General features: G+C 45.0%; 3 protein-coding genes and 3 long non-coding RNA genes across 6 annotated transcripts; 5 read left to right on the forward strand and 1 right to left on the reverse strand.

Moving 5' to 3' along the window:
• Window positions 1–1979: 1979 nt before the first annotated feature.
• Window positions 1980–7309, reverse strand: LOC135374176 (uncharacterized). The gene is made up of 4 exons (XM_064607191.1): window positions 5633–7309; window positions 5289–5546; window positions 4547–4807; window positions 1980–3486 (listed from the first exon to the last, which is right to left on the reverse strand). Exons 1-4 carry the CDS (start codon window positions 7062–7064, stop codon window positions 2693–2695), a joined length of 2745 nt encoding a protein of 914 aa, XP_064463261.1. The 5' UTR covers window positions 7065–7309; the 3' UTR covers window positions 1980–2692.
• Window positions 7310–7667: 358 nt separating this feature from the next.
• Window positions 7668–13751, forward strand: LOC135374159 (BEN domain-containing protein 5-like). The gene is made up of 5 exons (XM_064607173.1): window positions 7668–7956; window positions 8776–8870; window positions 11595–11865; window positions 11944–12092; window positions 13605–13751. The coding sequence occupies exons 1-5, from the start codon at window positions 7677–7679 to the stop codon at window positions 13749–13751; spliced, it is 942 nt and encodes a 313-aa protein (XP_064463243.1). The 5' UTR covers window positions 7668–7676.
• A 12370-nt stretch (window positions 13752–26121) lies between these two features.
• On the forward strand, window positions 26122–27372 carry LOC135374149 (uncharacterized). The gene is made up of 3 exons (XR_010416780.1): window positions 26122–26315; window positions 26790–26880; window positions 27303–27372. It is a non-coding gene; the product is annotated as an uncharacterized LOC135374149 (long non-coding RNA).
• A 902-nt stretch (window positions 27373–28274) lies between these two features.
• Window positions 28275–40208, forward strand: LOC135374147 (uncharacterized). The gene is made up of 2 exons (XR_010416778.1): window positions 28275–28336; window positions 39454–40208. It is a non-coding gene; the product is annotated as an uncharacterized LOC135374147 (long non-coding RNA).
• Window positions 40209–40771: 563 nt separating this feature from the next.
• LOC135374160 (uncharacterized) lies at window positions 40772–41704 on the forward strand. The gene has a single exon (XM_064607174.1). It carries the CDS (start codon window positions 40772–40774, stop codon window positions 41702–41704), a length of 933 nt encoding a protein of 310 aa, XP_064463244.1.
• A 6740-nt stretch (window positions 41705–48444) lies between these two features.
• LOC135374173 (uncharacterized) lies at window positions 48445–49771 on the forward strand. Its single transcript, XR_010416792.1, has 4 exons — window positions 48445–48682; window positions 48924–49053; window positions 49155–49286; window positions 49720–49771. It is a non-coding gene; the product is annotated as an uncharacterized LOC135374173 (long non-coding RNA).
• Window positions 49772–71735: the final 21964 nt, after the last annotated feature.

Below are 71735 nucleotides of genomic sequence, written 5' to 3' on the forward strand. Positions count from 1 at the left end.
GTTTGACAACTTGTCAGATACACCAGTCATGCCAGAAACCGATGTAGCTGTATCAGCATTGCCATGACCATATACCTGCGGCACATGCACCTGGTTTGGTTACTTGTTAGGAACATGAGTCATACCAGAAACTGATGTATTCAGTTCGTACCAGTGCTGGTATTGGAAAATATCAGTACATGTGAGAGATACCAGCGTCCTCTTTTGTTAAATTATTGTCGCAATGCATATGTTAGTGAATTTTAGCTACTGTCTCAGCAAACTTAATCATGCAAGCACAGTTTGGGCAGTAGAAGATGCTTAATGCAAAGTAATATTTGTAGCAATATGTCCTGTAGAAATATATAGGGTTCCATCTTTCCGGAGTTTTCATTTTGGAAAATTCTGAGGCTGTATATCGGAGTTCTCAACTTTTCCGAAATTCGGAGTATTTCGCAATAGTCATCGCAGAGGCAATGCAAGAGAAGAAGTGCAAAAGAGTGACTGAGATCACACGATATAGCGTATTGGCACAAAGTGTGAATGGTGCCCAGACTCCAAATAAGTAGCAGCTATGAAGAACACAGAACTGTTCTGTGCCAAACTAGCCCAATCCCGGGGTCAAATAGAGTTACGAGGGTCAAGGATGCATAGAACAGATGGGTCAAGTGTGTGCCCCCCTCCTTTTGGGCCATTGATGTGTCCAGCGACCCTGAAGATCGGCTACCACTTCTGACCCATTTTTGGTTGTGGATCAGTTTGAAGTCGAAAAATAAGCGTGGAGAGGGGGGGGGAAAGGACGAAGGAAACGGGGAAAAGTTTGTCAGATGAATCAGATTTGTTTGCAAAAATCATCGAAGGGAGCTTGTCGGATAAATCCGAAAAGTCGGAAGCCTATGTATAAAATAAACATTTCCCTCGCATTTAACACAGCACACATGTATAGCCCACCCGCGAGCCCAGATAATATAGGGCCGGCCCACACTCGTAAAGTACAATAAAGTTTATTCTTAAATCGTTTCCGTACATTTGCACGTGTTCTGCATTCACAAAGTAGTACAAATAACCTTGTCATATCTTTGATAAGTAAAGTAAGGTCATCACGATATCGCAGATGCCCCAACTGCTTGTGACGCGCTTTTCTGAGATTGCCTCTAAGTAGTTCTGCAGCCCTGCCCTTGAATTATGTTGTGCCAGTAGTGCATTTGATCCGTGTGCCACATGCTGCTGTGTTTATTACTTGAAATAAATGATCTTGATACCAAAATTGGGGACGGGGCAGGCCGTGGGGTGCAAGGAGTACTCTGGAGTACAGTCATAGTTATGGCAAAAGAGCACCTTATTATGCTATCAAGTACCACTTCGATAAACAGGACATAGTCATGAAGCACTTTCAGCCAAGTGATGTTAACAAGAATTGAACCTCTGTAAGCAAAAAGGGGGATAAGTCGACTATCCCCTTTTTTAGTATATCTGTTGCATGACATCAGCGTACCAGTATGTACCTGTCAAAGAAAATTTAGAACCGTATTGCAATTTATTGACTTTCTATAGGAGGGTAAGAAACCCCTTTTTTACACACATACAGAAGGTATAGCTTAAATTTTGGTATGATCCAGAAATTAACTTTCGACTTCCACTAGAAAAACATATGTACTTCATATACCTCACGTGACCATGTCATTTGACCGTGTCAGTGCTACCGATCATTGTAATCGTAAAAACGTGCGCACCAAGAAGTCACATTATGCTGACCACGTAGGACATTATTTTCAAGACTGCTCGATTAGCAACATGTTACACCCAATCTAGGCCGCTCCACTGCACAAAGACAGCTTTGCACTATCTGACATCACCATCAATGTCCGACTTGAGAAAACTGTTTCTTTTTTTTTGCCTGCATGGAAATCATGTGTGTGCACTGTTATATGGAAAAAGGGGATATGTGATGCTTCCAGATTTTGTTCAGTTTCTCTTAAGATATACACAAAAAATGATGCTAACAGGACATGCATGTAGTTGTGTGTGCATAGATGTTACACATTTTGCATTTGCATTATTCAAGAAAAATCAGCTGCAATTACTTTACCAAACATTCACGTTATTCGCCGTTTGGGATTTCTCGACTTACCCCCGTTGTTGCACACTGAGGTTCAATTCCTTATTTCTCTATGCATGATGTTAAACAAAGGTTAATTACAAAAAAGTATCTAATCTAAGACTGCGTATAAAATTGTCAAATGTAAATGTCATGTCATGTAAAATGTCAATGTCAATTTTTCTTCACACTGCATATGAAACTGAATTCCTACATTGCGCAGCACTCAAACCAACTGATAGAAAGCTTCAAGCTCTTATGTACAAAGGATGTTGTGAACAGAAATAAATTTATGGATTGTGACACTGTAGCTTTGGACTGTGTGCTAACTTTTGTGAACTAGCGAAGAGGTTGACATTGTATAGCGTTCTGCTTTGTCGTGCGAGTTAGTTTTAAAGGACTTAACCAGAAGTCTAGTTGTCTGATTTGACAGGAATTTCCTTTTGCTAGAGCCAGTACCACATGAACTGCTTTTTATTTTTTTTGCCGTTTTTCCAATATCCATATCTTCAAGATATGTAGCTTCGCTATACAGAAGTTGTACTGCAATTTATGCCTCCAGTGAATTAAATGAACCTTAAAATGTGAAGTCACAGTGAATGTGACTGAGGGCTCTCAGTCACGTTCAATGTCATTTGCTAGTGTGCACACGTACATTCTGTCATCGTGCCTAAAATCTAGCAGCATACATACAGCAGACAAATCTGTTACAGGAAGTGCTACTAGAGCACCACTTGAAGAAACGAAGCACTGCACAATATGGCTGGGGTAACGAACATCATCTTCTGTTGGTATTAGTCTCTTACAGAGCAGGATACATGTCTTTAGCCCTTCTGAGGTAACTTCAAGTATGCGGCTGATGATGTAGAAATCACTGTTGCGTGTCAGAATCGCTGTACTGTTGCTCCTTTTAGCTCTGCGGTACTGCTCACTTGTGTACACAGTGTGGCTATAAATGAGTCGGAGATACTCAGTTGCGTGCACAGGTACACAGCAGCCTACTCTTTCAAGCGCTCTTGTTTCCTCAGCTGAGAGGCTGTGCACACGTCTACCCCGGCCAAGAAGACTGGCACCTTGAGTTCTTGTAGCTGCTTGTGTCCTTGGGTAACCAAGCATCCGCTGGCATAAAGCTTCAGCCTCTTGTGGCAAAGGCAAGATTTGACAGAGTAGCTCAACCTCTTGCATCACAGCAACACGTTCTAGAACTTGATGGGGGGCACCCTTGGCAGCATTGATGCAGCTCACCACTCGTCCATTTCCAGACTCAAAAACAAAGGCTGAGTGTGCCCACAAAGGGCCAAGTTTACTGACGGACCTCGGAAGGTGCAAGAGCTGGTGCATATTAAATGTCATCATCCTTGAGCCGTAGAGTCTCTGGGCCTGATCAACAAACTTCTTCAGAAGGCTTTCTAGAAAACAAAGAGAAAAGAGAACCAAAGCAGTTGTTATTGCAGAATATGCAATATTATATCTTAATATATTCCTATTCAACAGCAGTGATCTCTGAGCAGTAAAACAATACACTTTGTGTGTAATGGTCATTACGTCAGAGGTCATATCTTTGCAGTCAGTTATGCATTCCATTAGCACTGATTGATGTGTGATTTTTTCATTGATGCATATGAAAGCAGAACCAAGAGTGATTATTCAGATTGATTCTTCTTCAGAAGGACATTCTAGTATGTACAATTTGCATGACTTTGAACAATAACTGATATTGTTTTCATGTGCCATGCTGTACAGGGTGTTTCTCGGTTGCACCATATTTTAATGAAAAGCAGTTGCATAATGACATCTAGTTTTACCATTACCTTACCAGACTTCTTCTTTAATAATACTTAAAAATTAATTTTAAAACGTTCAGATATGTATAGTAAAATTTGGACACTGAGACTGAAGTCAACACTTATATACAGGAAGTACAACAGATGTTTACATCACAGGATCCATGCTATAGTGATATTTTTTTCAGCAGTTTCAACCATGGCATCTGAGAGCTGATCGCATTCTATGGTGGTGAATTATAGGATGTTGGGTTATTGGATTATAGGACGTGTCCTTCCATAACTCTGAAACTCGCTAAAAAAGCGCGTGATCCTCCACATAGTTCCTATGCGCTGCTTGAGTTACATGCTGTTTCATTACATTTCATGCATAAACGTGATTTCTTGTACGATGACCTCCCTATTTAAATGTGCTTCTACTTTAAACAAGGGTTGTTTAAATTCTGCTAAATTTAGAACGTGCCATTTTTGTATTCCATTTAGGTCGACTGTGGTGTATGAGTCTATCCCATTGAAGCAGTTTGAGTGTGACAAGTTCAATTATTTTGTCATAGCACCTCAAACGCTTCTGGGCGTTCACGAAGGTGGCTTTGTAAAACTGTTGAGCATCTGTGTGCAGTGGCTAACTGCAATCTATTTCCATGCACTGCATAAAAATCATGGGAACTTATACTCTCTGGATTACCTGAATTTGTTATTGCTTGCTGTGGGACCACTGTAGTATTCAACATCCAAATGGCACGTACAAGCAGGCACCAGTGACTCCAGTTGCGTTGAGGGAGCACACCATCCAGACAGGGAGCACTGTAGTACAGGAGCCAATTCCTCCACTCATTGGCCTTCCAGTGGCAACGTTCAGATAGTGAGCGAGGTAGTCTTGTTATGCAGTGTGGCGGCTTTATCACTTTCAACCGCTTGTTCAAGATCTGTGTACTGCTGGGACTGCCTGTTAATGAGTATGTGTTTGTTATGAACAGTCGTGAATTGTAAGACCCTCTTGCAACTGCTAATCTATATGCCAACTTTTCGAAATCTGTACATGACTTTTGTCAAAAAAGTACAAAGAACTAATCTGATCTGCATCTTCCATGCTCGAAGAGAATGCTCTATTAAAATGCTTTGCAGGTTCATATGTTCGAACGAGCGATGGCCTTACAGCAATGGTTACAAAAATGTTTTAAAACATTTAACATAAAAAACAGGCGTGCTGCTGAAAGTAACTTTAATAACACTGCATACTTTTTATTCACAAGCTTGCACAATCACCTCCTAAAGATAAAATGTCCAAGTGTATCCCGTGCATAATTTCACAGAACAATAAACGGGTTATCCAAAGAACCTTTGTAACTTGCAACCTAAATATATGCGCTTCGACTGTGCGCTAGACTCGAGGAATACATGGACATCATAATTTGTCAAGAACCTACCAATGTAGAAGCGTTCTGTAGAGTTTGAGGAGTCCAGAATGTACTCAGTAAGCTGCCTTGCCACACCCAACAGAACGGAATGCATGTACTCTGTAGCCTGTCCCCATACAATGTCATAATTTCTGAGGTTAATCAATGGAGAGGGACCTTTGAAGCCATTAATTTGTGTTGCACATTCCACAGCGAGTTCCATATCACGTATAACTCTTTCTGGTACCCTCTCTTCACCAGGCTCACTGCTTGGAAATCGCACGGCACCTATAATGTATAAGTAAACACTCCATGTTCAGTGCCATTTTTGTGATGAATACTCATACAACATTAGTCAAATGTGAAAAACTTACCATCAGCGTATTCACCACGAACCACACACCAAGGGCAACTGAAGAAGCCACTGAACAAGACTTGGTTTTGCACAGCAGCACGTGCAGGAGCATCGACGCAGCAGCAGATTGCGTAGACGTTTGAGGATACAGTTGAGTTGTTGTGAGACCAAAGTAGTGGCGGCATGCGCTCCAAGTGATCAACAAACTTTCCAAGGAACAGTGCCATGTTTGGATGTTTCTTCCCGAACCATAGTCCAGCGAGGCAGGTGTTCGAGAAACGCTCAGAAGTCGGAACCTCATTAATCACGAACTGCAGAGGCCACACGGAAGACTTTGATGATTTAAATACTGGACTGCCATCCGTATTAAATGTCATGGTGAGATCACCCCATTTTAGAGAACCGTTACGTTTCAGGGTCTTGTAGATGCTTCCATTCGTGATATCACTGATGTCTGACATGTCACTGGAAGATTCTTGGTTCAGCCGTTCAAGATTTGCAAACAGTTTGTCCGATGACTTCGTGATGACGTGTCTCACTTGGCTGGGCAAGTCAAGAATTATGAAAAAGTGTCCATTTGCCTTCAGTTCCGAAACTGTAAACGAAGTGTGACAAGTGCCACAGGTGAGCGTATCATGTCCGCGTTGCATATCTAAAAGGCACTCGCAAAGGTCACAGTAATAATAATGATGAGCATTTTCGAGCTTGCATGCCCAGAGCTTCCGCATTAAATGCTTTGTTCGTGGTAGGACGTCAGAACCAAAAAGTACATTGATGATGCGCAGTAAGTTGTCAAGGGCATCCCATGTCAATCCATGAGACGTAATGAAACTCATTATCAAGGCAAGTGCTGCTGCTTTAGTCACAGTTCCATTTGGCAGTGTTGCACCTTCAAATTCACTGACAAGGCTTGATGCTACAGAGCCAACATCAACAACTCCATGTGGAGATGTGAAGCCTTCGCTGAGGCTTTGCAGCAGTTCATCGCCCGAGCTTTCACCAAGACGTTCTGCGATATCTCCAAGGAACCCACCTATGATTTCTTCGGAAGCATCCGTTAAGGGGTCTTCGTCATACCTTGGGATGGCAGAGTGGGAGTGTCCCTCGGCATAAGCGCCTTCATAATCACCCTCACTGAGCACTCTCTCAGAAGTATGCTGACGATTAGGATCTTCTGCACACATATCTGCATTTTCACTTGAATGCGCGTCGGATTCTGCCCCCAATTCGGAACGTATACCTTCAAAGCTCTGGGAGTGTTGGGCGAACGGTGACGGGTTCGACGTGCTTGGATACGAGGTGTGTGAAAGCTGAGACTGGCTGCCAGAAACATTCCCAACATTGTCAACATTCCGTTGTAATCGCGCACGTACAGTAGACCTCGGCACACTAAACACTTCACCAGGCTCCAGATACTTCATACGACGCCGCTTTTCACGTGGCTGTTCCATTCCTAGTGATGCTTTTACAGTCTAAGCAGCATTCAATTTCAATTTCCGTCGCTTCCACAATCAACGCTTCGCAACCACATTGTGATGAAGAGGCATCGTGGGCCACATGACATAGAAATTCAATTCACATTGTTGTTTATCTATCCACTTACACTTACACAGCGAGATGCACGCAAACGAGTTAGATTACGATTGTGCAATCATGTGCAAGCAGTTGTTGGCCGTGACGATTGTCCTTCTCCTTGACGTGCCATCTGTGCTATTAGCTATTATTTTCCTTCTGCCAGTAACATAATATTGCATACTGGACAAAAAAACTTCGCGTACAATGTAATATACATTACTTTTGTCGCAACGAACCGTTTTTGAGTGCTGCACCTTTGAATGGCATGTAAATAGCTTGTGACAGCCCTGGATAGCACAACATCTGTAACGGTTGTATATATTTTGATTTAAACTTCGGTGTACTTTATTTATCGGAAATAGATCAACTGACGTACTGGGATTTTTGTTTATCACCGTTATTAAAATCTGACAAGGGTGGCGGTGAAGGTGACGTTGTGAAGCACCGCACCGTCAGGTGGCCGCTGGTCGTGGTGTAGGGTGAATGGCATGTGCATGTGTGTAGGTTCTCTCGTTGCCCGCTACTTTCGTATTGCGTGTGCGTGGATTTCTCGGGTTTTGCCCGGCCCCGTCGACGCAACTGATATGTTTTACGCTCTAGTAGAGTACGCTGTGGATGATGTTAAGGCAATTTTACCGGTTTCACTGGTGAAGAATTTCAACCCGAATTCATGTGACGACTTCGACGCCAGTGAAAAACTGGCCTATTGGCGTTCCTCCGATGGGATGTTTGAAAAATACTACAAGGCGAAAATCTTGCTTCTCGGAGGTGAGTGTAGTTTCACTGACCGAGTATTATCCTCGCGGTATTCTGTTTATAGGGCAATTGTATGTCTTCGCTTTGTTTCATGCACTCGGACAAGTTTTAAATCCTTCAGTGCCTTAGAGGCCATACAAATCTCCCCTTGCAAGAGATAAACATGTAATGGTGCACTGGTGTGTTTCTTATTCAAAAGAAGCCTGGAGTTCGCAGTCAATGGGCGCGCGTCCGTGCACGCTGATTTCGCTTTCCGGTAGGTTACCTCAACGGAACGCAGGGAATCATGTTTTGTGGAAGGTCAACCGTTATTTCTGTTGCTGAAAGTTTGAGGGATATGGGATTTACTATACGGCAGTAACGTGTGTGCTAGTGTTGGAGTCCATATCGGCTTACTGCAGCAATGGACGCGGACAAGGAGTTAGAGCATAAATGTACAAACTGTTCTAACTCCTTGTCCGCGTCTACGTCGCCTTTGTTCCTCTTGTACTAGTGTTCGACCAAGATAGAACTGAAACGCGAGTTAGATCCGATGCCTGAAGTGCAAAATAAAAATATAAATGGAGTGTGTGATTTTTTAGCGACTTTTGAGTGAAAAGAAAGTGCCGTCTTTGTGCACTTATGAATGTGGAGGGAAATGCTTTTCTTTTGGTTGGGTCGATATTCACCGTGTTGGCCTCATACCGGGAGGCCTCAGTCAGATAGGTCTCTTTATGCTTTCCTGCCAGTTGAAGCTGACTTCTAGGGTGTCAACATCAACCAAAATAAGGACTAATTCCTTTGCCATATGCATACTGCTCATCATTGATCGTTCTGTTCCCTTAATTTCAGAGACACGGAGTGCGCTCATTCGTAAAATTTCAAAAACTGGTCGTGAGGTCCCAGACATCATAGAACCAGCAACTGCACAACAGAATGACAGCGAGGTAATAATGTTCCAGTGTTGCGTGATTGCAGTGATCGATATTGTGTGCTTTAGATCAGCCTTAAAATAATTTTGCTTTGAAAAAGAGCTTCATAATTGAACCTCTGTATGCATTCATGGGATAAGGCAAAAGGTCCCAAACCAGGAAACGGGGCCTGATTTGATTGTCCGTCCCATTGACACACGTGCATTTCGCGTTTCTTACACTCCTGTAGCGGGCAATGCGGTCCTAAATTTTCGTTGGCAAGTACTTACTGCTACGTAGATGTCATCGCAGCAAAAATAGTAAAAGGGGGCTATGTCGACTTATCCCCATATTGCATACAGAGGTTCAATTGCAGAGTGAATTTCTAAATATCGTTCAATCACACCATGTCCCATTCCTCTTGAGCTGAATTGACGATAGATGAACTAGTGATTCTTCTTATATTTGCTGAGTGTGTTAAAGCATGCAGGGTACACGTCCATATGATAAGAAATTCAACAGTAGATTTGCAACCCTGTTAGGAAGCAGCACACACATGAACATGTGTAATATTTTGACAGTATTACAGAGTGGGCATCCTGGAGGAAAATGTCTCAAGGGGAGAGGGGGAGACAGCGCAATGTTCCAGGGTGTCTACCAACCTGGGAAACAGGGAATTGTCAGGGAATTCGGCCAAAAAGCAGCTGAAGTCAGAAAAAATCAATGTCGTGATGCTGCACGGCGAATCGAGAGTGCCGACCGGTGGTTGAGCGGCGCTGCCGCAGCAACATCACTGTGGGTAGCAGCTCGCCAGTATGACAAGCTCTGACGCAGAAAAATAGGGTAGCCTCACTAATACTTAATAAATTGTCTGTTTTATGAGGGATCTGGTATCAAAACATACGAGCAGGCACCAAGTTCCCTTTGTTTTTGTCACGAAATTCGCTTGATATAGTCTGTGGAAACCTGGAAAAATCAGGGAATTTGAATGCAGCAATTTGGTAGACACCCTGTGTTCAGATGCTTGGTGTGTTTGGCTCGCATTGATTGGGTCTTTCTCAGGGCAAGCTAGTTTAGTCCATCTCAAATCAAGCAAGCTGCTACATTTTATGTTTCAGTTGAATGGGGGAAAATTATGTTGAAGCCATCAGTGCGTTAAGGGAAGCACACCCTTTTCCGATTATCTACACAGTACGGTTCGGGAAACCGGAAGAGGGGAAACTGCCTCTCAAGGGTGATGCTGTCGCACGTGGGTTTGGGCGTCCCCTACAAGGCTATTTCTTATTGCATTATAGTGATTTCTTACTCTGGCTTTAGACCACCTTGAGCACAAGAGGCTCCTGCATGGCAGTGCTGTGTAGCCTTTTGTTTGTCTGAAAAAAAATTAAGTTGATTAAGAGCGCCAGAAAGCTCCATATTGAGTGCAACATTCCGTATGATGACACAAAACGGACTAGATTGAGCCTGAACTAGAGCTCGACTAGAGCTTGAACCTCGCCAACAACTTGCCTAAAAAATTTGATATGCTGTAGACAGACCCTTTAGGCTACAGACAGGATGAAAAGAAAAATTTGGTCATGATAGATAGGCGCACTGTGAATTTTTTGTTGCACAATGGTGGCATCGCGTGGGACAAAATTGAATTTTCCAAACAAACTTTCGACTTCTGTCTTCAAGTGAAAAGCAATTGATATCATTTGAAGCTGTTCTGAGCATTTGAGTTCATAAAAGTACTGTAATCGCTTAATGTAGATTGTGAACAACCAGATACGCTTGCATTTATCGCCGGACGTCACACATGCATTGCATGTTGCGAGCCTGCAAAGAAGCCATGATGATCCTATAGAAGCACATTTACTGTACACATTATGCCAGAAGAGATGCAGCATGACTTCCAGCATTCTTTAAAATATTTCATTTCCTATGGTCCCAAGATCCCAACGAGACAAATAGCACAAAGGAATGTATCGTCGTATAACGTCTTACGCACACACTCAAGGCTAATTCCTGGTACCTATTGTTAACCTTGCTGAAACAATCCAACTATACCCGTGTTCAACTCAAGAAGGAAAATAACTAGTTGATAATCTACATACGCTGTTGCCGATAAGGAGACGCAATAGTGCGCCAGGAGAAGGAGGTATGGCTTACATTCATCACGCAGTACACCAACAAATTATATATCATGCGATAGCCCAATGAATGATAAATTAGATGAAGCTCAATCTTGTCCATTTTGTACATCATCCTTGTACCGAATCCATCCATCAACTTGTACTGAATATGGTGCTTTTTTGCAAACACAGCACGGAAAATAAATCATGTGTCTATTTGGCCTTAGTCGCCCTTGTGCCATTGAGCACCAAAACACCAAGATGGTGCTTTTTGTGCTCCGAGTCAACTTTTGTTTATTTTTCCAGATGCACAAGAAACGACACAGCATTGCCACTGCAGGAGCCTCTTGTGCTCTAGGTGGTCAAAAGCCAAAGTAGGAAATCACTATAATGTGACAAGAAATTGTTTTGCAGTGGACGCTTAAACAAGCGTGCGACAGCATCATCTTATGAGAGGCAGTTTTTCCCCCTCTTTCTCTGTGCAGCAGTGCAGATAATTTAGAAGGCGTTGATTTCTCCTAACTCGCCCTTAAATTCAACATATATTTTTTCCTGTTCATTTGAGAGATCAGGCTTGTTTGACTGTACGAGATGGAACTAACTGGCAGCGAACTGACGTCTCTTTTTCTCAACAATTGTCAATTAGAAAAGCGCACCTAGTCAAAAAGCACAGAAAAAGAATCGTGCGGCTGCACGTGAAAAGCAGATGACGACAATCATACGGAAGAAACAAAGAAGAACGGAGGAACCATCTGAGTACTCGGACTCCGACGACGAGCTCATCCCAAAGGGTCTTTTGCGTCGCCAAAAGCGTGAAACAAAGCGCCTCCTTGCTGAAAACCAGACACTGAGGAAGAAATTGGATGAGGAGCGGGAACTGGCCGTAGAGTTACAGAAGGCCCTACTAAAGAAACACTGTATGTATTTGAGCCTTTGCGCATTTGATCATTTCAGGCAAATAGTGCCTAAGGAATGTCTGACCTTTTTTATTATAGTTTCCGCAACCTCAAGCACATTCACTGACCACCTGGCAGATGGCAAAGGGGCTCAATGTGCTGTTCCCCTCGCAAGTGACCTTGAAGACTTCGTCACTGAGGAGCCTTCTACAGTGTCCCCGCCCAGTTCGATGGATGTGTCTATCCAGGTAATGTAAGCTGATACTCAAAATGCACTGTCACACACAATCTGGATCGGTCAGCAACGCTGGTCGGCGCAATCCCACTGGACACACTTCACATTTGTGATCGAGGCTTTCATTTGACGCAGTCTGGCGAGAGGTCTGACAGGACCCGCTACTTTCAAATTAAAAGAAAATGTTGGTTCAGGATGTCTACTTGAGATAAATGGACATTAATCTAAATGCTATTTCGGTGTTTGTCCATGTTGTTTTCTTCATGCGGGCCACTGCCATCGGTGCCGTCTTGCTAGCCCGGGACCAGCAGTGCAAGTAGCGAGAAGGCGAGGGTAAAAGAAAGCTACTGCGCCAACCCTGCTTGAATAATGTAGTCAATTTTGCGAACGTGGCGCAAGTGTATGCGTTGTTCATCTCTGTCGCCGAGATTCACTCTGGCCGCACCTGCAGACGATCACAATCGCTACCTAATCACGATTGTGCGCGATGAGGATCCTCCGTCATTGCGTTTTGGGCACAGTGAACCATCGTTATTATGACCAGTGCCGTTCCCGTGGATTTTGGTCATAAAGCGAATTGTCATATTAAGGAGAAACGCACCCTCCACGGACCGGACACACAGCTCCGCACAACAAAAGCCGCCGTAACTATGATTTATTCTCTGAAAAATCTGTTAACAGTGACTGCGTCAAACAATTTTCAGTCATTAATTTTTCTAAATGGACAATAGCACCATCAATTGCGGACACGTTATCGACCTTTATCTGCTCAAAAAATAACGCAACCTGTAGGACTTCGCTTGCCTCCTTCGAGCAACGCCGCCCTTCATTTCGACTGCCAAATCCCTGTTCGGCTTTGCTTCGGCCAACCTGACGTGAAAGCAGCAGCACAGTGTGACCTGGTCCCCGCCTTTTTAAGCACTTCGGTTGTTCGAAAAGAGATATGAGCATAATCCCGAGGTCAGCGATTTCATGGGACATCCCAAACCTTGACGCCCTATTTTAACACGTGTCGCCCTTTGAGCGAGGTACGAGATAACCTCTCCCGGGCGCTACTCCTAGAGTCATTTGACACGGTCATAATAGCGGAAAGATAATGCCTGTGTTTGACCCTATTTGTGACAAAAATCTTGGTCAGTGTCCGATAAACGGATTGTCATATTAACGAGGGGGATTTACATGCCAGAGGAACGGTTCCCGAGAAAAACTGTCATAAAGCTAGTTTGGCAGATAACCAGGGGTCATATTAACGAGGGTTCACTGCATTACAGGTATGACTGAGCTTAATGAGATTGGCCATTACATCTCAGTTTCCTAAATGCTGCTCTATCCGTGTTGTGAAGGTGTATTTCTGTAGAGATAATGCGGTGTCAGTGCCTTAGAGATGTGTTTATGTCTGTTCTCACCTGAGAAAGTGCAGGTTTTGCATGAAAGCTTGTGATTAGTAATGTTTTATTTTGCAGAGTGTCTCATTCCCTGTGCTTATTATGTTTTACCACCTGTAACATAAGAACTACATGGATAGTTCCAGAAGGATACTGTGACTCCTACAGCCTCCCTACACCAAGCAGAATCAATCACACATGTGACCACAGTGGAGAATATGAGCACAGATGTGACCTGTATGGACACACAGAGGTCACAATTGCAAGCAGCAGCAACTCAGAGGTGACGAAGTGATCATTTGCTTTCAGCTTTTCACTGAGTTTCTCTGAAGGGCACTTATGGCGAATGCCACTGCTAGTTTTCATCTAGTAAAGCTTTATGGGACCGAGCATGCATGTCACATGCAACCCAACATGCATAATGGTTTAATCGGTCCTTAACATTGCTATCGTTTGTTCCTATGCTCAACCTGCACGAGTGCACTACACTGTGTTGCACAGCAACAAGTTGAGTTCACCATTAGTTTGTGATGACGATGATAATGATTCAGGTTTTCGTGGCACATGAGTGACGAAGATCATAATGCGCCAAGACAAACCATTAGTTTCCAAAATTGCCTCTTGGTATATGTAAAATCTAAGCAGACATCAGTTAAGGTAAAAAGAAGTTACCTGCCTTTTATGAACCGGAAGCAGAACTTGCCAAAATGGCTGGCCAATGCGATAACATCGTCTGAGTGTGTTGTTTCCTTTGTATCTGCTACGCTGCATGCAATTTGTTTTTCAACTTTCGTCTTGCTCTAAGATATGGTTGCATCAGTCAAGCATGCAGCCCTTATGATCGTTCATGCTCGTAAAAGTACTGTGAATATTTGTTATTACTCTGTGAATGCGAAATACAGTAAACTGGACATGCCTATCATATATGCTGGTCCGTGATTGGAATTCTGGGGGAGGATCAGGCATTTCCTTCATTTCTCTATGATCATTCGGGAAGTGCGAATAATAGGTAACTTTAAAAATCTGACTTGCTTCCTCCTGTCCCACGACCATAGTCCTGACCATGATGGCTGCTACTGCTGGAAACGTTTTATTCTTTTTGTCCTCTTGCAAACTACAAGTGGGCATAAGTGCGACTTTCAGTAACGGTGTTTCGTAGGGGTGATGTGAATTTTTGCATCTGATATCATCAAAAATGGCAGAGTGGGCCTGTTGGTACATGACTGAATTAAAAACTGGAGCACGAAACACTGACAAGAACACACAGACGACACTTGCTCCACTATCAACAGATTTTTTAATGTCAGCAATCCTTAAATAGGAGTGCCGAGGGGAAAGGGGGAAAATCAAACAAGTCACTTTTCATGCCTACATCTGCCTTCTAGATGCTTAAATCTTCACGTGTCAGTGCCACTGACGGTTCGCTGACACAATTACATTTGCCCATCTCTCGATTAAAAAGGCTTCAAACAATTCCTTTCAGTGTGGTTGCACACCCGATTTTACAAAACCACAGATAAAGGGTAGGTTCAAAACAAAAACTGAAAGGGAATTGTTTGAAGCCGTTTTAATCGAGAGATTGGGCAAACGTAATTGTGTCAGCGAACCGTCAGTGGCACTGACACGTGAAGAATTTAAGCATCTAGAAGGCAGATGTAGGCATGAAAAGTGACTTGTTTGGGTTTTCCCCTTTCCCCTCGGCAACTCTTATTTAAGAATTGCTGCCATTAAAAAATCTGTTGATAGTGGAGCAAGTGTCGTCGGTGTGTTAGTGTCCGTGTTTCGTGCTCCGGTTTTAATTCAGTCATGCATCTGAACTCTGTCTGCTCATGTGCCTAAAATGTCCTCACCCTTGTAGCACAAAAGTGTAGTTTTCAAGTGTGTTCAAGTTGTGTGTATCTGAGGATCAAGGAAAAAGGACCTGGATTATTTGACGAAACTTTTCCTCGGTGTGACATAGCTGAGTCTGAAAGCTCACTGTATCTTTTCTAAAAAAGGGACCGGTGAATCTGTCAGCACCGGCTCCGAATGGTGGGCACCAACCTGCCGGAGGAGGACGAAGGGGAGTTGTACAGCTACCGAGTACTCCACCGTCCACAGCAGGAGACCACGTAAGAAAACTTCATTCAAAAACTTTCTTTGCGTCCACAGCTAGAACCTAACTGTTTCTTCAACTGTGATCTGCAATGCCTTTCCACAGAGCTGGTGCAGGAATTACAACCTCCACTTTGAAAGTGGGTCACCATATTTTTTCCATAGCAAGTGCTTTTTGCCCAGCTGACTCATTTGGATCATTATAAGAAATGGGACACAGCCACCAGTATTTGAATGGAGTGTTCTTCTGTGTCCAGAAGAATGACAGTCTGTTCGGAATTGCAGCTGCTTTCATCCTTCAGCATTTCCCTCTATATTTCATGCCAGTTTGCTGGATTCTCTGTCATTCGTCATTTTCACTAAGCTCACTCTAAAAACAAAATTGCATTTTGCCAATCGGTATTTCTTATAAAGCGATTAATTTATGAATTGATTAATTTCAGCTGATTAATCGTCTGGTAGGTACAAAAGCTGTCCAACAGCATAACCTACATGCACAAATGGCATCTTCCCTGCTTTGCACTTTTTATATAATAAATCGAAGGATAAAGGAAAACCCTGTATGTAGCACATCCAAGGTAACTGTCCACCAGGCTTTAAAAAAATGAAGCTATATGTATGGATGAAACAAACTGCATTTTACCGAAGCTGATTGCAGTATTTTATTTTGTGCTAGTTAGTTAATGAAGGTGGATGATGTCTTTGCTCAAGCACTCATGGTGCCAATCTAAGAGTGACGCACATCGGACATCCGAGAAGGCAGCCATGCAGTGCTGTTTTATAGTCTCGCCTTTTTTTTTTTTTTTTCTAGGATTATTTAAGGGGCATCATGTTCAGGGCGCTTTGTTGAAAAATATCTCGGATTACTCTGGGACCTGTACATTGACGCTTTGGCTCCCAAACCACTACGTAATTAAGAGTTATCTAATTTTAATTTGCTAATTGGCATAAAATAAATGCCGACTATGGGCTCTGGCACCTTTTAACACGGCTACCTCTTATGCAGCTTTTTTCAACAGTTCGTAATGGTTTACGTGAGACACCCTGCATGTACTTCTCCCAGCTAAAGCGGATTAAAGGGCAATAAACAAGTATGCAGGTGCACTTTTTCCTAATGCAGTGTGATTCGTTTCCTACAGTGACGCTTAGCACAAAATTTTGTTGCAAAAAAGTAAATAATGGCTCTGGACTGACTGAATGTTGACTGCACTCTTTCGTGCTCATGCCCAGCCTTGCGAAGCCATAGCGGCAATAGGCACACGTCATTTTGACGTCGCGCACCGTCAACCAAAAGGTGAGACGACTGTACATTGATTTTCGTTGTAATAACGGAAAGCGAGGTCAATTCTAAACATATTTCCGCTTGTCAATCCCAACATAGCCAGATCAAAAAGTACCAAAAGCCTGCAATATTCCATTTCATGTGCGCACTGTGCTTTCAGCACTGTATTGGTCCTTGAGGTCACAGTGATGTTTCCACAACCGGTTCTCCTGCACACCGCTGCTTGTGCAACAAGGCTGTCATTTGCTACGAGTCCGAAATTTCCCCATCCCCACTGGTATGCAGTTTTGCTACAGGTGTGAGATGTGTGACGTAGGTGCTGTCAGAGTAGGAAGGAGAGACTCGCACGGACTATGCTCTTTGAATGGCATTGTTTTGTGGTAAAGACACTCTAGAGGTAAATTATCTTCATAATAGACAATTTCAGAAATTGCGTGGATGGCCCGACAGGGAGCGCCGTGTCGCGAATGCCCCATTGCATCTTGGGATTTAGTTTTCATGAGTCAGACAGAAGAAGAAGAGCGCAAACAGTTTCGGTTTTCCCTTCTTCCTTCGAGCAACAGGCAGGCAAGCACGAATGCAAACCATTTCCCATGACGCATTGCGCGATGCGCATGACTTGGGCGACAGAGGGCCCCGTGCGGAGCACAAGAGCAATATCTGAATCGCCTATTGGATATCGCCACATTTTCTCATAGAGTATAATAATTGAAGAATATTCGTGAAGCTGTTTAGTGCTCCTTTAAGGGCACTTCTGCATTGTTCTTTCGCTTAGTTTGAGAGTTCTCTTTTGCAATATAGTGAGGTTTCACGTGAGCCCCATCCAGATACAGTTGGTGAAGAGTTGCACAGTTGGTGAAGAGTTGTTCTGGTGCTTTTACGTTTTGATATCTGATTTACTAGTTGGGGACCAACATTATTTCGTTATTGCAGATGGTGCTAGAGGAAGGTGTATTGGTCCCAAAGGACAAGTTTGAATGGGTCATGGGGGCTTCTGGTGATTCAAGATTCTGCCGCGAAATGGCCCGCCTCCTTTGACTACCGAGCAACTACAAAACAGAAGTGTAACCGGAGAGGCGTGCAGGAGACTTTTGAAAGAAGGAGCTACCGCCAGGAAAGCTCTTACACCTGTCAAAATGAGAGCAATGGCAGGTGAGGCAACATTTCTACCGGCACTAGACACCTGTCACACAGCACTAGATTTACATTCATGACCGTTCATGATCAAACTGAAAATCAAGTGATGCTTTCGCATATAAGGTGGAACACATATCACATTCTCACCTAACGATAGAAAAACAGCGCCTGATGTGAACAGCAACTGACGTTAAGAGCAAATGCGCTTAGATTACGTTTTAATACTTTTCGTCGTTGAAGCGCCATCTCATTGGCTGACTCAAGCTAATATTTAGCATAGTCTCCTTCCGATTTTTCGGACTCCGCGGGGATCGCGCAAAAGTCCGAATAATCGAGCAGTACGAAAAAACGAATTTCGCTTCAAAATAAACTTTACTAAGCCCTAGTAAGATGGACAAATTTGTCGATGCTTTCCTAACGCACTTCCACTCTGCCTGATAACATCAGCTTCTATTTCGGCAGTGTACATTGTCAGAGGCACTGCCGTCATGAAGTCCGCACGTCTGCTTCACCTAACGCATGCGTGCATTACGTGAAGCTCTGTTTACAGCGCTGTCGCGTGATTGCTGGCGGCCAGCACGTGCTGAGCCGTTGGCCAAAACCGAAGACTCAAAAGCGTTATGACAGACCTCTTCTACTCAGAGGAATGGAAAATGAACAGTCATCACTGCATATTTTTTGCCTCAATATTTTAGTTGGTTATGTCTTTTGATACGAATTTCAGATGGTACCAATGTTTTTCAGTCACCCCAAGAGAGAAATTCGCTGGTTGGGCAAACAGAGTCCGAAATATCCAGCGACGGAGTTGCACGGCATCCGAAATTTTTGACGTTTTTATACATCAACTCTATGGGACCCGCGGCGGTTCCGTGAACGAGTCCGAATACAGTCGCTGACCATTAATTCGGACTTCTAATGGTCACAGGATTTGTCCGAATAAGTAGTTAATCATAAAAATCCACTCTCACACTGGCGTTTATTACAAAAAATTTACATGGGACGGAAGAATGTGTCGGTACGCGTCTGCCTAGCGGCGCGCGCACGAGACAGAACATCACGCTGCATTTCTGATAATGTCACATCTGTCGGAATAAACTCGTCCGAGCGTATCGATGGCCGCGAGGATCTGCGCAGTTGACGGAGGTTCGCCGACGTCTAAACGTCTAAACAGCAATGTCGATCACATGAACGCGAACTTCGCACGGGCGCACGCTTCTCCTCCCCTCAGGCGGCGCTCGAGGGAGCTACTGGAGGGGCAGCCCGGCGGCGAGAGGGAGTCGGAAGCTCGAGGTTCCGATTTTGAATTTAGGAGCGTGGATTTTCACAAAAAGTAGGAAAAGTCTGCCAAAGTCCGTCTGAATTATCGAGCCGTGGCCCTGAAAACGGTCCGAATTATTGGAAGCTGAAATGCATTGGTTCTATGGGGGCTATTGATTGAGTCCAGGATTTTGTCTGAACTATTGCAAAGTCTGAATAATTAGGGTCCAAATTAACGGTGGGCGACTGTAATCGAGCATGTCCGAAAAGTCGGTTGGCAACTGTATTACTATGTCATTGTCAATGTGGTGCAAAAGTTGTTTAAAAAATTATATCACGCGGACACCAAAATGAGCCGTGTTCTTTAGCTCTCACTAAGTCACCAGGTTTATTCACTTTCCATGTGCGCTTTGGTAAGCTAGATGTATTTTGTGACATCCATGTTCAAGCACGCAAGTACTATGCATACGTACTCCCCAGGAAACAGATACATTTTTATCAGCAAAATCTAGGAGGGTCAAACTACACCTCTCGCTGGTTTTGACTAGAATGGCCAACAAGCTCATTTTGCTTAAAACTGGCTGTGGTCTGCACTCTTAATAATAATATTGTGCATACAAAGGACAATCTCTCCAGTCAAGTGTTCTTTTGAATACCGATGTTTTCTCTTTCGCAGGTGCCTACCACGAATATATAAAACGTCATGGTGACCCTTCGCACAGTTCCGAACAAAGACTCGGACAAATGAAGAAATATCTACGGAACCTGCTGTCCGATATCACCAGAAATGCCAAGTAACGCTACGAACAATGAAAAGCGGGAGCACCCGTGCATTACTTTTCATATACTGGCTGTTTCATGAAGGTCCACTTACTGAATAATTTGCAAACAGGTGGTGCCATCAAAGACTTTATTTTTGGTAAAGATCCTTGGAACATTAGCCATAGGCTGAGTAGGGAGCAGCTCAGTCACATACCTTTAGTAATTAAATAAACATCCTAACTTTTAATTATTACTTCGCATGCTTAGAGGACCTGTGTTTTATGTATCGGGACCTTTTGTGAAAATATCCAGATGGAAAAAAAACTTGTTGACACTGCACCTTTTCAATGAATTAATTTGTTACGATTTACATATTTCTTGTGCGGAGCAATGCATGGATGCGCTCTCTGAGTCAGCTATGCTGCTGTCAACTTTGTCTTCATCCATCTGGATTGCTCACTGGCGCAGCGGGAGATTAGGAAAACCGCATCAGGTGCTTTGGTATTCCTCCTCAATGAAACTGGTGAACAGTACTGGCAGCACTCGTTCCATAGAGAAGCAATACCAAGGCGTCTGTTGCGGTCTTGCGCCTGTTCCTTATCCTCTGTCACCCCAATGTGCCATCCTAGCGGATGAACACGAAAGCGCCAGCCAGGCAGCTGATACAAAATGGACATTAATGCACTGCTCCATGAAAGAAATATGTAAACCAAAACATTCTAATTACTAGAAAATGTGTCTACGTGTTTTTCTTGCAGTATGTTTTCCTCAAGGTCCCGATACATAAGACAGTAGTTAAGAAAGTATGCAAAGTAACATTTACATGTCTGGATATTTATCTAATTAATGACTGTATGCAACTGACCTACTTGCTACTGGGATATGGCTGATACCCCAAGAGCCTGTACCAAAAAGAGTTCTTCAGTATTTCGCCACCTGTTTACAAATGATTCAGCTGAGGGACTGTTCTGAAACACGTGGCATAATAAATCATTTATTTCCCACCATAACTGGGGGAGCCATGAGGCAACGAGCGAAACTCAAAGTACAAAGAAAAAGCATTTAGTCAAAGGCAAGCCATGTAACCATATAACCACAAAATAAACTATGCAAACTCGTACATGTGTGCTCACCATCTCCACTCAACAATGCACAAACAATGCATGTGGACTAATGTATCATCCACTGACGCAGTATAACATATTACTGATGTCGTGATACCAGTCAGTAGCTGGTATTACAGGTACACTGGTGTAGCTGGTATCCGGAGGCTATACCAGGATGCTAATCAGACGTGCTGACATGAGTGGTACCAGACGGTTGAGCTGGTACTACAGGTATGCTGGTGTTGCTGGTTTGTGGAGGCTATACCAGGACGGTAATCCGTCTGGTATAAAGGCATACCAGCATTTTTTGACAGGGTGTCGGGGAGCTGCTGTACTTGAGCACAACTACGCGACCGGACATTGCTTGTGCCATCGGAATTCTTTGTCGTCGCGTGAGTAAGCCACGCCAGCTAGACTGGAATGCCGTGAAAAAGCTATTACGTTACTTGAAGTACACCAGAAGATTAAAGCTGAAGCTCTCCGCTCAGCCAGGTATGCTACGTGGATGCGGATTGGGCAGGAGATGTGTCCTGCGACTAGCGGGTACTTCGTCCAGCTGGGAGGAAGTCCCGTCTCCTGGTCCACGAGGAAACAGATGTCTGTAGCATTGTCATCTACAGAGGCTGAATATGTCGCAGCGGCACACGCGTCACAAGAAGTTTTGTGGCTGCGACAGCTCATACAAGTTTTTGATTATGACCAACATCAGCCGACCTGCCTTTACGAGGACAACCAAGGCTGCATCAAACTTGCACTTCGCGAGGGACACAGCGCGCGAACAAAACACATTGACGTGCGACATCACCATCTCAGAGATTTGGTCCAACGCGGAGTCATACACCTGCAATACTGCGAAACAGCCAGGATGGTCGCCGACGCATTAACCAAACCCATCCCGCGACTACTGCTTCTGAGGGAGCACATGGGTCTCTTTGAGCATTAGTTGTCGAGGGGGGGGTGTTAGAAGAGGGCGACAACAGCCTTGTGGCGCATGAGCACTGTTTCTCGCGCACTCATTCTACCTTCGCTGTTCGCTCCCACATTAAACCTGTTGTTTCGCACTGCCGCACTGCGCTCTTACTTCTTCAGTTTTAATCTTTATCTTTAATTATTAATTTACCATTTCAGCTTTGTCATTAAACTTTCGATTATTTTACAAACGCGAGTCGTTTTAGGAGCGGCCAGCGCTAACATTTTTTTTTCTCTACGAAGCGCAGTTGACAACTCTTAGTCGTTGTAATCTTTTGCTAGGTACGTAGCGTCTTTCACCTACTTCGCCACTTCCCTGAGCACGAGCGACTTGGCCGGCGATCCATTCCTCAACTTCGCTGTTGCTGGGGCCGTGGAGTTTCCTGCCTACGCATTCTCCATTCTTGCAGTTCAGAAAACTGGTCGTAGGAAAAGTCAATCATTATCCATGATCCTAGCTGGCGCTGCGTGCGGCCTCTCAATTCCTTTCACAGGGGGTGAGTATTCTTTATTCTGACTTCTTTTGTATGTTGTACACGCTGAATAACTAGCCATGCTCCCTGACGAACATCTATTTTCTATGACGAAAACTCCGAGACCTAGGGAGCAAAAAGGGACACACACGTACAAGAGTCGCTTTTGTTCCTTCAGTCCCTTGGTTTTCATCATGGATATATGCCACCAGCTCGCTTGCTTTTGTTCTATTTTATCATATTATACACACATGTATACGCGGTGTTTTCTTTTATTTGCAACAAATTTTCATAAAAAGGGGAGTTGCCTTAGGGCGGTTTTACATTTGTCATTGGATTACTCGACGGGGCTGCTACTAGGAAACCAATTTCTTGCTTAATTAGTGTACTAATTAACAGATATATTTTAATCAACTTTTTAATTATGGACTTTAAGGAGTAAATTGCAATTGCAATATTAAAGCCTGATCAGCACATGATCCTCTCGAACCACTAATGAAGCACTAAAGTAATCTCAGCGCGTGCTATAGACCGAAGTATTTCACCTCGGCCGTCCGCTAGAAACATAAAGTGATAACACAATTTGTTGCAGATAAAGGGAAACACCCTGTATAATCATGACGTCCTGACGAAGACAGCGCCACTGTCGAAACGTCGACCCTTTTTCATTTAACTTTTAATATCTCCCTATTACCTAAACAAGTGTTCCTAACGTCCCTAAAATATGTTGTCCGAGTCTTTTTCCTCCGCAATTATATATATATATATATAAATAAAATAATAAGACGTGGACGACAGATTACAGGAAAGTTAACAAAAAATAGTTTATTTAGTGGGTAATCTAACACACAGATTATAATACACTATGAAACGTTTAAAAGAACGGTCGACGTTTCGACAGTGGCACTGTCTTCGTCAGGACTAAAGTGTTGGGAATGTAGCACATGGCTTAAGTAGGTTCTTCAAGTGACGTCACGGTTGGAAAAGGTGCGCCACGTGGCGGTCGTCAGCTTCAGGAATTTTCTCCGAGGAGTGAGGTCATCATCCGTGGATCGTTGTCCGGGTTATCGGGAAATTCCAGGGCAGGGTGGGTGCTGCTTAGAAAGGGAACTGAAAGGGAAGAAAGGCGAAGTGGGGTATCGATGTCTAGGTGATAAGGCTTCTTATTGTGGATATTGCATCAGGATCTCCGTTAATTGTTGATTTTAACTTGAAAATGAGGTAAGACTCGCGTTGTTCCCTGCCGAAACGAAAGTTTGATTGAAAAATAAAAAGGGCGACGTCATTCTTGTTACGTATTCTCTTACGTGTTCTCTTGTTACGTATTGCCATGCTCGTTTTAGTGCGAAATGTATTTGTTAAACAAACATACGACAGAACAAGCACCGTACATAGTGCGAAACTATATGGCATTGCACTGATAAAGGTCCCAGAAAAACGTTTTTGTGTGTGTGTGTTATAAGGGGAAGATTATGTGGGAAGATCACGTGACCTCAATATGGCGGCGCCCAGAGATTTATCGAGAAAACGGTCTATACATAAAAGCTTTTGACCTATTTTTAACCCACTTCTGGAGACCACGTGTGTATCGATCACTTGACCGCCTAAACCGATCCCCTTTAGTACTGTACAATGTATTCCTCCTTTTTCGTCCAATTGCTTAGCCTTGACCTTCCTTTTCCCTCCTCTGCTGCGGGACAACTCCTCATCTTGGTAACATCTCATTACGGCCCGAGTCTCATTACGGCCGAAGTCTCATTACGGCCGAAAGTCTCATTACGGCCGAAAATCCTTTAATCCCCAAGTGTCTCGTTACGGCCAAAGTCTCAATACGGCCGAAGGTAGTCTCATTACGGCCGAAGATGTCTCATAACGGCCAAAAAGAAAAAAGAAGCATCCACCATACTAGCTCTGTATATACTGTGTTTTATGCTTCCCAAAATGTGTCCGAGGCGGTGTGCCCCCACGGCTTGTGTCACACACAATGGTTCATGCACACAATATTGCGACAGTGTTTCATGCATCCCTCGTGAAAAATGTTTTTATTGTCATATGTGTCACACGATATTTGTATGTGTTACGCCATTTTCTCTCAGTATTCAAGCAACATCCTACTCGTTGGTTCTGTGAGCAAACTGTATGTGTGTGTGTTCTGAAAAGTACTCCACAAGGGAGCCCACTGGGAGCTCCAGGAGTCACATGACCTATGACCATGATCTTCTCCCCCACTAGCTGCCTTCTACAATTTACGTCCACCTGAAATTTACAAAAAAGTACATAAGCCACTGAACAAAATGACATATGCTCTTGTTTGGTGATGACTATAAGACATATGCTGTCAAGCAGACTTTTTTTTTCATATATTCGAAACATATTCAAGAATTATGGACAACAATGACAATTACGTCATAATAATGCAGCTGCATAGCCAGGAAACTATTTCAGGAGGTGTTTTATGAGGCTTGACATGGGGTGGAGGAGTCCCCCTCGTCAGTGCTTTATCCAGACCCCCCCCCTAACTTTTTTGCCTGTGCACCCCCTACAGGGGGTGCCCTTGCGATTTCAGCTTCAGATATGTCTGTAATGATATGTTAAGCTGTAATGACGTAACTATTCCAAAAATTTTTTCCAACACCCTTCTCGTGCTTGGGATTCTGGATAAACCACTACCCCTTGTTCATTTTCGTGGGGCACTACATTAGAGCTTATGCCATTGCACTGATGTCACAATGTTAAAAGTGTGTGTCACTCTGGGCATTCGGAATTCTTCTAAGCTACAATATGTAAATTCAGAATATCCGAAGGGTAAACATCAGATGTTACGTGCAGGCTTCATGCTGAAACGCGTGTACGCAAAACACTTCCGCCGTGGTGGGCGACGCCGTTAGTGTAATCATACACGCAAGACAATTGCGGGCACATGGAGTAGTGGCAGCAACCTGAAAACGATACATTTTCTTGTTACATATGAGTAATCAAAAATATACATTCCCACATGTTTCGTTTTGTGGTTTGTAGGAAGCGCTAGTAAGGGAACAGCACTTGGTTCGTCACATGCAAGCCACAATGCGAAAGGTGCTGATATTTCGATTACGCGATCAAAAATTAAAAGTCTACAACCATGCACACTTCCCCATGCAATTACTTCCCCAGCATCGTGAGACATGACACCCATGACATGACACCATGTATTCACGTATAGTGTAATGTGAAATGATATGCAGGAATGAAAAAGATGCCAACATACCTGTAATCCAGTGTCCCATAAGCTTGATTCGATTTTCTGGCAGCTACCAAGAAGAGCAAATGCACGATTCACAAGTTTCGTTTCGCCATTTTCAAGCAATCCCACGTGACCTCCTTTGGATCAGTGAAAAGTGAAAATTACTCGCGTCATGAACATATATGTTCATCTCAGCGCAAATCACGTTTCGCATGCTATAGAAGGAGGGGGGATCAATACTCTTCCTTTCGTGTTTTGATATCTTGTTGTTTTGCTACTCTCACTTCGGAGTTCGGATGGTGTCTAGCAACGTTGGGTACCTCGTTTCTTGTGTGTGTGAGCGAGTGATTGCTGTTTACGATGTGTTCATATATCGCTTTGTAGTGCTGTAATGTGCAAATTAGCGGACTTTATAGCGGCTCTCTATTTTCCGTCGTTGTCTTTCGAGCAGCGCCTGTTGTTCCGGTAAAAATCGAGTTGAATGAATCGCCACAGCCCCAACGTATATCGCGCAGTGTTGACCAAGACCAAGTCAAGCAGGAATTCTGGTGAGTAATGCTTTCGTAGATTGCCTGTCTTAGTAGTGTGCTGTCCACACATAGTTGGATTCTCATAAGAGTAATTTAAATTAATCAAAACAGCTGAAGTGCCTGTAATAGATGTAACTCGGTATCCGTTCGTAGGTTTGCGCCGTTTCTAGTTGGTTGCGCGTTTAGGAACAACAAATTTATTCGAAGACGATAAGATACCGATAATGCATCACCGTACAGCAGCATTTACTCGTATCATTGTGAGCCATATTTCATTTGTTAAAATTTGTCGTCGTATTTCTTCAAAAATAAAAGCGCAAGTCGGCGTACTTGAATTGATCTCCAAGAACTGCTTACGTCGAACGTCTGCAAATGTTGTACTTATGTGCCTTCGCGCACCATAGTAGGCACAAAGCATATCTGATTAGAATAAATACTTCAAGAGGAAGTCATTCAAATACATTGTTATTTATAGCTGGTTTTCCATTCCAGGCATGGTATGTGGCTGCACGAAGGATTCCGGAAAAGAAAAACAACAACATGGCTAATAGGATGTTGCTGCCCAGGGAGTCCTGGCGAAGAGGTGAGCTGTTAAGATCATCATAAGGTTCTGTTGTGAAGTGAGAAATTTTGTAGTAGTGCACGAATGTTAATTCGTGCACTACTTTTATAAAAAAGAAACCAGAAATGGAAAGTTATGCATGCATCATTTCATGAATTGTAATGTATTACTATTTGATATTCACATGTTTCCATTAAGGGAATGAACTACTGAACCTATATTCATATCATGGTCATGCTCTGTGTTTACCGGGAAGTCACATTTTTAAGGCTTGTCATTCTTTTGTCTAAATGAATATTTATGTTAACCTTGTATGAAATAGCAGACACGTATCAACACGTGTGCAGCTTGTGCACATTAAAATGAGCCATGTAGAGACAAATGCTTGTTGTTGTTTTTTTTAATATTCTAGCCTATTCATGGTTGCTCATCGCTTCTTGCAGGTTTACTCATTCCAGAAGCAAGAATTGTATCATTGTAAGGCGAATGGAAATAAACTGACATCGACTGAGATAGGTGCTCTGTCATGGCCAATGACTGTCGGATGGCTCCAAAAGCGTCACAACAAAGCCAATATTCATCTAGCTCTCTACAAGTAGCTAACTCCACATAGTAGCCTGCTTCACAGCCTACACTAGCTTGTGGGAGTACACATTACACAATATGTTGCATTGTGCTGTGGTATGATAACATACCGTTTGTCTCGCAATATGTGTATATAAATATGATAAGGGCCCTAAGGGCACAGTGCATGGCTTATACCCTGCTGAATATATATCCATACCTGGCTGCGACATTGCATATCAATGCAGGTTACAATACACATTTTGACATCTGGCCGTTATGAGACATCTTCGGCCGTAATGAGACTGCCTTCGGCCGTATTGAGACTTTGGCCGTAATGAGACACTTGGGGATTAAAGGATTATCGGCCGTATTGAGACTTTCGGCCGTATTGAGACATCGGCCGTAATGAGACTTCGGCCGTAATGAGATACAATCCTCATCTTTGTAGGTTCCACCTCTCTCTCTCTCTCTCTCTAGACTCTGCTACATATCCCTTGCGTTTTCAATGCGTAGACTCTACGCCAAAGCTTGTACGCAGTAAAATAAATTATTTGAATAAAATTTGAATAAATAATTTGAAGTATTAACCACAATAAATTATTGTGGTTAAGTGTGGTATTGTCTTCCCTGTTAGGGGTGTATCCGTAGTTAGAATCCTTTCGTATGAGCAGTGATGTCTCAAAGTGCTTTAAACATTTGCTCTGATCCGATTGTTTCTTTCATTTCAGACTTGTCTTGGCTCAGGACGTCTTTTGCAATGTTAGGAAAATTTCTCATCACAGCAAGTTTCGGGATCCTAATCGTCTACACGGTAGAAATCTATCCCACTTTGGTTCGGAACGTCGGCGTCGGTACCTGCTCCATCGTGTCCCTCACCGCCGCCATCGTCGCACCCTTTTTGAGGGATCTGGTACGCTTTACTTGTAGCCAACTCTTATACGCGTATTACGGTGCGGTAAATCCTGCTTCCATATGTGGAAGGCACGTATTGTAACTACCAGCGAGTATGGAACATCACCTAAAGAAAAATATTAGCGGCGCATGTGCCACGAGCTGCGGAAATGAGTGACAGGTGACCGTTCTACTAAAAGTAAATTTATTTTAACAACGGAAATCATTAACTTGTTTTTACTCAATGTCATTGGAATTATTAAAGCCTACTTTCGCGCTCTCTTTTTAATAAGCGGAACACAATCCAACAATATTGCATCATTCCATATTCTAACCGCACAAATAGCGCAAGCAATAGCGGAAGGAAATGTTATTGTAAAGTGGGTGATTCCATTTTAACTCAGGCAGGGCGGTCCGGACACCACCACCGATATCCTTTGAAAAAATATATGTTGTACCGCAACACGCATGCACAGAGGAGCAATAAATATTTTGGGTCTACGTGTTGTGGTCCGGCAGAAAAAAAATAAAAAGAAAGGAATCCCAAAGAAATTGCCTCGGCGGCGGAGCTTTCTGACGGAGCGACTTTGCGATTTTATTCCTCGCCTGCGGACGGTCCCAAACTACAGATTTTTTTGCGCAATATGTCAGGTACAACGGCTTTCAGCGTGCGTAAAGAGCACGAGTCAATTCTATTTTGATTTTCAATTAAAAATCGCCAATGTTGCAACAAAATTCACATTTTGCTCATATTTGTCTTTGCGCGGTACTCCTCCTATACCCGCCATCGAGATATATGAGGTACCGGTGTCTAGGTTGAACCGTGCTCTTTAAATTTATGTCAAATTTCCATGCCTGTACTTTGTGCCCTTCCTGCAAGGCGGTGTACAGTACAGCTATGCTCTCAAAAGTGGGTTTCTTCTTTTTTTTTTTCTTTTTGACTCTCGTTTCTCAAAAACCCCACCTCCGATTTCCATAATATTTTGCAGTTATATGGCCCAAACTATGAGTTACATGTGTCCGCAAAACGGAAGGTTCCATTTCAGTCAGCACAACTCGGTATAGCGCACAACATACGTGGGGTGCGGAGCACACGATGTACATCTCGACTGGGGGAACCACGTCAGAGCATTAACAACAGCATTAGTGGCGTCTGTTATTGCCGACGTCTCACGCCTTGAATGGCAGAGCTCAGGATGCAGACCTACCGCAAATCCCGTCGTAGCAATATATTTCGTGTCCTTCTGACTCGTTTCCCCCCCGTTCACGTCACGTCACGTCACGTTGTCCGTTGCCGTTCACGTGAAGTTCAGGGAGTCGGTGGCTTGTGCTTCCGACATGAACACCAAGAACAGTATGGATTGCCTGTGCTGTGCCGACTATGCGGTGCAATGGTAATTGCACCGCATATCTCGCTGGCATGTGTAGGAGGAGAACAGCACAAAGACAAAATATGAGCAAAATATGAATTTTGTTGCAACTCTGGCGCTTTTTAATTGAATATCAAAATAGAATTGATCCGTGCTGTTTAGGCACGCTGAAAGCCATTGCACCTGACATATAGCGCAAAAAAATCTATAGTTTGGGACCGTCCAATGGCGAGGAATAAAAGTCGCTCCGTCAGAAAGCTCTGCCGCCGAGTAACATTCTTTGGGATTTTTTTTTTTTTTTTCTGGCGGACCACAACACATAGAGCAAAAATATTTAGTGCTCTTCTCTGTATGCGTATTACGGTACAAAGTATATTCTTACAAATGAAATCGGTGATGGTGTTCGGGCCACCCTGCCTGAGTTAAGATGGAATCACCCAACTGCGATCTGGTTGCAGCATGTATGATGCTGTATAGCGCTGGCGCGATTTGCCTAAGCGTCGAAATTCTCGAATGCTCGTTGAAAACCGATGCACAACGTATGTCTCTCACTAAATGTTTCCTCGCTTGATTCACATTAGATTTTCCATTAGAGAGGCAGTTTATGTCGCTTCTAATGTAGTTTCTTTCATTTTGACTTTGGATCTGCTTTGGTATGTCGCAGGGTAAACAGTGAGAGGACGCAGTCTTTTGTTTGTTTTTAATGTCGTGTGAGCACCCCGAAGCAACCGCGGCTATATGAGCGGCGTACAGCTGTAGAGAGATGGGGAGAGGACAGCAGGAAGTAGTGGGGGACAGGGGGTTAGTATGCGTCCTAGGCCGACTTCAGGAGGAACTGTAGTGACATTCGTCTGGAAAGCCTGCGGGAAAACTCAAGGAAAACCCCAAACAGCACAGCCAGTGCGGCGATTTGAACCCGCGTCACCTCCCAGCCTCGGTGTGGAAAGCGATCATCCTTCCCACTATATCACGGGAGCTGCTCTTCCGGTTGTGATCTGGTTCTGTGACACAGAAGCGAACGACATCACACACATTTCTCGCAGATCAGCGGTGTGAATCAACTTTTTATTGCTCAACGTCAATAGAGTTTTGAGGGTTCTTGTGAAACAACTGATCTCATCTTTAGACGGGCAATAAACGGGCATGCAAAGGTGCACTTTTTTCTAATGCAGTGTGATTCGTTTCCTATACAGTGACATTTAGCAAACATTTTTGTCTCGAAAAAGTAAATAATGGGTCCAAACCGACCGAATATGCACTGCACTCTTTCGTGATCATGCTCCGCCCTGCGATGCCCTGACGACAATAGCCACACGTCATTTTAACGTCGCGCACCATCGACGATCCAAAATGCGGGACGCCTATACGTTGATTTTGTTGTAATATCGGTAAGTGAGGTCAATTCCAAACATATGTACACTTGTCAATCCCATGGTAGCCACATCAAAAGGTAACAGAAGCCCACAATACTCCATTTCATGTGCGCCCTATGTTTTCATCGCTGCATTGCTCCGCGAAGGTCATAGCGATTTTCCCACAACAGGTTCTCCCCGCACGCCACTGCTTGTATCAACGAGGCCCGCTATTGGCTAGGAGCCCGAAACCTCCCCCATCTCCAGTGACTGGAATGCAGCTTTGCTACACGTGCGAGTAGGGTTGCCACCTTTCGTAGTGAAAAATACCGGCGGAGGGAGAGGAGGTGGAATAGAGGGAAATGAGGAAATGTTCGTGGGAAAGGAAAAGTGGGTGAGGGGTGGGGAGTATACCGAGAGAGAGAAAGAAGGAACCAGCGTACTCGCTCAAGACAACAATGATAATAATAATAACTAAGAAAACGACTGGTGACTACGGAGTTGGGTCTGTGCTCCAGATTTATTCAAGCTGTAGTGGAATGTTGAAAGGAAAACCCTGTAAAAGCCCCTATGAAAGGTGTTGAGCCACAAATACCGGCAAAAGGCTGCCGGTATCATCTTCCTACCGGCAACCGGCAGAGCGAGCAAATAACCGGCCGTGGCGGTATAATACCAGCCTGGTGGCAACCCTACGTGCGAGACGAGTGACGTAAGGCGCTCTGAGTAGGAAGGAGAGACTCGCGCAGATTATGCTCTTAGAATGGCGTTGTTTCGTGATAAAAACGCCTGCTAGAAGTAAACAAATTTGAAAATTGGATATCGTGAGCCACGTTCTTTCATACGGCATAACAATGGCAGAATGCGGATTCGTGGAGCTGCTTAGTGCTACTGTAAGGAACTAAAACGCTCCTGACGAAATGACAGAACTCGGTGAAACGGCTTTCTCAAGTGACTTGACTTGATGTGACTTGTCTAATCATATACAGGGTGTCCCAGAAAACGTGTCGTTGAATCATAATAAAAAGAAAAACTACCTCACCTAGAATCATGCGGTCAACGGCATTTCTTCTTACGTGGTTTTTCCCACCTGCTGATGTGAATGTCACACGTCGTAAGTTTATATGTAAATTTATGCGAACTGAACTCGGAAACCTGCCATGTACAGGTCACTTTTTTACCACATCAACATGAAAACGTGCTGATTTCACTCAAATTCACGATAATTGACAGTGATATTCACGAGCTATCCCATCGGAAAAAATAGCCGAACACCAGGCTTCACTGAGCACCGGGCCGTATAACACGCTACGACTTATTAGAGAGTCGTACGCTAAGGCGATAGCGTACGTAAAGGATAGCGTTGGTGGTTCAGCTCTCTTTCTGTTGTGGGCATGCGCAGAACCATCAATGCTATCCCTTACGTACGCAAAAGCGACAGCGTACGATGTCTCTATTGAGCGCAATTGCTGTCTGTCCGACGAAAGGAGGTTCCAAAGCCATCCCACAGAGTGATAGTAGAGAAAGTGACAGTTGCTTAAACAGGAAGAGGGAAAGCATTATCCCAGCGAAAGCCGGACGCGATAAGCTATGCCTGTGTGTTATCTCTTTCTGCGATGCCAGTGTGGGTTGGGTTTTCAACGTCCTTCGGTCTCCAAAGATTGCGCTGAAAAATTTCTCGTGCGGTAGCTCCGTAGAGCACGATGCTTGGCTATTTCTTCTGATGGGATAGCCCCTGAATTGCCCTGCCAGTTATCATTAATTTGAGTAAAGTAGGCACGACCTTCACATTGGTGGGGTAAAAACGTGACCTCTACTTGGCAAATTTCTGACTTACTGAATACTTAAACTCACGTTACACGACATTCACATCAGGAGGTGGCAATAACGGAGTAAGAACAAATGCCGTTGATCGCATGATTCTAGGTGGTGTAGTTCTTTTATTATTATTATTATTATTATTATTCAATTACACGTTTTCTGGGACACCCTGTAGAGGCACATTACAGCCATGACTTAGTTGATACGTCAATAGTATCACAAGGTCATCTATCCTCACATATGACACACGGCGCTTTGCTCGAGAGCGTTAGAAAATAGCACTTGAAACCTAGCGATATTTTTTTTTCCGCCGACCCTTTTCACATACAGCCGAGCGCATGCGCTATCCTGCTCGGGTTCACGCATGGTATCCGTACACTCTTAAACATGAACTTCTCCACATAGCACGCTCCTAGCGAACCATCATCCCGAATGACAACGTCCTCGCCCCCGATTTGTTGAAACAATAGGCTCCTCCTCTCGTTTTCAACAAATCGGGGGAGAGGACGTTGTCATTCGGGATGATGGTTGGCTAGGAGCGTGCTATGTGGTGAAGTTTGTAGCAGCCGACGGAAATGGACGACGAGCGCCGCCATGGACGTTTCGTCACGACGCGTATCTCGCGCATGATTTCTATCGAACGCGCGTACCATCGATTCTTTCAGTTGTGGCCTGGCTGCCACATTAAACAGTTCGCATTCAGCCTTGTCTGCTGGTCCTTCTGTACCCTACAAGTTCATTTTTAAGAGTGTACGCGGCAATTGCGGTCAGCGATCATGTCGGTGCTGTCCTGTCATGCATTGGCAGATTAACCTGTTGTTACTGATTTTGCTGCGGCAAGGACACGTTCAACTACTGCGACGCTTCTGAGTTCGGCAGTTTTTCGTTTCCGGAACCAAGGAGGCTTCTGAAACGTGCCCCTGCCGAGGCTGCGTGACAGAGGCACGCGGCCGCCTACGCCAGTTTCCTCTAGACTCACCTGTCAATCCCACAGTTCCTGGCCGATTTCACCCCACAGGTTGTGCTTCATTAGAGTGTCCTTAAATTTGGTGATGACTTGTTGTATATAAATCAGCGAGGACGACGTGGGCGCGTTTTCTTATTCAACCCGAGTAGCCAGGGAGTTGGGTAACCACGGCAGAGCCTTTATCATCACGTGACTCCAGAGTAGCCACCTTTGACCGCAATTTTCGAACGGCTAGAGTTACTCTGCGCTCAAAATGGCGGACTGGCCTGACGGGCGAGACGATGTGGAAGTGGTGACATACTGTCTGTTTCACAACTTACCGCAAATGGGTGCACTCTAGCAGATTTAAAAAATGTTCGACAGTTTCTAACCAGTACTACATTTCCAAGTTGACCCCCCCCCCCCCAATTGTCTGGCAACGTGTCTGTGTGTGACGTCATAACGACGACTACCCTTCTTCAGAGCAGAGTAGAGAAGAGTTGCCACTCCCTGGCTACTCTGGCTAGTTTTCGCCGCAGGGTTATGACGTCATTTCCGCTACTCTTGCTATTTTTCGCCGGCTCAAAGTAACTCGGTGCTGCCAGAGCTGAATAAACGCACCCACAGTAAGCAGTACGTCATCTTGGCGCTGTCGCCGTGCCACTTGGATGGCGGCAGCAAAACAACCCCCGACTTCCGCGACGTCATCGTAGCAACAGCGAGGCAGAGCATCGTGACAGACCCAGAGGAATTAGCGCCAGAAATTGGCCCTAGAAAAGTTGAGCGGAGCTCAACTCTTTTCGCGCCCTGTTCTATCGGTGTATAGCAGGGAGAGCAGCAAAAACAGCGCTATATTCTAGCGCTATGAAGCAAAACGCTATGTGTGGAAAAGGCGTGTACACATTTTGGTTTAAACCAGAAGAAAGAACAAAAAAAAAAAACAACAACACGAAAACAAGAGTATCAGGGTACTTACTGTCACCGGAAGCAAATAACCTCATTTGTGCCACAATCTTCCGCAAGTAATATTCTCTTTCGCCGTGGCTTAGTATTTCGAGTTTTCACACACAACTTCAGTTATCACGAACACGGCCCTCCTCCACACAGTCCCCAACAGCTCTTTCCTACATGCTTCTTCTCACCGTTCCACAGCACACAGGGTTCGCATGTGAACATATGTGGCAATGAATTGCGCGAACTTTTGCTGTTTTTTTTTGTTCGTTTTCGCTGTGTCCTTTCCTTTCAGCATCTTTACATTTGCACCTCACTAAAATTGCTCCGCTTCTCTATTTGCCAGGCAACTTCGGCTGCACTCGTCCCAACGGTGGTCTGTTACAATATGAGAACGGTTGTTCAGATATGCACGGTTTCTGGTTTTTCCTTTACGTCACGTAATATGGCTTGCCTTTAGAAAAGGCAGTTCTGTTACCCCTTTTTTTTATCGCATCGTTGGGGCGAATAAAATATAGGTCCCCATATTCTATGAAAAACAAGGGAGGAAAGAAAGTGCGAGCGTTGACAGTGTGATCGTGTCACTTCTCAGCGCCGGGCTGAAGAGCTCCAAGCAGAGCGAAACAGCTGTCCTCGGCTGGGGGTGCACGATCAAATTGTAAACATATGCTGCAACGAAGAAAAGCTGTTTTCATTTTGTTTGGAGTAGTATGCGGAAGCAATGTGAAAGACTCACGCAGGCCGGGTATGACAACCAATTGATTGCGAAGAGGGCCATGAAATTGCTTGAAAGTTCACAGTGTAGACCATGGAATGATGGAAACTCTCGTAATGTAGTTGTAATTCCATATTTTCATGCAGTTGCTCACAACATTCTTGCTGTCGCTAAATATTATAATATCAAAGTTGTTTTTTCCAATGCATTTAAATTAAGTCGTTTGACCCCCTTCAGCTCTAAATCTGAATCTTGTGGCGTGAGGCACAGGAAGCCTTTTGTTCCTTGCAAGCAGAACGTTGTGTATTCTATTCCCCTTGAGTGCGGCTTTGTGTACGTTGGCCAGACGCGCCGGTGCCTCAATGACCGGATTAGGGAACATGCAGCAAATGTTGAAAGAATGGCCGGGTCTTCGGAACTGGTAGATCATTTGCGGGATTGTAAAGGTTGCCAGACTTGCTTCAAGGACACTACAGTGCTTGCGTGGGAACCCTACGCACACCGAAGGTTGTTTCGGGAATCCTTGGAGATTGCCACCAGGGGAAACGTAGTTAGCAACGCGTCTTTTATCCCTCTCGCACCCCTTCGAAGATTTTTAGCTTTTAAGTTGAGATGAACTAATAAATTTATTGCTGTGTCTGAGAACCTACGTGTGTCGTCTTCTGTGTCCGTGTCTCTCGGTCTTCTTCATGGATCTATACCAGCTAGCCTGCACCCTTTCCCTTGTTTCTTTAGTGCTTCCGAATGCAGGAATTGTGAGTGTCGTGAACATTAGTCCATCTCAACTTGCCCTTTTGGATAAATCGGTTATTGAACATGCTGCTTTATATACCCTGTGTCATCTTGGCCTGGCTATCGCTTCTGTCGAATCCGACATTGCACTCATCAAGCTGGTTCTTCGGCGCAAATTTGTACCCCCTGGTGTTCTCCTGGGCTCGCAGCTGTTACTTCCGTGGCATCTCAAGTTAAAGCTCCTGTGCTGCTACAAGTCTACTCTGGTTGGACAGGTTCGTAACCTCAGGACCCTGTCGACCAAGATTTGGACATTACTCTACGGCGACAGGTATGCTTCAGAGACATACTTCTTAAAGTGGTCGCAGCTTCAAAGCACGGAGTTTGCTAGGCAGTGGTGCTCGAAGAAAAAAACTTTTGTGGTTGCAGCTCCTCCCACGTGCAAAGCTGGCACTGCTTCTTCTGAACTGGTCAACCCTTTTGATGTAAGCATTTCTCAGAATTCACTTGAGGTTCTGTCCCAGCCCCCGAAATGCTCCCTGCCTGTGAAACCTACAAAGTTTGATGTTGCAGCGCTCATAAGTCATGTTTCCACCAAAATTACTGATAGCACTGACAAATTGGTGTTTACTGAACGCTGTCTCTCCCGCATTCCCGCTTCCGCTTATACTAACGGCCCATCACCTCATTTGAAGCAGATCAGGAATGTTAAGGATGAACTTTTTTCCATTGACGCCATCTTACTTCAATGTGATAAGTCTGGTAAATTTGCTGTTTTGCCCAGTGCAATATACTTGAACAAGGTCAATTCTGCTATTGGTGATCTTTTCACTCCGTTTCGTGGTTCGTTACAAAAGTACAAGTCCTCTATTGTAAGCATTTTCGCCAAGGCGAACCACCAAATGTCCAAACTTGTTCTAAACTGCAAGTGCTCTGAGCTATCGGTCAAGTTCCTTTTAAAAGACCACAAACCGCAGATGCCTCTTCGTGTCGTTGTGAGTGAAATTGGTACCTGGCAGAAACTCGTTGCAAAATTTCTCCAACGCGGACTAAAAGTTCTACAGCTTCCTGGTGCTCTCTCACTACGGAATTCTGAGGAACTGATCGAGAGCTTAGAGCCCTTCCACGGTGCTCCGGTAACTATGTTTTCCCTTGATATAAAAGATTTGTATTACTCGCTGAACGTAAAGGTTCTACTCAGGACAGTCAAACATTTTATTGAAGATCAGTTGGTTGTTTTTCAGTCTGAGGTTGGTCTTTCCTGTGATGATTTTCTCAGTATTCTAGAGTGTTATTTGAAATCTACGGTTATCTCTGTTGACAATTGTTTGTTCGTTCAGAAAAATGGTGTATGCATTGGATCCGCGGTCGCGCCTGTCTTATCAGAAATTTATCTAAATACCTTGGACATTGAGCTGGGCAAGCTTACGAGTTATGGGAGTCAAAAGCGTGTTTTGATTCGTCGGTTTGTTGATGATATCATTGTTATCTCTGATGCTGGTTCTATATGTGTGGATTCTACCTTACAGTTTGTTAGTACAGTAGCACCCGAGTTAAAGTTTTGTGTAGAGCAACCCTCTCATGGGATGCTGAGGTTCCTGGACCTCACATTTCATTGTAACCCGGGTTTTTGTTGGTCATATGGAAAAGAAAACTGCAAGCCGGTCCTGCCCTACTCAAGCGCACATTCTAAACTTGTTAAGTTCGGTGTTTGTACATCCCTCTTAAATGCTGCAACGAAGAAAAGCTGTTTTCATTTTGTTTGGAGTAGTTTGCGGAAGCAATGTGAAAGACTCACGCAGGCCGGGTATGACAACCAATTGATTGCGAAGAGGGCCATGAAATTGCTTGAAAGTTCACAGTGTAGACCATGGAATGATGGAAACTCTCGTAATGTAGTTGTAATTCCATATTTTCATGCAGTTGCTCACAACATTCTTGCTGTCGCTAAATATTATAATATCAAAGTTGTTTTTTCCAATGCCTTTAAATTAAGTCGTTTGACCCCCTTCAGCTCTAAATCTGAATCTTGTGGCGTGAGGCACAGGAAGCCTTTTGTTCCTTGCAAGCAGAACGTTGTGTATTCTATTCCCCTTGAGTGCGGCTTTGTGTACGTTGGCCAGACGCACCGGTGCCTCAATGACCGGATTAGGGAACATGCAGCAAATGTTGAAAGAATGGCCGGGTCTTCGGAACTGGTAGATCATTTGCGGGATTGTAAAGGTTGCCAGCCTTGCTTCAAGGACACTACAGTGCTTGCGTGGGAACCCTACGCACACCGAAGGTTGTTTCGGGAATCCTTGGAGATTGCCACCAGGGGAAACGTAGTTAGCAATGCGTCTTTTATCCCTCTCGCACCCCTTCGAAGATTTTTAGCTTTTAAGTTGAGATGAACTAATAAATTTATTGCTGTGTCTGAGAACCTACGTGTGTCGTCTTCTGTGTCCGTGTCTCTCGGTCTTCTTCATGGATCTATACCAGCTAGCCTGCACCCTTTCCCTTGTTTCTTTAGAGCTACAGAGCTTCGGCTATTTTTCATTTTGTATACACATTCCACAGAGGATTACGACATTGGCTTTCAGACGATGCAACTCTTGGGATGAATCCTTCTTTTCTTTCCGCGGTAGACTGGGAACGCGAATGAAGACACGAAAGCAACGAAAAAGCTGACCTCAATTGTGTATCCCGCTAATACAAAGAAACCACCAGGCGCAGCGGTAACGCGTGCGCTTGGAGACTGGGAGGTCCGCGGTTCGAATCCGCGGGCCGGCTGTGCCGTCTGGGGTTTTTCCTGGGTTTCCCTCAGATGTGTAATAGGCGTATGCCGGCACAGTTCCCCTGAAGTCGGCCCATGGACGCAGCTATCCTCCACCCGAGCGGATTCCGCTCGGTCTTCCACTTCACCCTCTCCTCTCCTCCTCTCCACCACCTTTCCCTTCCCGAGAAACATGCCGCCTATTCAGGCAGGCAGACCTCTCGGGTTCCTCCCAACGACACTCCTCCTCCTCCTCCTCCTCCGACCTTCGCGAGGGAATATGGCTCTGTGAAACAGCGGTGTTCTCACCCAGCGCCGTTTCGGTTTCACTGTGTCTTCCAACGTCATGATTACGTCATGGTGACGTTTCTTCGGTAGAGGTATATTCTAAAAGTAGATGCCCTTGCTGGGGGAAACAAACTTATTATCAAACATGCCAAGCAAACCACTGAGATTCAGCAATGTGTCCAAGTGCTATTGTACTTGTTGTTTTGCAGGGCACCGCAACCAACAAAAGTGTCCCCTACGGTCTCTGCTGTGCTCTCTGCATTTTCAGCGGCCTTTCAGCACTGTACCTGCCAGAAACTACAGGGGTGCAGCTTACGGATACACTTGAAGAAGGAGAGACTTTTCAAGTCGAGACAGCCGCAGCAGCTTCGTGAAGAGCAACCTCGAATGTGTCATCCAATTCAGCTAACTTGTGGTTTATGAGCGTGACATCGTTTATGGATTTTCCATGTGCCTTTGCCACATTCCTGATGGACACTGCTGGGTGTTTCACGGAAACCCACAGGTGAATACTTAGGAAAGAGCTGAAGCTATCGAAGCTTTCATTTTGGTGAACATCCTCCGGACATCGGTTGTGAACTGACATGTAACTGGCTTATTCGCATAAGCTCATTAATTAAATCCTGTCTTTTAAATTTTGCTAGGGATGCTTTCGCCCTCTTTGACTTAGCTATCGGACCTTTATTGGATAATATCAATATCAGGTGGTGTTAAAGTGGGTGGTGGCATAAGGATTTCACAATTCAGTATTCCTTCACCCTTCCTCCTCCACCTACAAGGCACACAGCGCTCGCGGTGCGTTCGTCGTCATTACAATGAAAGTACACTGCTGCGAAGTATATAAGGCCCGAGACAAAGAGTACAGACAAATTACCTTTACACAGCAACAGTTTAACGAAGAGTAACCCCTATGAACTCAAAAACCTCCGGAGAGGAGTCAAAAGGAATAAAGGAGGGATTGTGACGCAATTTTCTCATGTGGTTATTTGAATTAACTACCTCAAGAGCTTACGCCAGGTTGCTTCCTCCTGTTTGCTGACTGCGCCCAAGATGTCGTCGACACCGTCGCCGTGGGATACTTCGTCGACGCTATAGCCGACCCCGACGTTCAGCAGGGCGTTCGACTGGCGGGCTCGACCGGGCTGTGGGCTGCACTAACCCGTGCGCTGGAAGTGGACGCGGCCAAGAAGGCAGCCAGAACGACCCAGGCCTTAGCTCGAAGTGTGCTGGACGAAGTGGTGCTACCTCACCGACACCGTGGTACGACATACGGGCTGCGCAGACACCCACGTGCTGGAACTGCGGAGGCCGAGGCCACCTGCGACGCGTCTGTCCCACTCCACCAATGAGTGACCTACGACGCACTGGCTTCAGGCGCGGCCGCGGGCGGCGTGCTGGCACCGGGGGGTCGGGAAACTAAGATCAGCTGGGCGTACCGGGCGTCGCCCAGCTCTCAAGATTATTCAGAAAGCGCCCTCGACTGCTGGTTTCTATGTGGATGGACAAGTGAATGGACAGTACTGTAGGATGTTAGTTGGCACTGGTGCGACGATAAGCCTCATCAGCTCGTCTTTCCTGGCTAGTCTCCCGAAAGGAGACCAGGTGACGCTGCACTCGTCACCTCAGGAAAATCTACGCACGGTTGCTGGGGACACCGTACCAGTGGAAGGGGTCGCCACGGTTTGCTTGTTCATTGCGGGACATGAATTTCGGCGTGCCATTCTAGTAGCCAACATCACGGATCATTGTACATTGGGCAACGATTTCATGAAGGAGTACAACTGCGTGCTGAACCTCCGAGATGGCAACCTCCTCCTCGGTGACCGGCAACTGGTCCTCCGCTCGTGTAGGGACCCTGACGCGGACCCCTCCTACGTCGTGTGCCGCCGCACCGTCACGGTGCCGCCCTACGCGCAATTACTTATACTGGGACGGATGTCGTCAGGGCAAGCCCCGAACGTCTGTGTCGTCGAGCCTTGTGCGGAAGGTCCCTCGAGCGCTGGGCTCATGGTCGCCCGCGGTCTCGTCCATCATGGTGAAGGAGCAGTACCAGTTCGCGTTCTTAACGCAACTCCCTCACCGATTGTGCTTCAGCGTGGACAACGCCTGGGGCAGTGTTCCCAAGTTGTAGAGATACAGTTCACAGAAGAGAGGGCCGGGGGTCATGCGCCTCCTCCTGCTGCCATGGAGCACAATACAAGTTTACTGCACTACATCGATGAGCTGATCGAGGGTTCCCAACCGCCGCTGACGCAGGACCAGGCGGAGAAGGCACGTGCACTCTTCCAGGAATTCCGCGACGTCTTCTCGTTCTCAGCGGCAGATCTCGGCAGAACAACGGCAGCCCTGCACCACATAGACACCGGGACAGCTTTCCCTATAGAGCAGGCTCCCAGACGACTTCCGCTGGCAAGTTTTAAGGAGGTCGACAAACTCATCAGCGACAAGGACCGTTTGTAGAGGAGGTGTTGTTCCTCTACATGAGCCCCGACCGGCGATGATGGTATGCCACGGAGAGGCGATGACGGTGGCCTATCTCCATGGCCGCGCCGGTGGAACTGAGGCAGGTGCTTCAGGCGCGTGGCCATCGTCGTCGTTGTCCACGGCCCGCTACAGGGCTCCCCCCTCAGACGCGGAGCGGCGATAAGAAAGATGGAAGAATCAAGTCTATACCGGAGGGAGAGAGCGAAGGCGGCCGTGGATGACGTGCACTACAGGACGAATTCGTGGGACGGCACAATACCCGTTGCGTGAAGCTCTCGATGAGCGAGGCAGATGAAGGGCGAATCGTTGGGCGTGAGAGTCGTGGCCTGGGGTGCCGCAACCGGCACGGGAGCGTGAGCTCATAGGGTCCCAGGAAGTGATGCTGCGTACCCGTGAGGATTGCCGTGAAGACTGCCGAGACGCTGGCTAATGCGGGCCGTGGCGTCGGCGGCCGCGACTGCCGAAACCAGCAGGCGAGCACTTTGCTCTGTTGTCGCGGCCGGCTGGGAATGTGCGTCGAGAGGCGGAAGGGAAATGGCGGGTAGTGAGTGTGCCGGGGTCCGTGCACAGCGCAGGGCGGTCCCCGGGATCTGTCAAGCGATGGTTGGTTAGAGGATCGCATGACCAGTGACCGGTTGGAGCGTTGCATGGTCGTCCGAATCGGTACCGTGGAGGGGGGCAGTACGTGAGCGTCGGCGCGTCAGTCGACAGGAGAAGGGCAGTCGTGATGCTGTCGTCGTGAGCCGGACGGTGAAATGCTGCACGGTTGCAGAGGTGGGCGGGCCGTGCTGGACGGTGAGGCCGCAGACGGAAAGGCGCCGGGTACGTGAACGGCGGGGTTTGCAGGCGGTGGGTCCATGTATAGGGCGCTGTGGTAGTGCTCGTCGAAGGCGTCATCAGGAATTTGGGATAGTAAAGAGCCGAATTGCTCCGAACATGGTGTTCGTTGTTCGGGTCACCAAATGTAGAGGACGGTGGTCTTCCTCTACATGATCCCCGACCGGCGATGATGGTATGCCACGGAGAGTGGCATACCATCAACGTGGACAACGTGGACCACGACGACACCACATACCATACGTGGACAACGACGACGATGGCCACGGCCCGCTACACGTTCACTGTTATGAAGCGGCTGAATGACGTCCGGGGCGATCCAGACCTGTAGTAGTTCACATCGACCGTCTTGCGCCGTACCGATGCCCTGCCAACGACCAACACCCTCGGGATGTCGCTCCGCCTCCTTCGGGAGAGGAGGGGGGGTAGTGTTGCGGAGCCGAAGACGATGACGGCTGTGCAAACGGGCACGTGACCCGAGACAGGCAACTGGGGGGCACGGGACCACGAACAGTTGAGCTGTGGAACTAGGACTGCAAGGACTATACTGTACTCGGACCTATTGTAACCTGTAACAATATTACATGTGGCAGATATAAAGGTGAACATTATTTCAGACGTTGTGTATAAGTGTGAATATTCACCAAGCAGTTGAAAATCGCTAACAAAATATAGTTAACAACAAGAGTAGAAACTTGATTCAGCACTTATACATGTTTTGAAAGCATACTATCTATCATCCACACACGCAACATAAATCCACAATGAGTAAAATCATAGGGATGTATTCCCAATGTCCGAACAGCGCCGACCACAAGAAAAAAAGAAAGAAACAACCGTGAACCACCACAGCGTTCCACGGCTATCATGTTACGATGGCTGCGTACAGAACCCAAAGTGTCCGTTGACTGCAATCAAACCCAGTTCGAACTTCCAAAACACGCACATACAGTCTACTCCTAGAAGCGTGCGACGCTCACATGAGTGCATACGATTTCACGGTGAGCATCTTCTTTGGTTACTTGCAGTCCATCAAACGTTGCAACAAAACGGGAAAGTCACACCGAATCCTGTCTCCGTTGTCACTGCATTCGAAAATGTGCTCAAAAATGTTCCTCAGGCGTCAGCTCGCCACTGCATTCCGGTTCTGAACTGGAGCGACTGTTACTGTTCGTAGTGGGGAAACATCACAACACGCGCAGGGTCACTTTGACGCACGAACAAATCCGCGAACACACTTCTCTTTGAATAATACAGTCATAAGGTGCTGTCAACCGACATCGTCGAGAAGCTGTCACCCTTCTCCTCTCGTAACTGCCCGCCAGACCGGCTCCCTGCGAAAGAATGCTATTTCGAAACTTTGCCAACCAATCGGGAACTGCGCACTGCTCTTCGGCCAATGGGGATCAGCCATGATTATCTGACGCCGTAACACCACGTGACTATGACGTGGAAGTATATATGTATATATTTACTGCCGCAAATACGGGGAGCTATGGAGGCCTGCTCGAACAGCCCGCCAGAGCAGCTGCCCGCGAAAGCATGCTATTTCGAAACTTTGCCAACCAATCGCGGAGCGCACCATGTTATTCGGCCAATGGTACTTGACGGTACTTGTATGGTACTTGACGCAGTAATACATACGTAATACCACGTGGTTATGACGTGGAAATATTTTTTTTATTTTTGCTTATTTCTTGGGCGCGTTTTCTTATTCAGATGTGGCAACTCAGGGTTACTCTGAGTGGACGAAAAGTAGCCACTGTAGAGGGTAGCGGAAATAAGGTCATAACGATGCGGCGAAAAATAGCCAGGGCTAACCCTGGTAGCAACCCTTCCCTACTCTGCTCCAAAGCAGGGTAAGCTAGGGTTGTGACGTCATACAAACGCGCTTGTGGTCTTGTCGTCTGGTACACACGACAGTTGGCCCCAGAGGCGCCGACTGCGGGTAGGGGGGGGGGGGCATGGGGACATGTGCCCCCCTGGAACTTTCCCAGGGGTGGGGGGCAGGCCCCCTCCGGGAAGTCAACCCAGCTGACACTCAACATAAAAGCCTCGAGGGATATCCCAAAAATCGCGCGCTTCATGCGAGTGATCTTGAAAATACTGTAAACATTTGCCTCACAATGTCGCAACACGGAATTCTCGACACCCTACCCGACCTCTCTGCATGAAAGGGGAGGGGAGGACGTTGTGCCCTTGCCCCCTCCGGCATATTGAAGGCTCTCCGCCTATATGGTTGGCCCTCTTTTGTTTGGTCATAACCGAGTTTTGAAAGCTTAGCTTTTCGCTCAGGAAAATTTTCCAGTGTGATCCCTGTGACCTACTGGAAGATTACTACCAAGACAGAAGGTTGAATCAAAAATGTACAGCAATTTCAAAGCGTGCACGGCGTACCTGCGTCCGCATTAGGGCGTGTTGTTTTATTAAACGGAAATAGCAAATATTTTGCAATTCTGTAGGCTAGGTTATACAGCACGTGGCTGTTATTCATAGGGTATAAAGAATCTGGAATCAACAGGACTAGCAAACAGTTTTAACAATTCGTAAGCTAACCCTTTGCAAACTGGTCACTTCCCTAACGGACTGTGCCCACATTTGACGGATGGAGTCATCGTTCATACATCGCGGATTATGAAGCAAACAGGTATGTGTGCTTTCTTGTTCAACAACAGTCATATTTAACAGGACGTTACACAGTGTGCTTTACTATAGTTAAAGTCGGGCTCTTGGCCCGCTGTAATTTGTTTTCCAGTCACCTAGCTAAGTCTGCGAACGTATACCCCAACCGAACTGTAGTTCGCGTATTCTCATATTTTGAAGGGCGTACTTAGCTAATGTACGCGACGTAAATAATGAGAATTAGTCTAGGCAGGCCACAAACATAGACAACACAAACAAGTAAGAAATCAGCAGGGAAAGAAAAAAAAGGAATTCCGGAGGATCCAAGTTCGAATTTTAGCGTAAGCACCTTTTTCCGGAGTTATTTCTTGTTTGATACATAGATAAGTTGAACACAACCTCTTGAATCTCTATTGGCATTACGTTTGAGCTGTGGGAAAATTTATGCATTCTGAAATCACAAAGGATCACCTAGGATGTAAGAGATATTGCTTCCGAAAAAATAAACAATGTATAAAAGATAAAGTGTGGCACAGAGACACAAACGTCAATGAACACTAAACCAATGAACTCCACAGGTGTAGGCGGGTTCTTGCAGTGCCGTAATCATTTGCAGCACCACTCCACAGACTGTCGACGTGAATGGCAATAAACAAATGAGGCAGGAGTCCAGTCCCTTTGGAATTTCACAACCTCGATAGTTCCCGTGCTGTGCTGCCACATGCCAGTTAATGTGATTCAAACTTGATAGTCGAGACAGACACGCTGCCTTCAGTTCCTGACAGGGAAAAGAGTCTGGTTCAAACCACAAATTGCTATTATTGCATGGCAGACAATATAATGTTTTGACAATCACGATAATTATGTTGCACAGAAAACAAAGCTGTACAGATCTGACACATCGCTTTCAAATTTACTCCAAGTGGTACGTATAATCTACAGGGGAGCCCCAATTTTCTGCTAGTATTCCAACCATTATACAGGGTGTTCCATTTAAGATTGACCCCACCTTTAAAAAATAATGAATCATCGCCGAAGAATGAAACCAAGTGCATAGTGTTACCAGTGACCTGGAACATTTAATAATATTTTTTGTCACGCAATTAACTGATTAATTAATTAATTTAATTTTCTAACGTTTTAATTAGGAGGATCACACCGGAGATGTCAACTGTGAAGTTGTGAGCGTTGACATGAGAAAGCGAATGCAGTGTGTTGCAACTCTCTAGCTCATACGAGTCTTTTTTTTCCGGGCCAGCAGAAAGGGCCCGGAGTTCCGAGACTACGACGGAATCAGTTTCCGTCGCGCGAAAAGAGCGCTTGATTGCAGCGCTTTCTCACGGCCGCTTGACGAACAAGCATTGATGTCGTCCGTCCCGCCTATGCTGTTATCTGTCACGGGTGCGGGGACACCAGCAAGGTCACTGCGGCGATTTATCTCTTTTTTAGGCGTGAAGCGACACAAAACACGGGAAGCGGAAGATATCTGCTCACGGCTTACCTTGAACACCACAAGCGCGAGATTATTAAATCAATAAGAAAGAAACAAAAGCTGTGGGCTATGAAATTTATAAGGCCGCTCTTTTACACTTTTTCATTTGCACTCACTCTCTGCGTTGTAGCACAAGTTATGTCTTTTCCAACGAAGAGACACAACCAAGTGCTACAACGCAGAGAGTGGGTGCAAATGAAAAGGTGTAAAAGACAAAAGACGTGCTAGACAAAAGACAAGACAAAAGAAGTGCTACAACGCAGAGAGTGGGTGCAAATGAAAAGGTGTAAAAGAGCGGCTTCATAAAAATTCATAGCCCACAGCTTTTCTTTCTTTCTAATCGATTTAATGAGCTCGCGCTCGTGGTTCAAGGTAAGCCGTGAGCAGATATCTTCCGCTTCCCGTGTTTTGTGTCGCTTCACGCCTAAAAAACAAAGAATCAAGTGATAAAGCGCCGCAGTGACCTCGCTGGTTTCCCCGCACCCGTGACAGATAACAGCATAGGCGGGACGGACGACATCAGTGCTGTCAAGGGGCCGTGAGAAAGCGCTGCAATCTTCTCTCTCTTTTCGCTCTTTTTAGCTCTTTTCGCGCGACGGAAACTGATTCCGTCGTAGTTTCGGAACTCCGGGCCCTTTCTGCTGGCCCGGGAAAAAAAGACTCGTATGAGCTAGAGAGTTACAACACACTCCATTCGCTTTCTCATGTCAACGCCCACAACTTCACAGTTGACATCTCCGGTGTGATCCTCCTAATTAAAAAGTTAGAAAATTAAATTAATTAACTAATTAGTTAATTGCGCGACAAAAAATACTATTAAATGCTCCAGGTCACTGGTAACTCTATGCACTTGGTTTCATTCTTCTGCGATGATTCATTTTTTTAAAGGTGGGGTCAATCTTAAATGGAACACCCTGTATAAAGTGTTACGTTATCTATTATGTAAATGCATTGTATGCAGCATCTACAGAATGAGGAGTTCTGAAAATCTTCAGCCTTGTGGAGCACCTCAACGTCCAGCGCTTCGTTGGCGACCGTGAACGTAGGACATCACCGTATGAGTCCCAGGGGCGGATTTAAGGGCTGGAGGGGGGGGGGAGACCGCCCCCTATACAGCTGTGTTCCCTATGTAAAAGCCCTATCTCCTGGATGATGCTGTGCCGCAAAGCACAAAATTTCCTTAAGACTACCCCACCCCCTCCCATGACAGACCCTTAAGTCCGCCCCTGATGAGTTCCAGCACCTGTGTGAAGCCTACACGAAAGCAAATACTTTTTTTTTTTACCTTGCATCATGTCCTGTGTCCGACAGACTAATTATTCAAGTGGGAAGAATCGCGCTGAGCTTGAGGGAATGGAGTAGGAGAGAGACCCCAAGCTCAAGGTGATGCTTCCCACTCCAACGTTACACGAGCTACCTTGTGTTCTTTCCCTTTTTACAGACTAATTATTTACGATGAAAGATGGAAGTAACTGAAAAGGTTAGCCAGCTGTAGGATTCGAACCCACATCTTCTGGATTACCGGTCCAGGGCTCTACCAATTGAGCTAAGCTAACACAACAAGTAACTACACTCTAAAAAAAAAAGGGAGTCGAAAGAGAGTATTAAGCAATTTTACACCCCGTGCTGGGGATGAACTCTCACCAAACACCCTTGAAACTCCTCGTTTTTGCATTTCCATGTTTTGATGCTTTAATAACTCCCTTCAACCTGCGCTTTACTCCGTGGCGAGAGTTAAGCGCGACACATCTGCATATTCCTGGACAGTTTTCCTCCTTGCCATTGCGCAGTCTAGCAACGCTGATATCGAGGCCGTTGAGTTTGAGCGTTTGAGCTCTGCGGCGTGCGTCTCTCTCTGCTTGTCGTGCAGAGACTTGTTAACGGTCTGTTGGACCACTGAATAATATTTTCTTCCAACAATAACGTTTTTCAGCATGCTGAGGTGTAATGAATGCGACGACTGCAAGTCATATAGCTGCATGTCCTACCACTATCTACTCAAGGTAAGTCTCCGTCCTGTGAAACGTACTTTCACGTATACGTTGCTTGCCTGTACTTTGCTCACAAATATATGGTTGAGAGTTTCTTTCTTTTCATAAGCTTGGAAGTACCTTTTTGTTGTGTTCTAAAGGAACTCCGCTAAAGGAATTTTGACAATTATCAGGCCATCTGAATGACGATAGTTGAAATGTGATTTTAGCTAGGATACTGCGTTCATGTTAACCAATGTTAACTATATTGCAGAATAGTCTGACTTTAATGGCACGCACTGCAGATGACGAAGGTGATAATTTCCCCTGAAAGGCCAGCGTAGCTTGGCATGACATTCAAGTGACAAACTTTGAAGGTGGTGTGAAGGAGGTCCGCTGCGCTGGTAAGTTTCAGTGGGTACTGCTGTTCTGTATTAATGTTTCATTCGTATGTATCCCGTCGATGATAAGTGGTGTTAGTGTTGAGTTCTAATGCTGTGGTTAGTAAGTTTCAGATTGACCAGTGGTGTGCACAGCACAGTGGAAAAGACGATGAAAAAGCGCTGCTCCACCTCCACAAAGGAAGAAAGTACTATGCAAATTGCAAGGAAGAGAAGGGCAACGGTTGAACAAAAGGGTAGGTCCAATGCAGTGAATTAAATCCCCATTATTTTCTTCTTGTATTACATCACATCACAGTGCTGGGCAATAGCTTACGGAACACGCTCCGGAGCATATCTTCCTCAGCGTGACACGCCAGCAACGAATGGCACCTATAGACTCGCAAACAGATGACTGGGTTACCTAGGAACATGTCTGTAAGTTCATGCAGCCCCGTTAGCTGTTAGCGTGTCACTCTGAGGAAGGCGCCGGAACGTGTTCCATAAACTTTTGTGTAGAACTGTACTAGCATCAATCAATTTTTCCATCCCGTATGATTCAAACCATTCATTTTCCTAGCACTATGTTTGTTCGGCATACGAAATGGTTAATTAGCAAAAATATTTGACATATGATAGCATCACATGTCGCCACTGCATGGACTCTCATTGCCTATATTTATGTTGCAGATTATTACACAGCAGAAGTAATTTATGTCTTTGCTCATCTGGTGAGGGAGATAAATCTTACCTGTTCACTTGTGTAAGTGATTACTTTATTTCATGTGCTTTATAATAGGTATACAGCAAAGTTGATCTCAGTTGTCTTGCGACGTAAACCTCAAATTATTATTATTACAGCAAAGTGCGTACACATACCTATTTTAGAAAAGCAGCAACAGATGAACAAGCTAGAGATTCACTCGCACACCAATATGCACATCCCAAACACTGTGATTTCTGCCAATCGGGGACGGCACACACATTCTTACATTCTTATGGTTTTCACAGTGCATCCTACTATCTGTCCCATCCTTATATTTAAAGAAGTAAAATGTTTGCAAATAAGCAAGTTCTGAATTTTGGTGTGTATGTGCTCTGTTTGATTTGATTCTTCTCTAACTTTCAGTAACGAAAAAAAATACTCTGCTCCTCAGTTTAATAGGTCTACATTGCATACTTGACTGATACTACTTGAGAAGGCCATATAGAAAGGAATGTAACATAACTTCGTAATATATCGCTATCATTTCTCTCCCCTTAGCGGTGTCGCTTAAGACAAAAATGATCTATATCTCACAAAAATGCTCACAGAAGACCCATTGAAGTTCCAGTACTGCTGTATCACGGTGAGGGGGACGCGCCTGTCCAGTAAATGACCGCATTCGAACATCACGAAGACTTCAACCTGAAGTATGTTGCATTGGTTAGGGAACGCTTTAGGTGCCGTTAAACTGCCTAACTTGTTGTTTCTAGACATATGATTATGTTCCATGTACATAGCGTGTAATGTGCATTGTAATGTACAACTTCTGCTCTGTATCAGAGGCACACTAAATATATGTTTTTTAAACATACGGTTTTACAACACTTCCTTGTATGTTTTTCAAGATGAAAAGTTGACTAGAGTAATGCACACCCCAGGATAGGGGCATACTTTTTACGCCTTATGTAGTGTAACCATAACTCCCCAACGGAGTTACGTTAATCTCATGAGTGGAGTTGCTTTTACACTCGACATGCTGGAGTAAATAGGGATCTGTTTGGGAGTAACTTTTACTCCACACTATAGGGGTAAATTTTACTCCATAGTTCCCGGAGTTGCAGATACTCCTCAAAAAGACTATAATTTTGCACATGGGAGTTAGGGTGTTTTACCCCCGCAAAGGAGTCAGTATGACACCTTTTTTTTTTAGAGTGTACTTATGCTCTGGACTTCCTTTAAATCCACATACGCGGTGGAGGAAGGCAAAATGGAGTCAGTCCTATATGTATTTGAGAAGGGCCCTTTGATAACGCGGTCTACCCCCGGATGGGCCGTGTCTTTGAGTGCACTAATGCGCGACTTATAAAACAGTCCTTGGTGCAGCACCCTCCGTGATGCTATCCCAGGGAAGATTTTTCGAAAATTCTTTGTTGACGAGCTACAGTATAAGTGTGCATTCTTTCATTTTGGTTGTCAGTATTGAAACTCACATAGCAGAGTTTCTTGTTTAAGAGTTTCTTGTTTGTCCCTTCGTGTGGCAAGAGCATTGGCAACTCGTCGTGAAGGAGTGTAATGCCCAGTTACTCAAGCAAATCCACAAAGGCTTTTCACTTTGAGCAGCCTGATTAAATATATGTACATTTCCTCTTCTTCGTCACTTTACTTTGGTGTGGTGGAACCCCCGAGATAAGACTCAGCACAAGACAATGGTTTTCTGTCTTCCTCTGTCTCTGGGTTTTCTTCCACCATGTATAACCCGCTAGCATGAATGTTATGTCGTTTACATTTATTTATTTATTTATTTATTTACCCTCAGGGCTACAGCATTAAAGAGGGGAGGGGCTTGAAACAAAGCAGGAACAATGTGGAATACAATACAAAAAAAAAAAAAAAAAAAAAAAAAAAAAAAAAAACACAACGAACCAAAAACACGAGCATAGATAGTATCACTGGTGGACAATCAGATTAGTATATGTAAAGCTTAAATAATCTTACGCTGCATTCAAGTGGTCGTGAAGCAGTTTTCTGAACTGTCTACCGTCAGTGATGGAGGTAAGGTGACCCGGGAGATGATTCCATTCCAGTGAGGTTTTAGGTAAAAATGAGTCAAAACACGTTTTAGTAGTGCAGGATGGGACACCAACTTTCTGGCGATGATCAAGCCTTGATGAGACGTATGATGGATGTGCAATTAAATGGAGTTTTAGCGTTTCGTTGTAGTAATATATCTTATGGAACAGACAGAGTCGAGCAAACTGGCGGCGAACAGTCAAGGAAGATAGGTTAAGGGCTGATTTCATCGCAGTGACACTGGCTGTACGACTATAATTTCCGAGAATAAACCGTGCAGCACGGTTCTGAACCATTTCCAGTTGGTGAATGAGTGATTGTTGCCCTGGATCCCACACCGAAGCGGCATACTCTAATTTAGGAAGAATTAGCGTTCGGTAGAGTGTTAGCTTTACGTTGAGCGGTGCGAGTCTGAAGTTGCGGCGAATGTACCCTAGAGTGCGTGTGGCGTTATTGGTTATATATTCAACGTGCTGACCCCATGAGAGATTAGAGGAAACGTGTACGCCTAAATATTTATATAGTGTAACTTGTTCTAGTACGGTGTTACCAATCATGTATGTGGGACATTCGCTGTTACTACGAGACACTCTCAGGTGTTTACATTTAGTGAGATTTAGTTCCATATGCCACGTGGAGCACCATGACTGTAGTATGTTCAGATCTGACTGTAATTGCATGGAATCTGAAGGTTCTGTTATTTCACGATATAAAACACAGTCGTCAGCGTAAAGACGTACAGAACATGAAAAAAGGCCGGGGAGATCATTAATGTAAATTAAAAAAAGCAATGGACCGAGAACCGATCCTTGTGGTACCCCGGACAGAACAGGAACTAGGCTTGACGTGCTGTTGTTAGCTAGAACGTATTGATGACGGTTGGTTAAGAACGATTGGATCCAGGCGATAACATTATTATCGATATTAATCGCGTGTAGCTTATGAAGTAGAAGTACGTGACTGACCTTGTCAAATGCTTTAGAGAAATCAATGAATATGCAATCCGTGTTAGAACCACGATCCAAGGCCTTGTGGAGATCGTTAATGAAAGACACCAGCTGGGTTTCACATGAGTAATGTTTTCTGAACCCGTGTTGGCTGTGATGAAAAAATGAGTTAGATTCGAGGTGCTTGACTACGTGTGAATAAACAATGTGCTCCATTATTTTGCATGAAATGCTGGTCAGTGAGATGGGGCGGTAGTTAGTAGCGCACAGTTTGTCACCAGATTTAAACAAGGGAATGACCTTCCCAATTTTCCAGTCGGCCGGAAGATAGCCACTTTCGAGTGATTGGATGAAAATACGAGCAAGGAATACCGCTGAGTATGTTGCCGTGTTTTTTAGGAACTTGGTATTGATACTGTCGTGACCACTACTGGATGACAGCTTGAGGTTGTTAATTATATTGATGACACCGTAGACATCAATAGCTATAGGATCCATGACGACATAATTATGTGGATCTAAATGCGGCAAAGCTCCGTTTGAGATTGATGAAAAAACATTTATAAACACGGTATTAAATACTTCGGCACACTGAGACTGGGGAACATCACCTTCTGAGGAACATAAAAAAACGTCTGCATTATCTTTGTTATTAACAAAGTTCCAAAATTGATTTGGATTGTGTATTAACATGTCTGGTAGTGTATTGTTGAAAAAATTCGCTTTGGCTTCGCACAAAGCAGACTTATACTCACTCAGCGCAGTATGATAGGCTTCAAACTCTGACGTACCACGAGACAACTTTGCTCTCCTAAACGCCCGTTTCTTACGGTTACACAGTCGTCTTAGGGTCCTATTATACCAAGGCGCCTGTGCACGTGTAGAAACAACGAGTACAGGAATATAGATGTCGATTAACTCCATGACTTTGTTTTTAAATAACTGCCAGTTGGCTTCGACCGAACGTGATGAGAAGTTAGCTAAGTAGTGATCAAGGTAAGTACATAGCTCATTATTGATGGCTGTGAAATTGGCTCTTTTGTAATTACGAATCGTCTTTCTGCGGTCTAGGTGTTCCACTGAGGTGTTAACGTAAAAGTGCAGCATCGAGTGGTCACTGGGTCCGTCAAAGTTTGAAATTTCACTAACAAGGTCAGGATTCGTAGTTAGCAATAGATCAAGAATGTTAGACGTTGTGTGCGATACTCTGGTAGGCTCAGTAACCATCTGCGTAAGATTAAAGGTCCTGCAGAGTTCTAAAAAACTAATACACTCACTAGACGTTGACATAGTTTGCGTATCGTGAGCTAACCAGTTAATTAAAGGATAATTAAAATCCCCAACAAGAACAATGGGTTGCCGTGGAAAACGAATTGCTACCAGATTTAGTACATCATGTAATTGGCTAACAAATGTGTTACCATATGATGGCGGCTTATAACATATACCAAATATGATCATCCTGTGCTTGCTGACCACACTGACCCAAATCATTTCTAAGGGGCATAGTATATCAATCAGCTGAGATTTGATCTGTGTTGAAACTGCGATGAGGACACCGCCGCCCATTCTTTGACCTCTATCATCGCGATAAACATTATAGCTTTTTTCACAGTGGAACAGTTCACTGTTTTGAATTTTGGAAGACAGCCATGTTTCTGTTAAGAAAATGATGTCAGCCTGACAGGAATCGATGATGGAACTTAACTCATCACGGTGTCTGATGATACTGCGAATATTGGTATACAACAGAGAAATACGGTCTTCGCTTGACCGTCGTCTGACAGTTAGTAATTCCTATGGCTGCGTTGGGGTGGGGCCAGGAAGCACAGAGGATACCTGGACATCGCGCAATGAACTGTGGGGCACATTCCCTTTGTCATAGCTCAGAACCTCTTGGACACTATCAGAAGCCGGATCGTATACAAAGCACTTTCCGTTGGCGTACAGTTTGTTATATCGCAGTTTAAACACAACACCTAATGTCTTCCCATATTCCACTAACTTCCTGCGAGCAGTGCGTGTGCCAAGAGAAAAATCAGGAGCTACAGTTACGGTACTTGCATTTTGTTGCTTGGACTGCAAGATGAGGTCTCGACTTTTAAACGAGGTGAACTTGACAATAATCGGGCGACTGTTGCTTGGTTTATACATGCCTATTCTGTGAGCGCGTTCTATAGTACTACCTTCGATTTTCAGCCCGAACTGCTCTTCTAGGATGGACAGAACTTTGTTTTCTGATTCCGCCCAGCTCTCATTATTAACATCCGGAACACCACGAAAAACTAAATTGTTACGTCGGGACCTGTCCTCGAGGTCGATAAGGCAAGCTTTAACGGAAACATTCTCTTCCCGAAGCTTTGCCAATTCAGATTTCAAGCTGTCAACTTGAGATGTTCTACCTTCAACTGTATCTAATCGTAAACTGATACTTGAAAGTTTCTCTGCAATGTCCTTCTGTGAATCTTGAACTGATTTCACAGTAGCCAGTAGTTGAGACTGTCCGTCTTCTAGTACAGAAGATCGTGTATTTAGCTCTTGTAATAGTTCTAACATTGCGTCCAGCTGTTTTGCGTGCGCGTCCAGCTTTGGAGGGCCTGGATTGAGTTCAACGTCGCCGGACAAAAAGAGTTGGCGCGTGATAGCGTCATATGGATCAAGGACACTTTGACAGAATTGTATACCATACATCAAGAGATTTGCTATTGAGCGAAAACAAAGTGGGCAATGCAGATCCAAGGCACATCGATCGCTAGTTTTAAATGTAGATAAGGACGTATCATTGCTCACCTGCATAAACAGAAGGAACGGGTTATTAACAGTCCACATAGCGGATCCGCAGAGCCCACTGAAGGAATCGTGGCCGTACGGGCTTTTAAAGAGTCTTTCAGATGCAAGTGCTGACGTGCCGCGGCCGAGGTCGTATTTGTTGTTGGTTGCTGTGTAGATGACGTATTGGCGTCCTCGTGAGCATTCGTTGATTTCACAGTCAAGGGTGATAGCAGAACAAGTTGAGTTCCATAAAACTTGCTGTAGACACGTGCCAGTTACTAAGTGCAGGTAGATCGGTGATATCTGTAGGAGCTGCATAAACAGAAGGAACGGGTTATTAACAGTCCACATAGCGGATCCGCAGAGCCCACTGAAGGAATCGTGGCCGTACGGGCTTTTAAAGAGTCTTTCAGATGCAAGTGCTGACGTGCCGCGGCCGAGGTCGTATTTGTTGTTGGTTGCTGTGTAGATGACGTATTGGCGTCCTCGTGAGCATTCGTTGATTTCACAGTCAAGGGTGATAGCAGAACAAGTTGAGTTCCATAAAACTTGCTGTAGACACGTGCCAGTTACTAAGTGCAGGTAGATCGGTGATATCTGTAGGAGCTGCATAAACAGAAGGAACGGGTTATTAACAGTCCACATAGCGGATCCGCAGAGCCCACTGAAGGAATCGTGGCCGTACGGGCTTTTAAAGAGTCTTTCAGATGCAAGTGCTGACGTGCCGCGGCCGAGGTCGTATTTGTTGTTGGTTGCTGTGTAGATGACGTATTGGCGTCCTCGTGAGCATTCGTTGATTTCACAGTCAAGGGTGATAGCAGAACAAGTTGAGTTCCATAAAACTTGCTGTAGACACGTGCCAGTTACTAAGTGCAGGTAGATCGGTGATATCTGTAGGAGCTGCATAAACAGAAGGAACGGGTTATTAACAGTCCACATAGCGGATCCGCAGAGCCCACTGAAGGAATCGTGGCCGTACGGGCTTTTAAAGAGTCTTTCAGATGCAAGTGCTGACGTGCCGCGGCCGAGGTCGTATTTGTTGTTGGTTGCTGTGTAGATGACGTATTGGCGTCCTCGTGAGCATTCGTTGATTTCACAGTCAAGGGTGATAGCAGAACAAGTTGAGTTCCATAAAACTTGCTGTAGACACGTGCCAGTTACTAAGTGCAGGTAGATCGGTGATATCTGTAGGAGCTGCATAAACAGAAGGAACGGGTTATTAACAGTCCACATAGCGGATCCGCAGAGCCCACTCGTACGTACATTGCTTTAGTATGAGACGAACGCAATCATTCATGCTCAAATATTGTTAATCATTGCTTCATGTGTGGAGGTCATAGTATGAATTTTTATGCCAATATGTTTATTCATGCAGAAATTGTATAGCTTCAGTGTATAATGAGTCTATTATGTTGCCCTTTTGTGAACGCGGTGTTTCCCATACTAGTGTTCCTCAAGTTTATTAGTGAGGTCATTTAGATACATCTTACAATAAAACAGCTTCTGTGTAATAACGTTCACTAATTTCTTTTCAAAATATTCCCCTTTTCTCTATTCATGTTTAGTTTCTGGGCTGCACTCTAAAGTCTGCGCCTGCTACGTACCCGAACAAATAAGCGGTTCATTAAAGACGGGAGGTCCATAGACGGTGCGGCTTCGAGGAACCGTCACATTCATGAGGTTCACGCTCCAGCATGAAGAGTTATAAGCGGTACACAGCGGGTTTGTTAAGTCCCCGATGGGTTGAACCGCAACACTGCGCCACTAAACCCCCGTGAACCTTCTTCTCTCGGCCACGAAAAATAAAGCAAAAAACCAGTGTACCCCACGAAGCTATCGTCAAAGGAAGGTATGTGCTGGCAGTGTTCCAATAGCCGTTTGCTTGGGTTCGTGTTCCGTCATGTCGTCGAGACAGCGTGGTTTGCGTGGTGTCGTTTCAGATTTCCAGGCCGCAACGAGCTTATGTGGAAAGGCACGTGTACGTACCAGAACTTTTTGCTACTCTTTCTTCATTAGGGTGTACCCTGTTAGCCACTCTTAATAATAAAACTTTTGGAATCCACGCCAAGAAATCCACCCTTCAAAATCCATCCCTTTGAAATCCACTCTGTCAAAATCAATCACATTGGGTCTATGCAGTCCAGTGTTAAGCATGGTTTCACGTGATAAAATCAGTGTTTAAGAGGGTCGCACTCCAGAATTTATGCAATTCTGTGTCGTATTCAGCATGTATATCTCAATTATTTATTAATTTAATTAAGGCGTAAATAACTACGCGTATGAATACTAGGAAAACAACCCTGGCAAAAATCTGGAGTGAGACAACTTCAAAGTGGTTTATTGGGTAGGTCCCATTTTGAATTTGGCACCATTTAGTTACTGGGACCAGTTGAAAGTGGGACCAGTTTCACGATGTTCCCACTTGAAGTGGAACCAATGGAATTGATCCAGTGGTCCCCCCTGCTAAGTGGTCCGGGATCTGGCCACTTAGCAGCTGGGACCACCGAATGCATCACCGAAAATAATGCGTAGAAATGCACGCATTGCTCAAGTAAGTACTGTTTATTCTGGTAAAAGCATACGCTGAACAAAAAGAAATAATCAATACAGCTCTATATACGTAGTATAAGTCTGATCACTCACAAGCCTGACAGCGCGATGCACTCATGGACCACAGGTAGCTTTACGTCCTAGCCAACGTTGGCCACCTCACGTCTTGTATTTTCTGAGAGAAGATGACACATGACACTCCTGTTTTCCATGCGGGTCGCGTGGCGATATACCGGGTGTTTCAGTTAAACCCCAGGGCTAAATTAGAGAGTTTTAGTATACCGCTACCGGTGCCCGGTAGGCTACCGCGGCTACCGGTGGACTTGCTTACCGCAGTTCCCGGCTCCGGTATAACAGGCTCGTTTAGTATAGCGCGACTTTACCGCGACATTTCACCAGTAGCGACGCACGGAGACGGGAAGGAGAGCGGCGGCGTTGCTGTCGATCTCGCCGGTGAAGCGAGCGGTACGCTGGCGGTAGGCTGCGCGGTATTTCGCCCTTCCGACCGGCGGCCGGTAGCACCGGGAGGTCGGTATTCCGCTCGCGCTTGCGCAGAGAAGCCATGACGTCAATACCGGCCCCACCGGTAGCCTATGGCCGGTTTACTAAAACTCTCTATAATTTGCGAACGGGTGCACAAATCGAATCATTAGAGAGTTTTAGTATACCGGCCATAGGCTACCGGTGGGGCCGGTATTGACGTCATGCCTTCTCTGCGCAAGCGCGAGCGTAATACCGGCCTCCCGGTCCTACCGGCCGCCGGTCGGAGGAGCGAAATACCGCGCAGCCTACCGCCAGCGTACCGCTCGCTTCACCGGCGAGATCGACAGCAGCGCCGTCTCCGTGCGTCGCTACCGGTGAAATGTCGCGGTAGAGTCGCGCTATACTAAACGAGCCTGTTATACCGGAGCCGGGGACTGCGGTAAGCAAGTCCACCGGTAGCGGTATACTAAAACTCTCTATTTTCGTTTTTACAAGTACCTATACAATACTACCTTCAAGTTACACATTGTGGGAATGAGCGGGAGGCGCTCATTATTTAGATACAAAAAACTTGACTTCTAAAGTAGGGCGCCGCCGGCATTAAAATGGGTACTACCCCTTTTCCCCCGGAAGCGCGTCATTTGTTCGGGTAAATAATTGGTTTCGGTTTACAATTTTTTGTCGCGGCTGGGCGCGATGAAGCGCAAAAGGACGCTCTCCCACTAACTTATCCACCACTGAATTGCCTATTCTTGAACTTATTTCGCTATGGGGAATGCTGACGAAAAAATGGAAAGCATGTGATTGACTGTGTTTCGTCCGTGCGACCAAAAGCGTAGCCTGTCTGACGCTGTTAGTTTTTCTTCAGCACTATCCGTTGCCAAGTAAGCTCAAGAACAAGTAATTCATTGGTGGATAAGGGAGTGGAAGAGCGTCCTTTTGCGCTTCACCGCTACCAGCCGCGACAAAAATATGTAAACCTAAACCAATTAATACCTAAACCAATTAATTACTGCAACGAATGACCGGCTTCGGTGGAAGATTTTTCTCTAAAAGGTGTCCACTGAACGTCCCAAAAGGGGTAGTACCAATTTTAATACCGACGGCGCCCTGCTTTAGAAGTTATGTTTTTTCACGAAACTCGTTTGAATTTGTATTTAAATAATGAGCGCCGCCCACACATTCACACGGTGCGCAGCCTGTAGGTGTTATCGGGCAGATACTTGTAAAAAAGAAAGTTCTTCGATTGGTGCACCCGTTCGCGAATTATTTAGCCCGGGGATTTGACTGAGGCACCCTGTATATACCCCCTTCCTCTTCGCCGTACGTTCGGAATCTTCGTGTCCTGTTTCTCTTCAAGTTCCTCCTAAGTTTCTAAAATGAAACATCTAATTAATAATAATCAAAACATCACGGTCATCACCCATACCTGCGAACATCAGAAGCAGCACTATACGTGCTGTCCCGTTGGCGTTTCACCGTCCGTTTCTTTCCCGTAAAGGCTGGTTCACACTGTCACGTTTACGCTTGCGTCTACGGGTTACGGGCGCTTACGGTGGGGGTTGCCATGACGACGAAGAGACGGCGCCCGCAAAATCGTTTCCGCAAGGAGTTGAAGCAACTTCAACTTTTCTCCCGCAAGCTCCGTAACCGTAAGCGCACTGACCAATAGGATGGCAGAAAAGTTCGGATGCCGCGCAAGCGTTTTGTCTCTCGCGTCTCCTTGCAAAGAAGGCGGAAACATTGGATGTCTTAGAAGCTTTATTCTCCTAGTTGAGAAGTTTCCCTGGCTATATAATAGCAAAAGAAGTGACTACAGGGATGCCACGAAAAAGGAAAACTCATGGATGACAATTAGCATAGCAGTGGGTCTGTCAGGTGATATCTTTACTCAATGAATCTGTCCGAAGTAGCGAGTTGTACGTTGCACTGTCGTCGATGGCGTTCAGTTAAGAACATTAGCAGTTAACAGTTAAGAGCATCGTCAAGGAATGTCTGATTGTCTTCCAAAGCAGCAGGCACCGGGGTGCTCGACGCTGGACGCCATGCTACTCTGTGGCTCTATTTCACTTTTCTTCGGAAGGATGGCGCTCTAGGAGGCCGCTCCTCATTGGAGGAACGGAGCGCCGAAACGTAGTAATGTGAACGATGGAGGAACATAGCCGGCAACGAGATGGGTCTACGTAAGCGCAACTCGTAGCCCGTAAGCGCGAACGTGGCAGTGTGAACCAGCCTTACGAGTGTACGTCTTCTTAGCGTCCAAACTCTCACGGTAGATCGACAATGGGTTGCACAGGGACCACTGTCATCCCATTGTCGTACAAAGCGCACTAAAACACACTCAAATACTGCACAGATGATACACGATCCTTGCTACGGCAACCGAAGACAACGCCAACTTGCTGCGACGCGTCCAACTCCCAACTGTAACTCTCGCCTCTCACCCTCTCGCTCTCTCGGCCGTTTCAATTTGTAGCCGCCGTGGCTTCTTCATGGTTCTGTATTGCATCAGCCTCTGCAATTACCCTTTCTTCGCTTTTTGTTAATTTTTTCTAGTTATTTAACTTAGTTTCTATGTGCTCTTCAGATGTATTTTTTTTTACATTTCGCTGCTACTTAATGTCTTGTGATGATATGCACCCTCAAATGATAACATGTCCACGAACTGAAGTTACAGAGTATATTTTATCGCAGAAGCGCGCACCTGGATAAAAAGCAATCAAAAGAGATCATGCACGTGCTAAAATACATCGGATGCATAGAAGGATATATGGCAAGTGTAGACAAGATGAAATCTCAAAGGGGAAGCCAGGAACACGCCGAGCTTGGAATCTCAAGTGGGTTCTGGTCCATTCTGGAAACAAGATGGTACCTGCTGTGAAGCTCCAGCTGGGACTTCTGAAAACATCTGAGGCCAGAACGCTATCACCCGCCGTCACCAAAGTGGAATCAGCCACCCCACTTAAGAATCCCGCTGGGACCATCGGCATTCAACTGGAACCAGTCCAGATTCGACGGGAACCATTGTGGGACCAGTCCAGATTTTCGTCTGGGTTACTGGCTACATGGTCACCTTTCCTATTCTTTGTCATAGGGATAAACGGAAACGATTCCGTTTGGTACCAGCCCATTTGGTACTTAAGGTTAGTGTAAGACAGGCAACTGTTTTGCTACACTGAGAAGAACATTGCAGAACATTACAGAGGAACATTGCAGAAGAGCCTTTGAAAACGAAAATGCAGATAACGGGTGAGCGTGGAACTCTTTGGATCTCTGAGAGGACAATGGCGAGTTTGCTGATGTTACTTGCTTCTCGTTTCCGAATAGAAAAGCTCATAAACGTTCACTTCATCGTTTGTTCAGCGAGGTGAAAGATACAGGTAGTTCGTTAGCTCGTTAGCTCGTTACTTGAGCTGTATGTCATGTACGCACACATATGTCCACTTGTTTCATTGCTTGCTGTGAGACTGTGCTTAACGGGTGATAAGATAAGATAACGGGTGAGCGTGGAACTCTTTGGATCGCTGAAAGGATAGTAGCAAGTTTGCTGGTGTTACTTGTTTCCGAATAGAAAAGCTCATAAACATTCACTTCATGATGAAAGAAGGAAGTCACTGGAAAGGTTAGCCAGCTGTAGGACACGAACCCACGTCTTCTGGATTACCGCGCTTCAGGGCTCCTACGAATTGGGATAAGCTAACACACCTCCCCATTGACTTCCAAGGGTGCGTCATCCGTAGGGACAACCAACCACTCTCTCACTCAACCCCCTTTCACTCTTACATGTTTGCCCTTTCATGCACACATTCATAGGACAGGATCGACGCAAGCGGCATCTGTTGAACATGATGACGATTGATTTTGTGAGGCTGGAACACATTTCCCCTTTTCAACCTTTTTCAGCAACAACACTTTTTCAGTGACTTGCTTCTTTCATAATTAATTTCTTAGGCACTCGATGCTTTGTATGTGCTTGTCCTTTCTATGTGTTCCAGCATCAGAACATCAATTGCCATCATATTCACTTCATCGTTTGTTCTCCGAGGTTTAAGATACAGGTAGTTCGTTAGCTCGTTACTTCCGCATTACGTCATGTAGCGCGCATATGTCCACATTGTTTCGTTACTTGCTATGAAGGCCGTGCTTTGAAAATAAATGTTTCAAAAGATTCGCTTGCCTCGCCTCTTGTGTGAGCAGAAGCAGTTTTCATTTTTCGTTGAAAACTCGCAGGTCCCCGTGATTGCTGCTGTGCCAAATGACATAAGGAGATAACTCCAGGGCACAAGTGAGTGCGGAATTCTACCTCGCTGAATGGTGTTTTCTCTTTCTTTTTTTTGTGCTACACTTATTTTCAACTATTGTTCTTTGCTGTAGGCTTGAAGAAACCAACGAGGGATGTCCCGTCGTTAACATATTTCCTGAATTGCCTGATGTAACATGTGTTGTCGTCCAGGAGGAGCAAGGCGTCAAACTGGATAACTGGCTTATTCAGTGTCACAACATTCACACTTAGTGGAACCAATCCACTGCTACAGAAAAAGGGCCACACTTGCGTCTTAATGAGTTTGCACCCAGAACTCGACTGACTCAGCAAGGATTCCCGGGTTATGATATAACAAGAAGACACGAACCAAAAAGGACAAGACTAAACATATCGGCAGGCGCTTTTGGCAACTGGCCACCCTCGTCATCTATCAGGTGACGTGAAGCATGTGATGCGGTATCGGATAACCCTGACGGTTGTCTTGAAGCGTGATATCCGGTGCACGAAAGTGTAAACTGAAAGTGGAGAAGCAGTCTTCCTGCAGCCCACATTCTTAAAAAAAAAGGGATGTACTTTAACTTTATTCAACCCTTACATCGCGCGACAGGGTACCAGTTCGTCCTAGTGGTATTTCTTTTGAATAAAAATGACACAATTGAACTTCAGATTTGTAAGCCTAGAGGCTAGAGAAGCCCCAATTACTGCTTAGAATCCCCCCTATAATTTAATGACTCTATTTGGTGCCTGAATGTGTTCGCACCTCTTAAAACACGAGACAAAATCTTGACGATTTCTAATCAGTGGTATATACAAGGTCTGCTACAAGACGTCTACAATTAGACGTCGATTTTCAGACGTCTATCACTAGACGATGATCACTAATTTTAGACGTCTAAGTAATGGTAAGACTTCCAGATGTCTAGTCAACGTCCTGTTTGCTCCTGGCCGAGTCTTAACACTAAAACCTACGGTTAGTACAGCTGTGGATGTCTGCTACACTACCAAGTGTTCTTCGGGTTCGCAGAGTAAGCTATGCCGTGGTTCTCGCAACATGGTATTCCATTTCTCCTTAGTTTAAGAACATCGCATCGGCTCACTGACTCTTAACGCGGTCGTATTCACATCTTTGGAAGTCGTCAACAGTACGAGGCCTTACGTGCAAAACTGCACCTTTGACTGCGCGATTATCGCATAAAAATAATTACCGATGTCGCAAGACATTCAAAATGTCGCGCAGAAACAACAACCGCATCATTTACAAACGGCTTGACCGCTGGTCACGGGCCCGGCCATCTTGAAGGTCACGTGTGCCTTGACGTTTCCTATGACGTGCGACCGAGCGACCATGACCTGTCCAGGATGCGTTGCGTTCGCCCAGCACGCTTCCGTCTACGGAGCAACACGTTGGATGCCAACTGTGTGGAAAATACACGCAACACCGCCGCCGACAAATGCCCACTTCGGCGCATATCTCTAGCCATAGACGTAGGAAACAAAGAAAGGTTAGATGACGGTTTTGGCGCGCCTCCCATGCCATTCTCTCGCCTGTCCCCGTGTGTGACCATCAGTACACAGTCATCCGGACAGGACAGACATCATGGACAGTATCTGCAGGCGAGTGTCTCTCGCCAAATTACAGCGGAGCTGCGCAGTTTGCGTGCAACGCTGAGAAGTCACGGCGCCGGCCCGACTGGCCCGCCGCCGGCCGTGCACACGCAAGAAATGATGGCTGGCATTGGCGGTGAGCGAGGATATCCGTGCGTGTTGATGCGTACGTACGGGGCTCGATGCTTGTACATGTAACCGTTGCTTTAAAGTAGCACAGAAATCATCTTTAACATCCTGATTTCTTCCTATAAAACTGTTAAGTATGCCAGTAAGATACACCATGCGAAGTAATTCACACCACAGAGTCATAATTATCGCAGAAATTGAATTTAAAGTACGTAGTGAAAAAAGGGACCATGCGCAACGGCGGTGAAGAGCAGTACCAGACTGGGATCTGCCTGGAACCTCGCGCTGACGCTATAAGGAGAATGCTCGCTGATTGTGTTTTTTTTTAATTCCGTGGTAGCGCCGCGAAGCAACTGTGGCTATGAGCGGCGTACAGACGTGGACAGATGGAGAGAGGACAGCAGGAAGGAGTGTGTGACAGAGGGGTTAGTATGCGTCCAGGGCCGACTTCAAAGGGAACTGTGCCAGTAGTAGACTGTCGAGGATATTAGCTGTATCCCACGGAATAGGGAGATAGATTCGACCATCGCTACCCTCCTCGTCTGATATCGGAGGATATTTGGAGCAGGATAGTTTCCGCCCAAGGAGGAGCGAGAGCAAAGACCGCCCCGCGCGTTTCGCGGCCGCGCGCAGAGAGGGGTTTCCTTCTCGCGTTTGAACATGCATCAACATGCAAAATACATCTTATTCCCTTTCCACATCTTTTAATACATCCCCGAGCGGGGAGTTTTCCTACCGCACTTAACATAGCATACTTTCCTCCTGAAGACATGCAAGCATACACATTTGTACAAGTGAAAAATATTTTATTAATGCCAATTAAAGCCAATGGTGCTGGGGATTGCCAATTGTGTTGCCAATCTACGCGAAGGAGAAAACCCCAGAGCGAAAAACCTTCACACCTGAAACCAGGGTGTCGAACCGAAACGTTTTTCGTTCCGGTTTTCGTTCCGGTTACATCATAAACGATCCGGTACCGGTTCTGCTCCGGAGCAAAAAAAATAACGGTTCATACCGGTTTTTAACCGGTTCCGCTTCTGCTGGGAATATTCATCCCCACACACAAAAAAAAAGATCAGTGTTACAAAATGTAAACCCGTTTATTCCGCATACACGGTATATAATATCAATAGACAGCTGTGAAATTGGTAGCTCCTAGCTAGACCCCGAGCTAGACCCCTAGCTATGGGGTAGCGTTCCACTCCTAGAGTGGAAAACCTCCCCACTTCATCATCAGAATATATATGTTGTTGTTGGTAGCTCCTGGTTCCTGTAGGTTACTGTCTGTTCAAATGGGCTTTCTCCTTTATTGAAGCGCATGCTACAAACGGACTTGTTTGTCGTGATGTCATACGTAAAGTAATTTCTTGCTGGGTTGGAGTGATTGCGTCACATCAGAATGTCTGTTGCTACTGTCTAGCCAGCAATCACCACCGCACGAGTACGACGCAAATCGAGGAACACCTTCATTCACAAACGCGCTCGACGGTTCCGTTTTATTTTCTTCCTGCCCTGTCCACAAAAGAGTCGCCACTTTGCACGGGCTTGCCCTCGCGTATGCGTAAATGTATTCAACTTAGCTGCTCTCAAACAAGGGACGCGTTGCGCGACATTACCGATAAACAAGCCGTTATGCAGCCCCCTTGGGTCACTGTTTAGTTGAAATTTTTTGGGGATCAAATTAAAACGAACACTACGGCACATTGCTAGAGAGTCACATGTACCTCGAAGTCTGTGTGGGTGCGCGAACTATAAACCATTACGAAGGGAGCCTAAGGGTCATACTATACCGACATACATTCCACCGTAAACATAACCCTCGTAAAGTATCCATGACATGACTTCAGAGCACACGACGTCTGTTTCATTCGTCTATCCGGAGTCCGAACCGGCGAAGTTCTTCGACCGAAAACCGTTAAATATATTTTCCGGTTTCCCTCCTGAGCGAAAAAAAACGTATACGGTTTCGATTCCGTTCCGGTTTGCACCAAAATAGCGGTTTTTTTCAGTTTTCGGTTCCGGTTTTCGGTTCGCTCCGACACCCTGCCTGAAACAGAAGAAACATACAAGAGTACACATTTTCTACAACAGAAAATATTTTTATTGCATATTTATTAAATGTAATAACGATTCGATTAAAGTTTCTTGAATTACACCCCTAATGGCGTCCGGATCTGAAAGATAACATATAATCAGCATTCGCCACATTGCTTACCCAACCAGATGACCCACTGCAGCAGTAGCAGCAATGATCTGAAAGAGAACCTAAATATTAAGAACAACATCCACACTTCCATTCACTTATACATACGCTGCATATGGGGGCCAGGATAATCTGAAAAACAAATACAACAACTATTAATATCATCATCTACATAAAACGACAAGCCATTGGAACTCTATATCCTGAAAGAGAACATTCGCTTATACATACACTGCATAGGGGGGCCAGGGTAATCTGAAAACAAATACAACAACTATTAACATCGTCTACATAAAATGATATGCCATTGGAACTCTATATCCTGAAAGAGAATGTTCACTAATACATACTCTGCATAGGGGGGGCTTTTATTAGTCTGAAAACAAAGACAACAACTATTAATATCAAGCATGGTAACGAGACCTATAACTATACTCACTGTCAGCTGGTGGTATCCAGTGAGTATCTAATCAGATATTTGCAATTCAGATCAAGCATGCTAACGAGATCTATAACTATACTCACTGTCTGGTGGTGGTACCCGGTGATCGTCTAAAAGATATTTGCAATTAAGATCAAACATGGAAACGGGATCTATAACTATACTCACTTTCCGGTGGTGGTACCCGGTGATTATCTAAAAAGATATTTGCTATTAAGATCAACTAATCAAAGTCATATGCTGGTACATACTTTCATTCGCTACCACACAAACTGATTCATCTGAAATGAAACTCAGATATTAACATGAAATCTATGAAATGTCGCTAATACATACAGCTTGGTGGTGGCGACTCAGGCGCTGAAAAGAATGGAACTTTAGATACTTCTCGCATTTCATATTCGCCATTTCCTTACCGTCTTCGAAGTAAAACACCGGGCTCGATGTGAATACTGAGAAAGATAATATTCTTAAGAAAATGAACCTTGATGAGAAAAACCACCAAAACTCACCACTATCATCATCATCTTCAAAACTCGAGAAAACTGAGAAAGACAACTTTCATAAGAAACACTTTAAGGTAAAAAACCATCAAAACTTACCACCATCGTTGGCCATGTTGCTTCGAAGTGATGCTCTAGGAACCAAATCTTCGTTTTTTTTAAAGCTGACGCATCCTCATTATCATATCACATCCTCTCCTAATTTGTATAAATGACTTTTAGCAACAAGATGGCGGGCTGGAGAAATCTACATGTAACAAAAAGTCTTTGTAGTAAACAACCAATTGCAAACTAAGGAAAAACGCAACCAATAGGGAAAGTATGCACATCCTCTCCATCGGATTCCTTTTCAACATCCCCCTCACAGTCGACGATGGAAGCGCAGAAGTGCTACGCGGTCTCTGAGGACGATTGTATGTATCGAAAGTTTTCCCGTTTTTCCCTCGCTAAAAATGTGATTCTTTGTTAAGATGCTGATTGTCGCGTGACGGGGGATCTTCCTCTTGTGAAGACATTGAAGCCATCACCCAGAACTTTCTTTCTACAATATGATGAGCGTCTGCGACGCTGTCGTAGTGGTGGATTGTGGTCATCGAATCCATCTCATTGGCTACACTCTTAAAAATGAACTTCACCACATAGCACGCTCCTAGCCAACCACCATCCCGAATGACAACGTTCTCGCCCCTGATTTGTTGAAAACGGGAGGAGGAGCCTATTTTGTGCCGTGCATAATGGCACAAAATAGGCTCCTCCTCCCGTTTTCAACAAATCTAGGGCGAGAACGTTGTCATTCGGGATGGTGGTTGGCTAGGAGCGTGCTATGTGGTGAAGTTCATTTTTAAGAGTGTAGACAATAACATCCGACCTTATCTCGGTTGCCATCCAAGCTCGGATCAACCATGAAGCCCAGTGAACGATTTGCTTTGACGGTACAATGGCTGATGTATAAGGATTTGATGAAAATTTAACTCCTATCTGAACTGCAACGGGCCAGAGGCTGATTTTCGTCTCATTATGCAAATTCTCCCGTTCCCAATGCAGACGAAACGAGGAAAGATTAGTCGGAGGCTCCAACGCTTCGTCGCCATCAAGTGTGACTTGTTGCGACGTTATCGGCAGGGTGACAATATCTCTCCAACCATACTTAATGCTGGACTCAAGCGACCAATAATTCGAAACTTTTACATCCAACACTCGGAATACATCGTGCGTCGCAAGAAAGATGGTTGTCGCAAGGTGTCGAGTCTGGAGGACTATCTTAAAGAGGTCTGTACATTGAAGGAATAAAATGAGACATTTTTCTTTAAATGAGGTATTCCTCTTCAATCATTTTTATTATCTTGAGGTCATTGTGTACAAGGTTATTGCCAAATAAGGACACAATGCTCTTGAGTTGGTAATTCTTACAAAGGCGGGAAGCAAAGAAACAAACAAAAAGTCCACAGTGTGAGCTGTAAATGCTTTGAATGCATTTCTCGCAATACTGATCAGCAGGTAGATCTAGCAGCTCTTCTTCAATCGGTGGTAGACCAAAGCTGTCCACATAGATGTACTTGTCATTCCTGTCTCTCATGTACAATAGCCAGTGTTCTCCTGGACCGTCGTGTGGGTGTGTATTGATAACTATAAACCCTTCTGTCGTTAAACTTGGTACCATATCAATTGCGAAGGTCCCGCGATACATATTCAAAGTTTCATGGTTCAGAGAAGACAATAATTCCAGATCAAACACATTCATACTTAGTCCACTCGAACAACAAGATCACCATCGACTGATAAAATCTTGGGTGCTTCACTCATAAGTATAACCGACACTGCGCAAGGTAATGGCTTAGCACACTTCATTTCAATCCAGAAATTGCCCTTGCGCAATGGATTAAAGTAGGAACCAAAACTTTCGTCAGCGCTCAAGTTCCAATGCATGATAAAGGATTTTTTTTTATATTTTTCATAACTCAACTCGACATGTTTTTCATTCAGTTGATACAAGAATTCGTAGTAGCTTGCTCTAGACAGATCATTTTCCCAGCCATAGGATAGTTGCTTCCTATATCCATCAACTGATAGTGTTACAGAACTAACATTAAAATGCTCGAAACAAAAGGGGCTCGACTTGTAATCACCCTGATAAGCCTCTGTGCGAACTAGACATACAGTAAGTTGATCAGGAATTCTATCAGGGAATAAGTTTTCAAAGATTGCATGATTAAGGCCCGGCGAAGGCGAACGGACTTTGCTTTCTAGTCCACGCATGATGTAACATGCCGGGGATGATCTAAGGGCTTTCTGGTGTGCAATAAAACTTGAGTTGCTAACTTTGACTTTGCGTGCTACAAGTGCCGCGCTGTGGATTTTCAATTGATGCTTATGAGTTCCATTGGTGCCAGTTAGCAATCCAAAGCTATCCGTATTATGTAGAGCAGTCACTCGAACCCCCACACCGGGTAACAAAAGCATCCCTTGGTTTGTGAGGTCGGTGTTAACTTTCATGACAATTTCAAATAGTTTCCCCCCACTTGTCCTAGCTATGCGCAACTTTGCATCCCGGGCGACTGGATCATTTGCTGCATGCTCTGCTGTGTCATATGTATACATTGCACAATCATCTAAAGTCTTCTGCAGATGAGTATTCGTATGAAGTAGAGTATCAATCATACATCGATAGGAGTTCAAACAGTTGCTGCTTGCAAGACGTTGATTCAGGTGAATGGTTACATATTTAAATAAAGCGGCACCCAAGTTGTTGACTGGGAATACAGTGTCCTCAGTGATACCGTCTGCTCTTCGGGCAATTGGTTCACTCCCGTCCGACCTCAATATCTGCATAGTTATATTAAAATACAGAGATGATAAATCGAGATACAAGTCTGAGAGATTTGTTATGTTCCATTCGATCGTCGATTCTCCTCCGCTGATTGTAGGAACAGGATAATAAACTTGCGCCTCGCATGATTCTATTGAAACTTGGGTAGGAGGTATGTTGAATAACTCACACTCCCCCTTCAAAGCCAGCTGGGACTGTGCGTGTACAACGTTGACCTGCGACATCTTTGCAAATGAAAGGATACAATGCTTTCCTCAGAGCTTTATTTGTTAGCAAGCAATGGGGTAGAGTATCGCCTGTGGCGATGAAACTCCCCACTCTCCAGGGTCGAAAATAAAGTTGTTGTTGTTATTTGTTAGCACCTTACCCGAGCAAAAAGACTCTTTTTTTCTTCCAACCCCCTTACCTTTTGACATTGCCCTCACAACCCATCCCTACCTGGGTCCACCTATTTTTCGGAATGCGATGGCCGAATCGAAGCATTGTCCACCGCACTTTCTACAAGTGAAAGGCGACCCATTGTTCGACTTCTAACCAGCTTGGATGCTGATGCACATTTTTAACCAGGGTGTCGGAGCGAACCCAAAACCGGAACCGAAAACCGAAAAAAAAACGCTATTTTGGTGCGAACCGGAACGGAACCGAAACCGTATACGTTTTTTTCGCTCAGGAGGGAAACCGAAAAATATACTTAACGGTTTTCGGTCCAAGAAAAAACTTCGTCGATTTGGACTACGGATAGGCGAATGAAACAGACGTCGTGTGCTCTGAAGTCATGTTGTGGATACTATACGAGAGTTACGGTTACGGTGGAATGTATGTCGGTACACTATGGCCCTTAGGCTCCCTTTGTAATGGTTTATCGTTCGCGCACGTACACAGACTTAGAGGTACATGTGACTCTCTAGCAATGTGCCGTAGTGTTCATTTTAATTTGATCCCCCCAAACTCTCCTCAACTAAACAGCGACCCAAGGGGACTGCATAACGGCTTCTTTATCGATAATGTCGCGCAACAATCTCTTGTTTGAGAGCAGCTAAGTTGAACACATTTACGTATACGCGAGGGCAAGTCCGTGCGAAGTGGCAACTCTTCTGTGTACAGGACACGAAGAAAATAAAACGGAGCCGTCGAGCGCGCTTGTGAGAGAGGGTGTTCCTCGATTTGCGTCGTACTTGTGCGGTGGTGCGTGCTGGCTAGACAGT

This window comes from Ornithodoros turicata, unplaced genomic scaffold (genome assembly GCF_037126465.1).
Source record: "Ornithodoros turicata isolate Travis unplaced genomic scaffold, ASM3712646v1 Chromosome45, whole genome shotgun sequence".
NCBI classification, from domain to species: domain Eukaryota; kingdom Metazoa; phylum Arthropoda; class Arachnida; order Ixodida; family Argasidae; genus Ornithodoros; species Ornithodoros turicata.

Excerpts from the sequence above, each read along its gene's own strand:
- LOC135374176 (XM_064607191.1), bottom strand. The coding sequence starts at position 7,064 with ATGGAACAGCCACGTGAAAAGCGGCGTCGTATGAAGTATCTGGAGCCT. Across the intron at positions 5,547-5,632 it reads TCGTGGTGAATACGCTGATG|GTGCCGTGCGATTTCCAAGC; the intron begins GTAAGTTTTTCA and ends TATACATTATAG. Across the intron at positions 4,808-5,288 it reads TACAGAACGCTTCTACATTG|GCAGTCCCAGCAGTACACAG; the intron begins GTAGGTTCTTGA and ends ACTCATTAACAG.
- LOC135374159 (XM_064607173.1), top strand. The coding sequence starts at position 7,677 with ATGTGCATGTGTGTAGGTTCTCTCGTTGCCCGCTACTTTCGTATTGCG. Across the intron at positions 7,957-8,775 it reads GAAAATCTTGCTTCTCGGAG|AGACACGGAGTGCGCTCATT; the intron begins GTGAGTGTAGTT and ends CCTTAATTTCAG. Across the intron at positions 11,866-11,943 it reads GGCCCTACTAAAGAAACACT|TTTCCGCAACCTCAAGCACA; the intron begins GTATGTATTTGA and ends TTTTTATTATAG.
- LOC135374160 (XM_064607174.1), top strand. The coding sequence starts at position 40,772 with ATGTTAGTTGGCACTGGTGCGACGATAAGCCTCATCAGCTCGTCTTTC.